This window comes from Argentina silus (assembly GCF_951799395.1).
Source record: "Argentina silus genome assembly, chromosome: 13".
Classification (NCBI taxonomy): Eukaryota; Metazoa; Chordata; class Actinopteri; order Argentiniformes; family Argentinidae; genus Argentina; species Argentina silus.
The window spans coordinates 15175555-15236502 of NC_139667.1; the positions used below are offsets into that span (position 1 = coordinate 15175555).

General features: G+C 42.5%; 2 protein-coding genes across 2 annotated transcripts; both read left to right on the forward strand.

Moving 5' to 3' along the window:
* Positions 1-4147: 4147 nt before the first annotated feature.
* On the forward strand, positions 4148-9217 carry tunar (TCL1 upstream neural differentiation-associated RNA; the record flags this gene model as incomplete). The annotated part of the gene is made up of 2 exons (XM_083683219.1): positions 4148-4183; positions 9032-9217. The coding sequence occupies 2 exons, from the start codon at positions 4148-4150 to the stop codon at positions 9215-9217; spliced, it is 222 nt and encodes a 73-aa protein (XP_083539345.1).
* A 22702-nt stretch (positions 9218-31919) lies between these two features.
* On the forward strand, positions 31920-54012 carry LOC310814007 (uncharacterized protein C14orf132; the record flags this gene model as incomplete). The annotated part of the gene is made up of 2 exons (XM_083683218.1): positions 31920-31946; positions 53779-54012. 2 exons carry the CDS (start codon positions 31920-31922, stop codon positions 54010-54012), a joined length of 261 nt encoding a protein of 86 aa, XP_083539344.1.
* Positions 54013-60948: the final 6936 nt, after the last annotated feature.

The window sequence follows — 60948 nt, forward strand, 5'->3', positions numbered from 1 at the left end:
AAAATCCTTGGAATATCAAACCCTCATCCTCATAGCCCCTAGCATCTCAATTAGTGACAGGGGGCAACTGGAGAGCAGCCGTCTGGGTCTCTGGTAGGCTCCTCTCAGCCTTGGGGATGCCCATATGCTCCTGTCATGTTCCTTCCTAATGAGGATTAATGGCAACCATGACAGTCTCTTATTCCAGAGCCACAGACAACCACACTTAAAGCCCACTTAACTTTGAACTTGCCTGAACTACCAAAGTGCCTATCGAGATTCCAATAAGTTTTGAGTTGCTCCTGAAAGAACCATACGCATTCCTTCAACTGGCACTTTTTTAAGTTGAAGGAATTACAAAAGTGCCTCTATTGAGATTCCAGTACATTTTGAGTCGCCCCTGAAGAGCCTCCTTTAGACACATGGATTGCATGCCATCCAGGCGCTGTATGTCTGATTCACCTATTGTTGATGTGATTGTTTTGCTGGCTTACTGATAGAACCACACACATTCCTTCAACCTTTGGATGTCATGTCACTAGCAGCCAATGCTGTGTTTGTAGTGAACTTGTTTGTGTGGGCCACAAGTACCTGTCAACTCAATAATGTATGAGCCTGACTAGCTGCGATGGATGTTTGTTCTCTGAAGGACATTGATGAGGGTCGATGTTATACAGCAAGTTAAAATGTAGAGCACAGAAAGATACTGAATGGCAGAAACTCATTAGTGCTACCATTGTCTTTGGAGGTCATTTGCGCAAGGAATTAAAATATAATTCTCTCTCTGTTTGGTTGAATCCAAGGTTGAACATCTGGCACATTTGCAGTAACCTGTCTTTAACTTGGAACCGTGATTGTGCAGTGCTGTGCTGTGCTAGGTGACAACTCTCCTTCTAAGCGCTGAAACAAAATGTCAGCCAATGCCCTTTTCAACTGCCTCTGAAACACTTTGGAATGAAAGCAGTATTCACAGCACTCCAGGCCATGGCAAGGTCCTGTTGTCTTTGTTGTGCAAACACATGCAAACCTGCTTTGTACTCTGTGGTTCACCAAGGGGACATGAGCAGGTGAGTCCCAGTGCTAGAGGAACTGTTTTTTTACAACAGAACAAAATGACAAAATGACAACACAATTACAGTAAACAGTGTAGTCAATACAGTCAAGTCATATACAGACTTAAATTGCTGGGGTACTGTAGAATTTATCTGAACGACATAGCCTGTATTCAAATTCATGGTCGTCTGTTGTATGAGCCAATGATAGAAGAGCAAAGAGAGCCGCTACTGTACGTGGTGGATTGTCTCATCTCAGGAAGTATTCTGTGATTTGGTTATCAGATGACAGAAATGAATTAGATGGACTGTCTGATTAATTATTATAAATGTCGCTGTGGATAGGGATCCTCTAAGTAAGTTAATCTACGGCAGGAAGGGATTGAAAGTAAGCTATACAATTATGCACACCAATGATTTCAGGCGAAGGGGAATGTTTCCTTTCCATTTCCATTTTTATTGCTGTCCATTCCGGACCGTTTCATACGCAAAGCAACATCAAGCCTAAACCAATTTGTTTAGGCTGTTTCCCATTCTAAAACCTTTCCATTAACATCAGCCCCCACGTAATAAAATATTGTCCATGTAAAAATGTTGGGCATACGGTTTGTGCAATATATAAATCTCATCATGCCAGGGATCACTAAACATGGACTATGAAGTTATCTAATTTATATCAACTTTATGGAGCAGAAAGCAGATTTCTTTCAGAGCAGTTGAGCCAACATTAATCAAAAATGTCCATTTATGCTTCCTTGAAATATAGTATTAGCATTTCACTACTGGGGAAAGGGAAAAGTCAACAGGAAAATGTCTACCCATGGGAAAAAACATATACTGAGAACTGATTTATGCAATTCTATTTTTTTAAATAGATCTTCTCAATCATATCCCAGTCAGCAGAGAAATGACGGCCCAGATCTGGTCCATGTCTGTTTTCCAGTGGCATTCGGATGGGGCCCAGGTACAACTTTATTCCCCAGGCCAGAAGTGGGTCGGCTCTGGCTATCATTCCTGAGCCTTTTCTTTGCCATGAAAAGGCCAGACCTTGGCCAGCATGTGGATGTGGCCCAGGTTCCAACCACACTCAGAACAAAGATGGCCTAATAGCTACAGTAACATATCACGGCCACATTACTCATATCAGAGCTGGCCCACAGCAAATTGCCAACTCTCAGCCAGGGATGGCCCCCCAAATTTGGACCAGGTCTGGCCCATCTAAAACTTGCTGTTTCCAGCACTCAGCCATATGTACCACCACAAGACCGGATCTGGCCCACAATTGTCTGCTGACTTACATTGCATGTGATATAACTTCTATAATGTGGATACAGACTAATATATTCGATTTCTAAGTGTAATTTCTAGATTTTTAGATTCAAATCTGTTGTCAGTATAGGAGACAGTGAAAAGCCTTTAGACACAGAAGCTGTAAGGGTGGAATCCTAACTGGAGATCTGACGTACCTACCCGAGATCGTAACTCTGACATGCAAGTAAATCTTGCATTGATGTCAACGGAAATGATTCGAGTTACACCCGCGGACCTTGAATTAGGATTCCAGCCTTAAAGAATAAAACATCTCTGTCATCTGCTCTTGGTGATCAAAACACAAGAAAGATGGACCTCGAAAGTATGCAACCAAAGGCCTTTAATGAGCCATAGTTTATTCCCCACTTTTCCTGGAAAGACAGATCCGTTCATCAGTGAAAGGACTATAATATGAATGAATTAATGAGCCTATACATTAACAGAATGAATCTGCCTTCATATGAGAAACGTGGGGATGCTGCCTGGCTGAATCCCACTGTAGTGTCTCACTATCTATAAGACACACAGACAGAGAAACCCCCTTGGTCTTGTTCTCACACGATGAGCTAGAACACAGGGAATGGAGGAGATGGTTGACTCTAGAAGGGGTTGTCCTGGTGTTGGATAAGAGTGTCTCGTTCTGATGGATTTCACATTCGATCAGCATACCCATTACCGGCTCTGGTCCCTCCTCCATTACCGGTTCTAGCCCGAACTCAGCGGATGGGGAGTTGGGTTCAGTATTGTAATGTGATGTCTTCCAGGCCATAACACACACACACACACACACACACACACACACACACACACACACACACACACACACACACACACACACACACACAAGGCGACCCTAACCCCTCATCGCGGCCCCTGTCAGAAACGCTTCTTCTCGTCAAGCCTTCTTTGGCTCCCCTTGTACTGGTTGCCAGGCAACGGTGGCTGCATTAATATGCGCGGGAGAGTGAGCAGGGGAAACCTCTTGCCTCTGGAGCGTGGCAACCGCGACAGCGTCAGCGCGGGGTACGACTCCCTCGCAGCAGTGCCCGCTCTTATAGTCATCCAGCACACACACACTCTGTTCAGTTGGACTGGGAAGCCACTGGAGTGCAGGAAGACGCTTGTTAGGCTACTAACCATTGAGCAGAGGGGGGCGAGGGGTGTTATCCACCTCCATCTTCTCAAGTCAGTGAAGGTTTCAGCTTTCATTTTCTTTTGAGTCTTAAATTGAGAAGCTAGGAAATCAACTGAGACCGTTTTTCCATTGCTGAGCTGAAAAAAAAAGTTTGACTCTTTTAAAAAGAGACTGCAAGCTAGCTTTCAGGGAGGGTTGATATCTACTCTGATGTCAACAAAAGAGGAAATAAATCTTTGGTGGGATCAACTGGGTTTTTACAGAGGATGGAACTGCACACATGAAACCCCTTCCTTCCCCCCTTCTCATCTGCTCATCTACTGACTTCACACTTCAACCTGACATCATCTCACCAACAGACGAGAAGAGAGGAGTGGAGAGGAGAGAAGAGAGGAGGAGAGCGCTGCCCCAGCTCGTCAAAGGCTGTGGAGGAGGATCCTGATGACAGAGAGAGAACTTGGCCACTAGTGAGATGAAACTCGGGGAGGAGACGCTTGACTGCCGCGGGGTACGACATCCAACCAAAGCCCTGGAATTGGACAGCCTGGAAGACGAGACAGCCCTCTCCGACGGACCCCATACCCCTCCACCGCCCAAGGATGGGGGAATACGACTTTCCCCATAGTTGCCAGGCATGTCTGTGCACTACGGAAAGGCGAACGCTTCCAGCATGTCCAATGCTATGTACCTCCTGATGCTCTGCAAGGTAAGTCATCTCTGCTGTATCTGTCTCCCCTGTGTTATCGCACTATAGGACCCAGTCATCTGGGCTTGCCATATGTTCACCTGGGCACTGTGGGGACTTGTGTCCAGCTGCATGTTGTCAACAACAGATTTAGATGTTTTATACAGCACTGTTATGGGATGTTATTAGTCTTTGTTACTCTGATGCTTCATTTGGTGTGTTTTTTATTGTGTGGAACTTAAAAAATTATAAGTTGCTCTTTTCAAAACCAAATTCATATGTGAAAAGGTTGAGATAGGTTGAACCGTGGACAGTTTAGGGATTATAAATGGTTTTATTCTTTGCAGGTAAGATATGAATATTAATGTCTGACAGAGAGTGAAGAATAAAAGGAAAACGAAGCTCAGTCAAAAGCTGTCCTACAGTATGCTGTCCCTTATGAAAACACAGGTTTTACAGTGATGTGTGATCATTGTACAGTAAATGTATGTATGTATTCTCTAATGTAAGCCTACATATACAGTATGAAATCAGTTGTTGAACTTTTAGGATGATTTATTTTCTATTACATTATACCCCAACAATCATTTAGAAATTGCAATGCATTAGTTAGGCTAGTGTAAAAGAAACATCAGAAGATGTTAAAATAATATCAGTAAAGTGCAATATTTCTTTATTTGTATTTTACTGTAAAAAGAATGGAGACCTTCTTAACTAGTCACCCCTAAAATCATTTGAATCATATGTAAAGAATTTATTTTAGGAATCAATGGGCTTAATGCATTGAACAAACATTAGTGTGTGTGTACCTATGTGTGTGTGTGTGTGTGTGTGTGTGTGTGTGTGTGTGTGTGTGTGTGTGTGTGTGTGTGTGTGTGTGTGTGTGTGTGTGTGTGTGCATACAAACGCTCTGGATTGGAGAGGGGGGGGGGGGTGGTTTGTTTGTTTTAATCCCATTTTAAAACAATGCCAAAAGCAACTCTGCCTGTCAGCCCCTGTTAGCAGCTGGAACAATTTGACATGCTCAGAATTATTCAAGTGGCAAAAGGTTTTACTATTCACTGATCTGGAGATGTTAGTTAGGTGTAGCTGGAGCGCCTGGATCTGCTGTTCCAGGTATGATGTTGCCATCTTTCAACACTTTTGCTCTTTTCATCCCACCACATTTCCTCACTGCTTTTAGCTCCTACACTGTGGAACCAGCTGTGAACCGACACTTTCTAAACCACAGTTTGTGGCATGAAAGTGAACGCTCAGATAGCCTTGGCTTTGACTGATTTTCTTTTTGATAGTGGTGAAATATGATTGCAAAAAAAACCAAAACGTATGTCTTGGAGTTTTTCAGGTCATGATGATATATAATAATGTCAATAGATTGTATTTTAATGGTCTTGTACAATTTCTTTGAATTCCCCCTCCAGTCACATTTTTCACAGTCAGTCTATTTGTACATCATTAACAGGAGGCCCAGAGAGGCTCAGTCATTCATTGCATTTTGCTACGCATTTTGAAAGTATTCTGCCTTTAGTTCTTATCTCATTCTCTGTTCTCAGATATGTACAGATCTATGGATACGGCTCGATCTAGCTGCTAGTGTCCTGAAATTGAGCCAAATTCCGATTGATTCGGCAAGCTTACAAAATGTACCGCCTGCCTAACCGTACAATACATCAGAAAGTGAATCCAGTCTAGCCTTCCACATTGCTTTGAGCTATTCCAACTTCATGTCTGATATGAACCTGACTAACAGCAATGATTTAAACTTGGCAAATACAGACCTTGGCATGGAGTACAGCATTGTCTAGTACATGAGTGAACCTAATGGAATATGCCATTATGTGGTTATTGGCTATAGCACTGCTGTCATGCGCTTCAATCAGGACATTCCTTTCCTGTAGTAAAAACCGTAGAGGGCTGGACTAGAGCGGCAGGTCAGCACTGGCGGAAGAGGAAGTTTGGACCATAGTAGGGGAGGCTGGTGGAGGTAGAAATTGGAGGACGGGCTCATTGTAATGCATGGAATGGAATCAAACACTCTTGTTTGATACCATTGCTCACAATGAGCCTGTCCTCCGATTTCTACCTCTACCAGCCCCCACTGGACCATAGATATACATGGTTTGGATAGCCTCCAGAGTGTTTGTTTGTGACGGGCAGCTGCACTGTGTGTTAAAGCTGTTTCCCTGTTTCTGTCCCTGCTTCCCAGTTTTTGGCAGGGCCCAGATATCTCTCTTTCCCCGGCACTGTTTTGTATCAGCAGCGAGCAGCCGTCTTGACTCATGATGGCACATACAGCGTACTACACAAAGACGTGCCATTCAGGTTGAGGGAAGTCCTGATTATAGCGCTCCCCAAAAGGGGCAATCAAAGCCCATTGTTAGAGATCTGAGACAGAGAAAGGAACTCAGCCCGACCAAAACAGATCAGGTGGTTCTGTTGATCGCTCTTCAGGAATACAGTACATGTCGACAGAACATTAAGATCACGAACGATGTCGAGAACTGAAATCGCCAGCAATCCTGTCGAGAATGGCTTTCCCTCGTACGACATTTGCCTCATAAAACGTGCAAAAACAATGGAATAACAGTATGATTGACTTCTTGTCCTGTAATGCTTCAATCCGGGATGCTAAATCATCATTACAGTTATCATCTCTTGCTTGTCCTTATCAGCCTCATAAACCCTGACATTGTTCCATGTGTCCAGACCTGAGGCTCCACGGTTCCTTTCATGACAAACGTCAGGTTAAAAGGTCCATTAACCAGAAGAACCTGTCTCTTAGACTCCCCTCCACTTAGGTCATCCTCAGGATCCCGGGGACCTGTCTCCCTCGCATGTTATCCAGTCCACCGACTCCCACTAAAATGTATTTTAACTTCTAATAGATGTCATGATTCTGACAGGACCTTTTCTTCTCTGCCAAAACTGAGAAAGAAGATGCGAACGGGGGGAACAGGGGGGGAAGGGGAAATATACGACAGGAGAGAGGGAACAGAACAAAAGCTCATCTCTCCCCATGCAGACCTGTTCCAAAAGGTTACATACATTACATTTCAATTACACCAATGGAAGCTTTGCAAATGAGCCTTAATAATCGGGATGTCACAGATGTTAATTATACCAAATAATTGTGTAACATCGGATTCATCATCAGCCACAGAAGATGAGTTTTTTTTTTTTGTAGACACTGTGATGATGGATGGGGAGTAGACATCAGAAGGGTAAACTCTTGCTTACTGGAGTTCATACCCTGTGTGGATTCAACACAGAGGCATGGGTGTGTTTGAACAGAAGCACATTGGGAAATTGTCTCTGAGGGGAATGAGCAAAGAATGCGTTTGTCCTATCATTAACCTATCTTCTAATTTCAAACCTGCATTTGAATTATGTATGTACTGTACTACTGTAGTTAGACCAAGTAATGAAGGGTATGGCCTACACGTTTGCTTGAACCGGCAAATCAAAAGGCATCACTACATCTTTTGAGGATACCCTGTAATATTAGGTTTAATATATACTTAATATTAGGTTTCCTATTAACAGTGGTATGAATTTTCATGCTCTTAAAAGTCTACGAGTACAAACATAAAACCCACTAACCCATTAGAGGAGTTTTCTGGTCCCCTGGAGTGTCCAGTTGCCAACCTGCCCAGGCTGCCCCCCCCCCCCCCCAACCACAACCCATGTACTGTGCACCTCCCCCCACCACAATCCCCTGCATTGCACACCTGCCCCCCAACCACACATGATTCTCATCTCAAATTGAAATGGTTTAGCAGTACTGTATTTGCGATTAATAATGCACTCAGAATACTCAGAATATCCCACAGGGAAGAGTAATTACTTGACATTCAACATTTTAAATGTCTTACAATTACTTCATATCAATTTGTAAAGACTAAACTGTAAGGCATACAGTGATTGAGGCTTCATGATGTACTCTTGAATGTCTGACTACATCTTTTTCTAGTATTAAAACACATTTAAAGCAGATCACTATATTTTATTCAGTGGACACCGGAAATTAATATATTTTTGATGAAAAATCTTTCCCATGTCTTTAAATAAAAGATAACTCAGTAAAAGCTTGTGGAAAAGTAATGCAACATGCAGGAAGCAACCGCAGCCAGTGGCCCTATTGTGTGTGGGTGTGTGTGTGTGTGTATGTATGTGTGTGTGTGTGTGTGCGTGTGTGTGTGCGTGTATGTGTGTGTGTGTGTGTGTGTGTGTGTGTGTGTGTGTGTGTGTGTGTGTGTTCTTCCCTCTATCAATGTCTATGTCAATGCTTGCCTTGCACATTTTGCCATGCAAATAAGACAACTCAGCATACATAATGTTTTATTTGCCAGATATTTCAAATTGACGCAAACTGTATAGAGTAATAAAGACGACAGAATATCACATTAAAATCAGGTCATTCAGCAAATTTATGATAACATTCTCATTAGGGTACTGTTCAACTCTATATGACGTGCAGTCACCCTCCTCTCAGCTGAACACCATAGAACTAAGCAATCAGCTGCATGCATCATACAACCCACCAACAGTTTTCAAACCTAGCAAAGCTTTTGAGAGCTGTGAAGTCAGTAAAGTGATTTGTTTGACCAGAAATTGTATCCAGAATACTGTCATTTTAAAGATTTCCTTGCTTCAAATCACTTCACATACTCACTTGATCTATATACAACAAACAATCTTATAAGGTATGCTTTTATGGTTTGCTACAATTAATGTTTCTCATATTTCTCTCACACAGTTGGCCAAATGCCCTTCTTGGTTTTCTTCTACCATATTTCACTGTACAACCGTCTCAAGAAAAAGAGAATGTATCAATGCACTGACTGTGTTTTTTGTATCTACTCTTTCCAGATTGGTCTGAGAGAGAAACTGCAGATTTTTCCAGGGAAAATGGTAAACACTGTCAACAATGATGAGGAAAAGGGAATTCAAGACAAGGAAGGCAAGGAGGAGTCCATTCTGGCCATGTTGGGCATCATCGGGACCATTCTCAACCTGGTAGTCATCATATTTGTCTACATCTACACTACGCTGTAGGCGAACCAACTGGTCAATCGTTCAATCGCATCAAGCAGCTACAGACTGCGGCCATGTCAATTGGCTGGGAGTTGAGACTGAGAGGCGGGGCTGAGTTTATCGACTCGGCCAACGATCAAAGGGATTTAAGACTCTGTGATCACCACCATGTCTCACGTAACCTATGGCAACACCACCAAGTGGCAAGACTGTGGGAGACCAGCCCGTTTCTTTGGGGGCTTTCTCCAGGGGTGTTGGTATCACCCCCAATCGTTGAGACTTCAACCTTTTGACTTTGTACATATGCATGAGGCTAATATGAGCCGATTGGTCAGACCAATGAGAAGCAAATCAGGAAGTGAAGGAGAGACTGCATCTGTTGCTATATGAGCTCACTTTTGAAGCCTTTTGAAAAGGCCGGTCAGATAAACATTTTGATGCTAAAATGGATGACATCCATACTGTCAGAATGGGACTGAGGACATTGAAACTGTAGCCTGTAAGAGAGACATGTACGAACTAAGTGATCATTTACAATTATTTTATCATGAGTGAAATATAGTATGTTGTAAAAATGGTTTACATTAAAGTACTTTGACATGAGTGTGTTTAGTGGATAGGCTGTAGCAATATGTAAATCAACCTGGGTTAATGATTGTCCTTATTGTGTTGTACTGATTACTATTTTCATAAAAACGTATTTTGGACCTTGTTCCTTTAGTTAAATGAGTGGAGGGACCAGTCAAATGTTAAAGTAATTAGTTACAGTTATGGATGGAGGGAACGACACACTCACACACACACACACACACACACACACACACACACACACACACACACACACACACACACACACACACACACACACACACACACACACACCCCACACCCCACACACACACACTACTTTTACAGATCAGTTTAATCTGCGTTCAAAGATTGAAGAAGAAGAGGGCTCAGGGTGATATTCTGACAGTGCTAAAATGCTGATATATTATGTAGTTTCTATATTACCCAAATCGTAATGCTGTAATTACTCAAAGTAATAACATTGTTTAAGGTAATTTCGTAATTGCTTTGTAATTCCCATTCCTTATTCCACATGGGGCTTACATTCACGATAAATGATCGTCCCCTTTTCACAGATTTTTCTGGAAGTATTGTTGTTTTGTTAATGGCTACGCATTTTAGCTCTGTCATAATAGGGTCATCCATCGGATGCTATGTTTAAACTGCTGAGATGCTGTAAAGCTTATCCGGAGACCGGAGTATCCAGAATAAAAGTATGTCTAAGGTCTTCAGGTATGTGGTGAGACAGGAGCCAAGGAGGTAGCATAAAAAAATACCCAAGCATAAACGTGTGATCTGCATGAGTTATGCTAAACTGTATCAACATGTGCATTTACGAAGGTGACATGGGAAATATTATTATTACAGTGTAATCAAACTGTTTATCTAAATGTATATAACATTTACTGAGCTTTAGAGCTTTGATTGAATAGATTGCTTTTTTTGTGTCTCCTTCAGACTTTGCCAAGTATTTCATTTTAGAACTTCTTCTGCATATTGACTGCAATGCCTTAAAACAAAAGGAAATGGGTATTTCCATTAGCCTATGTATTTATAATGGCAGATTAATGCTACTTTCTGAAGGGGTGAATTTGTAATTTGATCTGTTTGTCTATTTTTTTCGTCCAGCTGTGTTCCCTTCAACAAATATAATCGCGTTGAGTCATCTCTCAAAACTTGTGTGCTCTGGTACAGGTCTAAGGCCCATACTGTATATAAACAATGTGTACAGTATGTATATATATGTATGGTTGTAAACATCTGTTTCAACTGAAAATGATGGGTCCTATAGATATGCTACACAGACAAGATTACAATCAGTTTAACATCAAATCGTATTTTCTTTCACCGGCGCGGGGCAACTCAGTACCAATCATTTACCAGATATTTTCTCACAAGTCGTGACTGGTTGCATCTTACTATACTGTAGTTCCAGATGCAGAGTTAAAATGAGATGTACAGAGAATTTAAAAAGCACAATGGAGGAATGACCATTTACGGTACAGTACAGTATGTACGAATGTATAGGCACATTGTGTAAAGTAGTATGTGTGTACACTACAGCCTAAAACCTCTTGTGATTTCAGAAAGTGCCTGAGTTCAAGTATCTCATCAATCCTATCCTCCAAATCTCAAAGTAGAAAAAGTGAAGGGGATTTATCGGCATGGCGTACCACACAGTAGCCTCAAAAGGATCTTCAGAAGTATTTTATGGCTGTCTGTAACATCCCCAGAATATCGCTAGCTAATTGAAGGTAATAATAACTCTGATTATGTTATGCTACAGTGTCTTCTGTCACATTTATGTCTGCTCTAAATTTCCCAGCATGGAGACATTAGAAAGCTTCATGATTTCTCCCAAAGGTGAAGTGCTCTATAATTTGTTTGGTACAGTTCTAACAGGGATTTGGAGGAGAAAGCAGGGCAGGAAGTACAGTACATGGGCAATGTTGCGAATGTATTACCGATTTGTAGGTGAATTGTTTGTCACATTTGTTAATATTTCTGTTCTTGTGAAATTCAAATGCCTAGGTTATGCCAGTGAAATCTAGTGCTTTGACATTCTTTGGAGTGTGAGAACCTTTATCACTGCATGTGTTTCAGTAACCATCAGCATACTCTTTACTTACAGTAGCTTTCTCTTGGTAGTTTTATGTCCCAGATTTAAGCTAATGTCAGCTTCTTACACATTTTCTGTAAGTGTATGCTTATCTTTAAACTCTCAAAGCCCCGTTATACATAGTTTACACTGTTACAGTATACTGGGAGAAGTTAAAAGACTCCCAAACATTCTCTTATCTTATCCTCCTATTCTGTTTTCCATACCTTACTGTAGATATGGAGTTTTTCAGCCTGCAGTTTTGTTAAAAATGATCAAATAAAACACAATAAAAATGATTAAATTACAACACGTTTTGTCTTTGATTATCTTACGTGGTGAAGTAACTTGTTACTTGCAGTAATAATGTGCAATTGCTGTTATGATACAAATACAAATGCTAGGTTCTGTATAAAAGATGTATGTATCTTGCAACAGAGCTTCTGACTTCAAGTTGAAAGAATATTTTGTGCTGTTTGGAACAGATTTACACCTGAAAGTAAAAGACATGGCAAGACACTCTCAACAGAAGCTTTGAAGAACTTATTCTCCTCTGACAATGAGAGGAGGATAATACAGCGCCTTCAAGAAAAGGAAGAAAATTTGAATTTAGAGTCTACAGCGTTTTATACAACGAGACAGCTTTCCCCGTCACATTCCAAATCAATCTGAAAGACGTAAAAAACAGAAAGGAAACACAATGCAAACGGGACAAAGAGACCAAAACCGAATCATCCTAAACAAGTTTATTTTTATTCCATCTCCTTTTTTGTTTGAATCATTTAGGTCATATACGTATGTGTCAAAATAATTTCTCCCTCCATTAGGAATCCACTGGGATTCTAAACAGACTGGAATAATCCTGTTTGGAGGGGAAAAATTAAAATAAAAACAGCTTAACTCTACATTTCTGAATATATTGGATTAGGCAACGAACCAAGTAAACAGTGTTGTTTGAAGATGCACAGCTGCTTAAATTCAAACAAGCCCAGGAGCCTGCTTTAAGCTATTGTTTCACCTGGATACAGAAGCCAACACAGCCTCAGATCATCTCCCCTTTGAAGCTGAAAAGATGCTTACTGAAGAACGCGTGGAGGATTGAAGGCAATGTAGGCTACATACGCCACAGACTCAACAGACGGATGATTCAATCAAGCTGATTGTCCATGCAAACATGCCGTAGACTATCAAACCAATGTAAAGAACATTTAAAAAACATCATATATTCATTTTCATATAAGTGTTCCATTGTTGGGGTCGATTGACCTGTCCAATAAACAAATGTCAGTATATTTACCAACCAGCAACATACAGTACTGTATATGGACAGCAGCAGTTAGCAGTTATACACAAACTATGACCATCTCGTATTACCTGGAAGTTCAACTAAAAAAATTAAAGGTCATAATATCCATAAATGTTTCAGTACTATTTTATTTCTAATGTACAGTACACCAAGCACACTACATACTGTATAAATCATCACTGCTGGACATCAACTTTACACACAGAGCACAGTGATGCAGGCTGAACGCACAAGCACAACACAAACTATCACCCACTGTGGCAGCATCATCATGTAGTCTGTCTCTCAAATGATTCCATTCAATGAGAAACAGGGTCAAATGTGTCATCTGCCCGAGGCAAGAGCTGTACAGTTGCATTTAAATCTAGAAAAACAAATTAACTCCAGTAAAAACAATGAAAGACAACCAACACATTAACCACTGTCTTGGATACACATTCACCACATGTGTATCCAAACATGATATTTAAATGGAGCACATTAAACTGCCGTTCTTGGTGAATGTGGTCTGTTGCACAATCTACAAAGAATAGAACGGGTAGTACCCATTCCTTTACAATTAGCATTCTCTGGCCTTTTATGTAAATATGGATGATGGTTATTTGAGCAGTCTAAATTCATTTTCTCATCGTACCATTTACACACATTTGAAAATAAATTAGCTCTTGCACAGAAGCAGTTCTGTCTAATATGGTCAAATCACAGATACATGTACAGTAATCCAAGTTCAATAGCGAGGATATCAAAAACAATTAGCTTTCACTACAATATTATGTCCTACTAGTTGTATAGTATATTAACCACACAAGAAAAAGAGGTGATCCAGCGTAGGTGGTTGTAGGTTGATGAACCTGTTTAGTTTTAGAGTGTTCCTACTGCTCTAATTCTGAAAGCGTGTTCCCTGGAGTAGGCTGCCTCAGGTAAGCAAACCTCTCTCATCGTGGGTATTCAGATACACAGGAGCTGCCATGCTACTCTTATTGCACAACTTGCTAATCTGTTGTCTTCTGTTGACAAAAATGTTTATGCAAAAGTATCTTGGTGTCTGAGAAACGTAACAGAAAATGTTACAGAACTGCAATTTCGTGAGTACCTGATATTCCTATGGATAACAGTTGTTTTCTGCAGCATATTTGAGCCACCTAACCTTACTTTACATCCCTTGATGCTTCAACTCTGACGTCTGAGGCTACACCTGAGCACATGAATGACACCCATTTTTCACCCACATCAACAATTCTATGTTCTATTATCACTAAACAGAAAGTCCTACACGGCTGTATGTGTAACCTAGGAGGAGCCTCTGCCATATTGTTTCCACCTATCCAGTCCCAGCAGTAGGCAACAAAGGAAACAAGACAAGGAGAGACATGGCTGTTCAGACCTAGGGTAGTGTCTTTGAGGCTACAGGTTAGAACACAGCTGTGCCATGGCAGGGCAACCAGGTGTATGGGGGTGAATCATCCACACATACACCATCTGCCATCAACAGGAGACCTGCCGGCCTCTCTGCAACCAGGTCAAAGTTCCTGTAACCAGGTCAAAGTTCACCCAGGAGTCCCCATGAAGAGCTCCCATAGAGCCTAACTGGCTACATCCCACAATTACTGTAGGGATCTGAAAGGATTTCCCTCATAGATTTATCCTACACGCTGTAGATTCTTTGTCACACAGGATGCACTTATCCAGCCGCCTTCTGACTTTCTAACATTCATTGATGCAGGGAAATAAATCTAAATCCTGTGATCAAAACAGGAGTGAGGCTGGAAGCCATGACAAATCCTGATATAAATGTAAAACTCCAGAAAAAAAAGTCAAAGTGTCATGTTTTAGTTTGGATTCAGATTAGATTAGACTCAGATTGGAGTCAGATTAGAGAGCGTTCTTGTGTGGAACTTTTGCATTTCTGCACATGTTCACTGGTATTATAATAACTGGTTAACATTGATATTGATAACACAATAGGGAAAATACAATATCTTACATGAATTGTACATAAAAATGATAAAGTACTACTCTACTACTCTATATACCTACGTAGTAATTATGTTATTACTCATTACAAGACTGTATCAGTATTGCTACATCACATTTTTTTCTTGTGTTATAACAAAACTCATTCAGCTCCTTTACTATGTAATTACAGATCAATGACTAAATCACCATGTAATCTTCATTCACAGGTACTGTATATGTGTACATCTGTATGTGTAGGGGATGAATCAATTTAAACAGCAACAATCATCTGGAATATAGTTGATGTTGTTTTTATAACGTGTGGCAAGTAACACTGGTTCAACTGTGGGCCTGCGAACTATAGTCCATCCTAACCCAGATATAGTGAAGGTCTTCGCCATGTAAGCACTTAAAAAGTTGACCACAGAGTGTGTAATGAGGACATTTCATCAGACAGAACCCTGCTGAGCGAAGAGCTAACTATGCCTGCATTAAAATCAGCCCCGTGAGACGTATACACTGTCCTTTATTAACATGAGCCGAGACGAAAGAGGAAGAGAAAATCATTAAAAGCAAAGATGCTTCAAAGTGTTTCGTTTCCCATGTAGGATGTAAACAGCGGATCTACACTGACGGGAACAAACACGTTTTGTACTGTAATCATGTTTAGTTTAGGACAGCGTTTCTTAAACTTTAGAATATAGGTCATCAGTATAAGCCTCATCACATAGATAGTGACTTTTCAGTGGGAATAGTCTCTTGTAACTATTTTGACTATTCACAATTTAGACGTTTTTTAAGATGTTTAATTTTCTGTCAGGACAGATGGGTCCTTTCAAAATACAACATGGTGTAAAGATAATTAGAATTAAGATTATAATCCTAAATTAAGATTCTGCGAAGGATTAAGATTAGAATTCCCAGAAAAACTAAACTGGCAGGATACATACTATAAAGTGGTGCCTACTTTGTCACTGCAAGGATACGGTATAACGAGGAGATGTGACCTTGACTAAATTACATTCTGGCCCCGCAAGGCTGGGAGGAGGGTGTTGAAAGCACAGTATGAAAACTGTTTGCATAATTTCAGAGGGGCTCTTTTAACATGAGTGATGTCCTGACTATGATTAATTATGTTAATATTTACTTAGGAACTTGTGTGACAGAGCAGCATGATTAAATAGCTTTCTTGTCATCTGTCAGCCTAGTTTTGCCTTTAATCCTACTAGATCTTCCTAAATGCTGTGTTAGCCAACTGGAACGCCTTAACTTGGAAAGATTTTCACTTGGACTACAGTGCTGTACTTGCAAGCTTGGACCCCCAAGCACTTCCTCAGTTATCGCTACTGGGAGTGATCCAGCATTGTGAAGAGCCACCCCGCTCTGCATACTATACATACTCAAGAAGACATTCAATACACATCTATCTAATGTTCATTTATATTTGTACTATGAAAACGTTTCAACAGAAAACAAACTATACCTATCCAAGGATGTACTATAGCCTACTTTTGAAATAAACATTGTTCACAGCTTGTTTTTCTACTCTATGGTCCTACTGTAAATGTGCTGTCTCTTTATTATTCACTACTGTGAATAATAAAGAGATCAACATGAAGCAGACTCTCTTTTTTGGATGGTAGAGGGATGTATTAATCACGGTGCTTTTGGAGGAAGGCCAGAATGGAGAGGACAGATCTCAGCAAGTTGTTTTTTAATGAGGGGTAAGCAAGGAGAGGAAGAGAGAAGGGACAGCTGTGCTGTCACAGACTGAGCCTTGGTTCCTCTAACATCATCTGTCACTGTCGCCTAGTCCTCATGTCATAGTGGAGGTGCACCAAAACAAACACTGACATATACGTAGGGTGACTGGAGCCCTGACCAGGATGTTTTGTTGGACAGTAAACACGGTTGTGGATATGAGAGCCTCAGCATTGTTGTCATGGAAAACAAGACCAGGCTGAGATAATGTGTGCTTCATTTTTAGGACATTTATATTCAGCAAGTATAAGATTGAGTTTACTTCATGGACAATCGATGTGAGTTAATGGCGTGGATGAGCCCAGCAGGTTTTAGGCTTACCTCTCACTTAGCAGCTGATTCTCAGTAGACAGAGGAGAATGGACGAGAGGCGATTTTCTGACCAAAATAATTAGGCGTGGTACAGAAGACCTGAGGTAAAGTAAAAAAGCTGCAGACAGTGTGGTCTTCAAAGGCTGACATCTCAATTCACCTAAATCAGGCCATGTTGCAGAGTGTGGAGGTATAGTACAGCACAGCAACCTTGGAGTGAAGGATGTGATTGTTTCTTTAGATATAACAAAAGATGTGATGTATTGATGATGTATTGATTTCTGTATTTCACTGTGTTGTATTTTTTGTATTCCTTGTTTTGTAATTGTATTTGATGTTGTGGACAAGGTGCACCTGCAAAAGAGGCCTTGGTCTCAGTGTGTTTTCCGCTGTATAAATAAAGGTTGAATAAAGAAAGTATTCCCGGGTCGGGTCAGGTGTAGCCAATGCTATAACATAGAGATGGTCTTAGCCTGGTCCCCTTTATGGTCGTTATTTTTATTTCAGCACTTATTAAAATATAGAATTGCATGAATCATTCAATCATTCTGCAATGTCATTATGGGTCAGGCAGGGGCTCCTGAGGGATTTGTGTGAGAGAGTAAAGGTCAGTCCCTAACTGGTCACGTTGTTCTCACGCCTACTTTGGAGGTCTGGAGGAATTTAGATTAGCCAATCAGGCTTGGATTTAACCTGGACGGAGTGCATTGGGAACGGGCTCGCAATTTCATTGGATGTTAAATTCCAAGAACCCTCTCCCCACATGCCCGTAGATGGTTGCTTGTTGTTATGTGCGTCGACCATTTTGCAGAGAGTTGTTGCCTATGCCAGGTTACAACATTAAAGATATTGGAAGAAAACCTGAAAGAAAAAACTGAATTCTGTTTTGCCAGAAGTGTACTCTATACTGTACATAAAATCGAGTCGATGAGGTATTTGATTGGTTTGACGTGGGGTGAGGTGAGGCGTCACTCATTTCAAACAGGTTTCCACCTCTTTTAGCTGCTTTCTACAAAGGATTTACCTAGGAATTCTGAGCTAGGAGAGCCTGGTCTCAACCAGAAGGACCACTTGTCATCAGCTCACTCTTACAGGTGAAGAGAGTCACACTCCGTCAGCAGTTTAAGTGGAGGTGGTAGTTCGGAGGTGGAGGTGGATGGGTGCAGGTGGTTCTGTGAACTTGCGTGATGTTTAGCCATGATAGAGCTTATTCCTTGTCTACAGCTCAGTGGGATAATGCAGTCTTGGGGCTCTCAAAACAGGTTCAATACCCGGTCGGTCACAGACAGTAAGCATCTCCGTACAGTATCTCTCACTCCCCGTTTGTCACAGCTTAGAGTGGAGCAGAGTTCTTAATCAACCTCATCAAGGCGTTGCCACGGTGACTGTGAGTTTGGCTGAGAGCCATGTTGTAATGAGGTCACAGTCAACACAGTCGGGCCCTGTCACAGGCTCTACCTACAGCTGTCAGGCCCTGTCCTGTCACTGAGATGGCATCTGTTAGGACATACAGTAGCCACCCGTTTGGAGGGGGGGGGGGGGGGGAGGGGGGGGGGGGCAATGGGGACACTGACAGACACCCAGAGTGGATGAGTGCCAAGGAACAGAAGGGGATGTCTTTCTTTGAGCTGCCACAGTGATTTCACAGCCCCAAAGACAAGTCTGTGTTCAAACGGAGAGTGAGAGAGAAACAGAGCAGCCGTTGGAGGAGCTTTAGAACATGATGAGCTTTAAAGAGGAGGTTAGCTAGCATGCTGGGTAGCACACTGCCCTCTGCTGATGACTGGTTTGGGGTTGAAATGGGTTTATTTTTTTAGTAGAACTTAATTTACCCATAAATGCTATTGCATACAGTATTGAGATATTGTGTAGGGATTTTAAATAGCATTTAAACCTAAAAGTGTATATGTGAAATATTCAGAGAACGTACAGTCAATGACTGAGGGGTATTTTGTGATCGTACAACTACCTCTGCTTTATCTGTTTTGTCTTGCGACCCCAAATTTCCCGGTGACCCCAACAACTTGATTGCGGGCTGTGCCAACACATATTAATGATGTCCAAGTGTATTATAATCACCTAAAATCTGCTCTAATTGGTTGGATATAAAATCCAAAACACTGCAATATAGGCTACAGGTGCAATACACAGACAATGTTTGTGTTCATACTATATAAATATGTCTTATTTATCAAATCATAGAGGTTAGTTTCATTTTCTCAGGGGACCCCAATTAGAAATCAGAGGACCCCACATGGGATCCCGACCCCAAGTTTGGGAACTGCTGTACTAAACTGTGAACCTTCCTGCCTTTTTTAATCTCAAATCCGAAGTTATTAAAACTGTTATTTTGTCAGTTTGGGGGCAAGAGTTAAAAAAAGGGCAAGAGACAAAAAATGTAGATTTGAAGTCAGCAAACATTTTGCATCTCATTTGTGAGATAAGGCGTATCCTGCACCATCATATCAAATTAGGTACTGTACAAGCGTGATGAATTAATCATTATAATCTCCTGTTTCCTCTCACTGAAAACCTGTCAGAAACCTGACGCGCAAGCTCAACAAAATTTGTCAGCTGCTGACCCCTAGTGAGATGTTGGGTAATAGCAGATCTCTCCAGCAAAAAATGACTGAAATCAACTGATTTTCCAGAGAGGTTAAAAGAGAGAGTTGATTGATCCCAAACTCTAAAGGCTTTTGAGTTTAAGAGTGAATGAATCAATTTAAATCCCTTTTACAATAATTTGACTAATACTGTATGGGCTAGAACTGTATGGAGGATTTACATACAGTATGTTTTCCATAACACCTCTTGTTGGGAGGGTCATGATGACCTATATGTTTTCCAGAACACCTATTGTTCCAAGCCAAGGTACTTCCAACCTTGAGGTTCCACTATGCGAAAGTGCATCCCCAAAATTACAAGCCTGTCTGTCTTGTATAGTTTGAATATGCATGGGAATATCCTGGGAAAGTGGGTCAACATGTGCACTTATCTCAAAGAGACATGGACACACCCATGCAGCCTTACATACAGAAGATGTCTTCACTCACAGGGAGGCACACAGGACGTTACGCAGAAAGTGAACAACCAGAGTTTCCAGACTTGAATTGAGCCTAATGTGTTTATCCATGGGCCAGTTACACCTTAGTGTACTAACTAACTCTGTCTTCTCCACTGACAAGCTACTGACTTGAAACTTCACTGTGTATTTTGTGTCATTCATTGCATTGCTCCTTTCCTCCCCTTATTTAGATACAGTAGATCCTGTTGCATTCAATGTACTCTTAAAATGTTATACTTTGATACAGTGTAGTTCCAGTGGGTTCCGTAAGGGAAAGGGTTAAAGATCCCTGGTATAGTGTACCAGGAGAGGCCGGTGGAGGTAGAAATCGGAGGACGGGCTCATTGTAATGCATAGACTGGAATGAGGAATGGTATCAAACATCTGTGTTTGATACCATTCCTCATTCTATTCCATTCCATATGTTACAATGAGCCCGTCCTCTGATTTTTACCTCCACCAGCCTCCACTGTAGTGAACATTTTATGGTAACTCTTTGTATAACTTTTGTATAAAGCAAAGTGATGTTTAATACATTCAGTGTTGGCTTCTAGGACAAAGATTACCCATTATCCTAGACTAAAAAGCACCTTCAATGGAGACGTTTTATCGAAAATGTTATTTAATCCAAGACTAGGCTTAATCTGGGTCTGGGAAACCGGCCCCAAGAGATGAACAGTGTGACTCTTTTCATGATGGCAGGTCTACAAGTTTGAATGCTGCTGTCAAGACAACAGATACTTTGCTATGTTAATAACAGGCTATTCCTGGCAGCCTAACTAATACATGTATAGTGAAAAATACATACCCCAACATCCAGAATTCATGAGCCTCCAGCATTTCAGATTGAACAATTAAAGGTCTAGCGTTGCTCAGGCAATAACTGTGTCATCAATATTGATCGTACACGCCTGACCAAATGTGTAATGACTTTGTGACAGTGCATGACTATGCGTAATGGCTGCCTCTGCTTGGTGCCATATCCCAGTACCATGAAATAAAGCTTTGGGAGTTACTTACTTTAATGAGTGTGTTGACTCCTCGAACTAAATTAGAACAGACAATTTAGCCCATTAGCTGGGTCTATAATGTGTCACCTGCTGAGGAAGGAACCCTAATGTATTGTGTCTCTCCTTGTAGGCATGGATAATTCATTTGTTTTAGTTATACTCATTGCATGACCGTAATACCAGGTATCTCCCTGTGCCTCTATTCCTTTCGTGGCTTTGTGTCTTTGGTTTGCAGCATGAAGGGGAAGGCTTAGATTAGATTTGCACGAGGAAGGACTCTAAACTGAACAGAATAAGGATATTTCATGTGCTGACAGTTTATAGTTAGAAGATAGAACCTGTTTGCAGCTGATCAATCTCAGCTGATCAATCAATAAAACACTGCTCACGTCGCTTCCCGCTATCGTCTCACACCAAATTAAATCTAATACTAATATCAACATTGCAAATATTCTTGCAATATTCCAGTACCATGCTATTGCCATTATGCACTTCCATATAGCCCCTCTTGGCAGAGTGCTGGTCAGAGCAGGGTGTCTATCTGATCCATGAACACAACATTATTTTGAAATGTCAGTGGCGTGATAAGAAAAGCTGTACTGTATGTAGTAACTGCAGTGGGTGGCACTGACCCCATGTTTTCAGTCTCCGTCACTCTGTCTGTGGCCCAGTCCCCCTCATGTGCTGCTAGAGTACTGGAGGGGGGTGGAGGGGGGGGGGGGGCAGGGGAGTGTGTGGACAAACATGGAGGGAGTGGTGACCTTTTCAGAACACCATCTTTTAATAAACACTGACAGCCTTTTAGAGACCACTTACCATTAATCTGGCCGACTGAATTAAGGTCTCACAACAAAACTACACACACACTGATTGAATCACTGTCTCCATCCAGCATGGGAGGGATAAGACAACAACAAAAATCAATATTGAACTCTTTAAGAATTCATATTTTAGAGGTCAATACAAGAACCAAATACTGTATGAAACAAACTTGAGAAGGCAATAATAGTTTGAGCTTACTGTATTTATAGGTTCAACTAGTTGAACTTTAAACAACATGGAGAGTACATTTGGCCAATGGAAAACATGTACTGTAGGATAGATCTTACATCTTATGAGTCAGTATACCCTCTCCGCCATCACAAATGTGAGAGGGATTGTATCTGAGGTGCTGTATTAGTGCATGTAAGTTTGCTGAGAGTGCTTGGCCACACTCATTTGTTGGCACGTTTTATGCACCAGTGCAGCAAACACGAGAAGTGCATACCGGAAACAGCCTGCCGTAGATAAAAGCAGGATAACCAGCAAGGGGCACGCGATCGCTGCCTCCGTCTGTGGCAGCGCCTCTCACCCACCCAGCCTCATGTTCATCATATTAAATATGAAGCAATTACACGGCCCTACTCAAGCCGCATTGCTACCTATTCTCACATTTGAGCTAAAACAGATTCTCTTCTCTTCTTCTTCTTCCCTTGTTTCTCTCCTCCTCTGGGTGGAAACTTCACCCCCCAACTGTGTGTTCCCCTGCCCCTCGGAGAGTGATGCTGATAGGAAGACGAGGGATGGAAATTGATGAAGTTGCGTTTGGATGAATAAATTAGAAGCTAAACTAGAATACATTTGCATCCCGGATGAGATGAAGATCCTAACACAGGCTTTTTCCTGGCCTCTGCTCTTTCCTACCAACATCATCACTGCAGTTTCCCATAATGAATACAAGGGGATGGGGAGCTACTGGCTTTGACTCTAACAACAATGCTAGCAGGCAGGCTGGTGTGATAAATCACACTAGCACTCAGAGAGTGGGTGGGAATATACTGTAAGGGAGATGAGGTGTGATTGGATGCCATCCAAACACGCAAAAGGTTACGCGGTTGGTTGTTGTCAAGGTGACCCCAGAGCTGCTGATAAACGATTGATCTGTCCCCAGGACTATAAAGCAGCACTCTTATATCCAAGCTAAGCGCTGCCCTCTACCCTTACTGTACTCAGTGCTGGGAAATCTTCCCCTGGTTGGGGAACCATTAATGCCAGAAGATGAATAAAACTCACAGTGTACCAGCTACCGTCAAGCAATTTGAAATATGATTAATGCTTTACTTTACGGCTGTCTTTTAGGGGGTATTAAAAGTGTTTAATATGTTTCTGCTGTACCAGTAGCACTTCATCCTCAATAGCTATAATAGAATACGGCTAAAAAGTTTGAGCTAACATTCAGCTCTAGCTAAGCAGGTCATTTTAAGTTCTTTGATTCTCTGCATGTGCACGTTCATCGGAAGGATGGAGTTTTTTTGTGGCACACAATCTAAGAATGTCCACGCAAATCCAATTAATTAGCCCTACTGCAAAGTAACTCCCCTGTGCAGCGAAATGTAAATGAAGTCAGAGTGCGTGCTTGCAGGTTAAAATGATCAAATTGCGTTCAGATTTACTAATGCGTTTCCATTTTTCAACGTTCCTCCTCTCCTGGAAACGTAGCAGGCATGCCAAGTAGGTGTGTAGCAGGGGAGGCTGGTGGAGGTAGAAATCAGAGGACAGGTCCCCAGCCTCCCCTGGCGTGTAGTGTCTCTGATGAAGAAGAAGAGGAGGAGGAAATGGCCTGTCTAAAACTCCTGGCCCGAACACAAATGGAATGAAAAAACAGGCAGGCAAGGGGGTTGGAGGTGGAGTGAGGAGGGTCCGTAGGGAAATCTACTGAGAAACACAGAGCGAGGCTGAGTCTCTGCCATCAGTTACCTGAGTATCCCCCCCCGCCCCCCTCCTCCTCCTCCCTCCCCCACCCTCCCTCCTCCTCTCAAACACACCCATGTAATCTCCTGTGTTTGAGCCTGAGGCGATGTGATTGAAACCCTGATGTCATACGGTCCCCATAGACTCTCAGCGGACAGCAGCACTCACTGACACAATCATTGCTCAGTTGGGCAATAAGTAGCGAAAGTTGAGCTCTCTAACACAAAAAGTTTCAACCTCTGTTCCCGAAAATCCCCATTAACTGTGACTGTAATGAAAGTAGTGGCCTAATTGGTCAAGTTGCTGACAGTGTTTGACAGAGATTACGACTTGACCATAGATCACTTTACCCCATGACCAGTCTGACAGCCTCTATGGTTCTACTGATCCAGAGCCATTATTGAACAACAAAAGTTTGAGTCGTCCTTCAAGATCTGGAGTGAAGGGCATTGCCTTCAGCAAAGACACTTAACCTGTCATATCTTCCTCCTCAACGTTCTATAAATCTCCTGTGACATTCTGCATGGTCCATACATCTCTACTGTCCCTACCTACAAGTCATAATTGAAAACTGACCTTGCATTTGTGTCAATCAGGAGTGGAAACATGCAATCTGAGACCTACGAGACGGGTGAGTGAAGTGAACAGGAAGAGAAAGGTGAGGTCATGAATGTCCAGCTGGTGATGGGATGAGGATGCATGCTGACAGGTACATGTTAAGATGCAGAAATGTATGGCCTCCCCATGCTTTATGGCAGCCTGAGAAAGCAGGTCTTGCATGTGGCCTTGGATGGTCTGCATGGTCTCGACTGATGGACTGAAAGGGTAATTTCCTTTAAAACACAGTGGAATGAATAACAGCTACTGCAGGGATTTTTCTCTCTAGTGACCATTGACTTGGAAAGAGATTGAGAGAGGCATGTTTTTGCTTTATAAGCTTGGCCAGTGTTTCTGGATGACCACACGGATGTTTCAAAGTGACTTTCCCCATACAAAACATACTGTAGTTGAAGAAATGCAACTGACCTCATAGCTGTAAAATAAACTATGTTTCTTCCCATTCAGTTCTCCACTGGACACACGCTGTAAATAAATACGGAAACTAGTTTTAGCAGATTTGAAATATGATTCATAACAAATGTGATATTGGTGTGATAGTGTCTGGGAATGAAACACTGAGAATGACAGTGGGCATTTCAACATGATTAGACATTGTTACGGTTATTGAGATTGTCAGTACACTGAAAATAAATGTTTCCTCTAAACCCTGTCAGTAGTCTGGGATAATCTTTCCCAATGGAATTGGAGGATCGACAGCACTGTACAATGCTTTCATATAAAACACAGTCCAATATAGTAATAATCACATACTGTATTGGTAATCACAGATTCAACAAGTTGTACATTCAAAACTTTTGAACAGGCCCTTATTGTACTTTACATTGGGGGAGGTGAACATCAATATTAAACAGCCATAGCTCCCATGCAATATTTATCCAAAAAGCCATAGGTTAGTGAGGTGAAAGAATGAGCTGACTCCATCATGGAAGAGTCAGTGACACACAGTACATTATTACACTGTACTTGTTCTTGGAAGTGCAAAGACAGGTTAGACTCTTTTTACATGGAAACATTGTTTTTATGTCACACACTTCTATGGCTTTGGGGCATCTTTTTATTCAAATTATTTTCAACCTGATTTAGAAACAACTGGAGCTAATCCCTTCAAGTAATTTATGATAAAATGGGACAAAAAAAATAAAGAGAGGTCAGCCTTAACCTGAGGCAACAGCACAGCACGATTAACTTAAGATAATGTGAAGCACTTAATTAATGACGAAAGCGAAAGGGCAAATACATGTGTCACACCATCTCTACTCCCCCAGTGATTACAAACAATTATTTTATAATAATCTTTTTTTGTTTGTGAAATATTTTTCTTTTTAATATGGGCTAAAATATGGGATCAAAAGGGTAAGATTGTTCCTTCTTCTGGGCAATAAAAAGTGATGGCACAAGACTGAAATCGTGATGTGCCTGCAGCACTGTGAAGGACTGCTGTTCTCATTCTCACATCTCAAAACGGAATATCATTTACAAAGATGTTTTGCATTTTGAGAGGGAATTCATTCATATGTTCTCTCGGAAGGGTTTTTGGTGTGTAAAGGTTAGACTAGACATCTAATACCCAGAAAGGGCTTTACATATGCATCACCCTGACAGTTCACACCAGGACACCTCCACCAAGAGCTCACCCAGTCCATGTTCTTATGTAAGGACATGAACAGCACTGACGAAGTGCATGCTAATGCATCATCTACACACAATCAAACTGCGTGCACATGCATATGCATGCACTGTATGCACACGGCTATTTTTGGGTACAGTATGTGTTTTTTTTAATGTCGATGACTTTATATGTTTTCTGACAGAGTGTGCTGGTGGTTGGTGCGCACTGTTTAACATTCTCATAGCCGTCCATGCACTGTGTACTGTAGGTGTTTCGCTAAATAAATAATTCAAAATACTGTAAGTCCCGAAGGGAATTGAGTACTGCTTGTTTTATTTTTTCAAAATGGATGAAGATAAATCTTATGTGATTGACTTACACTGTCACTATCCGTACCTGAGGAAAAGCTTACAGTATGCCATGGTGATCTTTGTTATAACCATTCACAGGCACTTACATACATCCGAGACAAAGTCTTATCTATGTCTATGTCAAAGTCTTGTCTTGTCTTGTCTATGTCTCCCTCTTGTTCTCTACATAATTAACTTGTTGAACCACTCTCTCAACAGCAGAGGAGGCTGGTGGAAGCAGAAATCATTTGGAGGACGGGCTCATTGTAATGCATGGAATGGTATGAGGAATGGTATCTACCTCCACCAGCCCCCACAAGAATGTCCTTGGACCCCTTAGACCATATCATAACTCTTAATGAGTCCAACATCACTGACATACTGCCATGCTATAGCTTACAGGAACAATAATAACCGTTACAGAAACTGACACAACATTACTGTTGTGTACTGTATGTACAGCACAATCGAGACAAAACATGTTGAATCCAAAAACCAGTTGCATTTCAATGACCTTGTCTGGACTATGGCTAGCCAAACAGAATCAGCAACAACAACAACAACAACAACAACAACAACAACAACAACAACAACAACAACAACTCTGTATGCTGAGGGTGGTTGACTGTTACCCTTGACCTCAGGGCATTAGAGCTCTTTGCTAATGGCACTGATGGAATTACAGGGAACACTACGCTTTAGGTCAACAGAAGCCCAGGCAGTCGGTCGGCACATGGCCGTGTACAATATGACAACAAGTCCAACCGAATGTGAAATCAGACCCTGGCAGTCTGGACTTACTTGTGACATCAGCAGAGCCAGGCAATGAGACGCCATCTCATTAGTCACCCCAACATAAGATTCAGCTCTGATTTCTAACTCCACCAGCCTCCCCTGGCGTACATGAATAAGACCCAGGTCAGATGTCGGGTAGAATGAGACTGGATGCTAGTTTGTGTTGAAATCTAGTTACAAATTCATTGATACAAGTGTGTGATTGATTCCTATGCAAATCAGAGACCCTATAAAAACAAAGATATTAATTCCCAAATGACATGAACTATTATCCTTGCATTAAGATTGACTCAATTCAACTTATTAAGTGATTTGTTGATGACAGTTTTGCATTTTAGCTAATTTTAAGAGTGTCATAGCAAAGGGTCTGAATACTTATGTAAATGAGGTATTTCTGTATTTCAATTTTAATACATTTACTGAAATGTATAAAAACCTGTGTTCACTTTGTCATTCTGGGGTATTGTCAGTGGATTGATGGCAAATTCTTTTAATTTAATCCATTTTAAATTGAGTCTATAACATAACAAAATGTGGAAAAAGTGAAGGGGTCTGAATACTTTCCGAAGGCACTGTAAAGTACCAAGGGTCACCAGAGACCTTGTCCTCCATTTGCTGAAAGTAAACCTCCAGCTTCTGTTTTCGCACGTGCACATGGTGCTATGGAATGTCCATGTGCTGTGACAGTGAGAGATTATGACTCCGGGCACGATGGTTGCCAAGGGACTGCTAGGCTGTCCTTTCTATGCCCCCGAACAAGGGGGTTGAGTGTGTGTCTGTATGTGTGTGTGTGTGTGTCTGTGTCCGTGCGTGCGTGCGTGCGTCGGTGTATGTGTGTGTGTGTGTGTGTGTGTGTGTGTGCATGCATGTGTGTGTGTGTGTGTGTGTGTGTGCCAGTGGAGGCTAGTGGAGGCAAAAATCTGAGGATGGGCTCACTGTAATGCATGGAATGGAATGAGGAATGGTATTAAACACGTGTGACACCGTTCCTCATTCCATCCCATGCATTACAATGAGCCTGTCCTCCGATTTCTGCCTCCGCCAGCCTCCCCTGGTGTGTTCATGTGGCACATGTGTTTTCCTGGCACAGCAGGGCCAGCTCACTAACAGGCAGTGATAATCCACTGTGATGCCAGAAACTGTCTGACGGGGGGCCTGGTCAATGAGAAGTGAAAGATGGACGGTGGGGGTTCACCCTGGCTGGAAACATCCACCCTTTCACCCTGCCCCTCCCCTCGCCCACTCCAGCTGCTCACAGCAGTCCTCAAATCCTTTCTGCCCCACCACCTAACCCTGGCCACTGTGTTGAGCCACTGTATGGGTTTGTAAAGTACGCTGCAATACAACATTTAGTTTTTATATATTCAGGGAAACCTGACGGATACCAGAGTCTCCTTTACAGCAGGGGTATGATTTACATACAATAGATGAAAGTACAAATAAAATAAAACAAATATACAATACAAGAACCGGTTACAAACAATACAATACAACAGTTTACATGAATACACAAACCACACATACAAACCTCCCTAAACAAATCCTTCACTAAAAACATGAAATGACCTCCAGGTACCAGCGTGTCCAGTTTTAAGGCAACCTGTAGGTCATTCCAAGTTCTAGGACCACAGTGACTAAAAGTAGTTTTCCCCAATTCCGTAGAAACCTGTGTAAGCTCAAGACTTAACCAACCCTGAGTTTGGTAACTTATGTTCTTCATATACTTCAGTAATGAGATTAGGTAAGCCAGGAGCTTTCAGTATGCAGCAGGGCTTTGTACACAATGTCGGGTGCTCTATCTCTGGCTGTCTGGTGCCACTGCCCCTTATCACATCAAGTCTGAATGGGCATTAACAGCTGTGTCAAAGGCTTTGTGTGGAACAGAGTAGCAGCAGCCATGGTAATTCTGGGTGTAATAGGAGTGAGATGCTTTAATTTACCTCAGACAGATGTGGTTTTCAGGTGCAGTGGGGAGCCAGTCACAAATTCAGCTCTCTTCATTTACCGTTACCATGACTGCCTGTTTCAGAGAAAACGATTGGTGCAACTGAATTGTGAATATGACTAGATTATTCTCCAACTTAGGCGATAAATGACTTTGTAGCATCGCAAGCTCAAGCTCACAACAGCATTGAAATGATTATTTTCTGTCACAATGGCGCTCTGCTCGAAAGAATGAAGAAAAGCACCACACGGCTTTCTGTACATGATTTTCTGGCACTTCACAATACAATATGGTCGAGACTAGTAGACTGCTGTACTTGACCTTGAATACAAAACAAGCATACCTTGGATAAAACACCAGTCAGTCAATTACACCGCAGGCTGATTATTGTATAAATAAAAAAAGTGTAGCAACAGCTGCTACTGTAGTTAAACAGAGATAGTTATTCATATCAATATTCAGACTTTTCTGACTAAAAATGTTGTATTTGATTGTGAACTTTGTAGGCTGTGAAAGAGGTCCATTGACTAGCAAATGTCAAGGATGATTTGTACAGGGCTGGAGCAGCACTCTATTCCTGCTCAAACACATGATCAATTCCAATACATTCAGCTAAACATAAATAATGAATACCTTTTTGGGTATCAACTGACATGAAATAAACAAAGACGGCTAAACCAAGTGGACAGGGAGCCGAAAGTTGTAATATGTGTTTATGACCATATGAAAGTATGTGTGGCTAAGTGTGTGTGTGTGTGTGTGTGTGTGTGTGTGTGTGTGTGTGTGTGTGTGTGTGTGTGTCTGGCAACAAGAGTACCATCCATTTTCCAATCCCTCCATCTGCTTTGACAAATGCTAAGCCAGGGTGGCTGTGCCAATAAACACTCGTTTCCCTCATGATTTTGGCCCAAAATCCCTGTCTGCTGCTTCATATTTCATTTTGATTGATTAGTCTTCAATTTCGATACCAGTAATGGTATTCATAGGTTCCTACCCACACAGCTGCCTGAGTCAAATTAACGCACAACAAAAATCCCCAAAGATTAAGGATGTGTAGAACTGCTCAGAAAGCGTGACCGCCCTCAAACACACACACACACACACACACACACACACACACACACACACACACACACACACAGACACACACACACACACACACACACACACACACACACACACACACACACACACACACACACACACACACACACAGGCTGTGCCCGCGGCCTCTTATCAGTGCATTGTTACAGCTAGAGAATCAGTCAGACACAGCCATTCATAAAATGATATCAGGTGGCAAATCCAAGCTCATTAACTACAGTACATTAGGTCAGTCCATGCCATGACTGTGGTTTGTAGTTACAATTCTCACACAGGCTGTTTTGTGATTTTCAAATCACTTCCAATCCAGTCTGTGTGTTTACAATCATCAGAACTGCAACATTGTTTGTTCACAGAAATGCATTGTTTGTTCACAGAAATGCTATAATCTTACTTATAAATCAGCTTCAGACTTCTAGTTTAGTGCTACACAAAGAAAAGCAGACGACCAAAATTCAGTTGGAGTTAGGGTGAGGGTTGGAGATACAGTAACTTTAGGATTGGAGCTAGGGGTTAGAATTAGAGCAAAACAAAAGTGCCAGAAAACTTGTCCTCAACAGCTGGATCTGAGTTATTTGGTGGGAAGTGACCTGAGGCCAAATCTTACACACTGAGGGATTGAGAGTGTGTGTTCAGCAAAAAGCGAGACGGAGGAGGAAGCAAACTGCTGATCCAGTACGTCTGCTTCATCTTCTCCATTGCAGATCGCAACAAAAACCATCAAAAACACATTGTACAGTAGGATCACATCAAGGCCATAAACATCCACCTCCAGAAGCTGCCTGCCTCCTCAACATCTGTTATCCTCCTTCCTTTATTCTCCTGTCTTGTCAGTATTGCCCTCCGCCTACACTGGAGGAAACCAGCCAGATCATTTTTCCTTTTCTGTAACTTCCCTTTTTACTTTAATGACATTACCTCATCATCGTAATACGGTATTAGCTTCCAATCAGGCGTATTACAACTTAAAATCAGGAGGATTAGAGATTAATTACAGAAATCAAGTGCTATTGTGCATGGGAAAATACCATAATTTTAGAGAGAGAGGGAGAAGAAAGAAAGAAATAAAGAAAGAAAGAAAGAAAGAAGGAAAATACATGGAGCGAGAGAGGGTGAGAGAAGAAGATAGAGCTAGAGGAAGAAAGAAAGAAGGAAAAAACAGAGCGAGAGAGGGAGGAGAGAGAGAGAGGTACTCCCGCCTTCCTATGTGGCTCCCACAGTGCCATAGCATCCTTCACTGCTCCTTCTGTCTCACACGCTGACATCCATTCTCGCGCTCCACTCGCTGTTTACTGCGTTGTGGGAGCGAACATATTTCCATCTCTCCAGAAATTCCCGTTCACTCGTCATGTACTTCACATGAAGCCGGAAAGATCCTGAAGACCGCTGCTGGACGCAAGAAGACAGACCAATGCTCTTTTTGGGAATAAGATAAATAGTCACCCATTTTTCCATCTCTTATTGGGTGCCTCGGCTTCTTTAGAGCAACAGTATGGATCTGTCATTCATGGCTGCGCAGGTAAGAAAAGCGCTTTGTTAATGTTATTTCCAAAGATGTGGGGAAAGTGAAAGCCTGTCCGAACTTTTGTGTTATCAAATTAGGAGGCGTGGCACGTCAACAAGTTCTGTTTTTGTCTTCAGGCTAATTTGTTTGGCGTTGATGCGCATCTTGAAAAATACATGATAACTAGTTATCTCTATTTATCCTACAAATTAAATCCTAACGGGATTGTATGTCCGTGACACCCATCTATTTCATTTTAATGCATGCATGGCCTGTCAGTTTTACTTCTAACTGTAGGCATTATATTGTCAGGCCACTATTTTAGTTGCATCTGTCAGTGTTGCACAGTTTGACGTTTGTCATATTTTACTACATTTTCATCAGGGCTGATTCATACTATTGTACAGGTTCATGTTAGGAGACATTTCTCATAAACATTCTGTATAGAGAGACATTGCTGAATGGCATTCAAGGACACTGATGAGCTGTGTTACATTCACTGACTTTCACCTTGACCCTTGTGAAAAAAGATTGCCTACATACTGCATCATGTCACGAGTCACAGTTGTGCATATTCCATTTTAATTCAGCCAATTCAGAAAAACTATTCAATTAATGAATGGACAAAGGGCCCATTGTTCTCTATAAGGACGTTTGAGTTCATGAATTGAATTCACCTAATTAAACTGCTACTGACATGGTTTAATGAGAAGCATGGGCATTGTACTGTATACATTCAAATGAGTTAGTTAACTCCTCATACTAACCCTGACCTAAGCAGATTTCTCTGATATCCACACAATTCCTGTCTTCTGTCCGCCAAAAAGCTCTTTTTTAATGCCTTTAAAGCAGTCTCGGCACGCAGGTTTTCGAAGCGTACTTCTCTCTCTGAGTGGACAGGCTAATTGAACGAAGGTGAAACTCATTTCAGAGCTCTGAGTGGCCAGTAATGGTGACTCAGAACAAATGCGAGCAGCTGTCCTTGGTAGTCTTGAAGATTGACTTTGCAATGAGAAAAACAGAGGGTGCTTTTTTTGTCCATCCATCTCAGCGGACCGGCGCTGGCTGGAAACTGATAGACCTTCTCCACCACTTTGTCTCTAAAGGATGACTGATGCCAATCATAACTTAACTCCTAAAGAGAATAAAAGTTCCTGTGAAGTCAAACTTTTCAAATGAGCCCGCAGGATTTTGCCGTAGATGTTTCCCTGCAGTAAGTACAGCAGCGATTGGCAGTTCTGCAGGGAGTGGCTGGGGTTGTGGACCTGTCAACCTTCACCCTACAGTACTTAGAGAGGATTGGCAGAGAAGACAAGATGAGCAAAGACATGCATTGCACGTAATTATCAATTTGGTTTCTAAAGAGAATAACTCTTCTTTCTTTCTCATGTCTTTTTGCCAAGCTGTGGAAAAACCAGTGTCTGCAAGGTGGAAAGGTTTTGGCAGAGCTGGCACAGCATAGTACACAGCTCTGTTAATGTTGTTCTTTCACTCTATGTGAAGTACAGCACTGTATGTGTCTCTTCAATAACATTGCTTTGGATGTGGTGCCACACGTCTTTCTAAGCCTAGAGGTCTCAAAGCAAAAGTCCCAATACATTTAATTATACATTTATTTATAGAGCACATTTTCGTACAGAGACTGCAGCTCAAAGTGCTGTACATACAAATCAAAGAAATAATAGTACAATAGAAGAAAAGTGAAATAGGAAAACAATAAATAAACAGCAGTAACCTACATGTTAACATGATACAAGCAATGGTAATAGATAATTAAAGCACTATTCTAGTAAAACTCAAGCAATACGGACCAATAGTGAAATAGAAAGCTGTCTCTCTCTCTCTTTACCTCACACAGGTCACAGAGGGCAATAAAAGAGAGGATGAATGTGTATCTTAGTCAAATAACAGGTCTGGTTTGTGGTGGGAGTTTGCCATAAACATGCTAGGATGGTACAAATAATGGTAATGGATACTAAAATTCTATTCCGTTCTTTTTGATTCACATTGATTGGTATAGCCCTTAATCACTGTTACAGTCTAAAACGGTTTCATAATGCCTGAATATGAAAGACAATAAGTGATGGTACACAACACCCCCCGACCTTAGACCCTCGCAGAGGACAAGGAAAAACTCCCAAATAAAACCTTACAGGAAATAAAAAATGGAAGAAACCTTGGGCGGGGCTCCTCAGAGAAGGTTCCCCCTACCAGGACGGTCAGGCGTGCAATAGATGTGGAGTTTGGGCAGGCAGAAAGTACAATATACAAATTGTCATGATGAGTGTGGGACATCCCGACGTCACAGCAGACAGCAACTCAGTCAGCGCCACCCTGGGGATGGGGGGACCACGCAGACACCAACACTGTCCAGCTGCAACCTGGAAACATGGAAGGTGCACACCCAAAGGTCATGTCCATGGCTTCTCGGTTCAGTGCGTGACTACACTCTATTTAATTGGAGTGCTGCCACAGTCATGTTTTTGTTGTTGAAATGGTGTGTACAATCGCTGAATAACTCTCAATAGAAGTGTTCTTTCTTCACAACAATGCCTCCTACCGTGTGTTGATGAATGATTTGCATATGGCAGCAATGGCTCGGTGGTTAGAGATGAAAAGACCATGCTTCATCAGTTCTAGAGTGGCGACATCCTCAAGTATCCATCACACAACATGCTTTAATAGTAGGTGGCAACAGTAACGCCACGACGGATCTTGAATGCTAAGTTGAGAACAACAAAGCTGACTCTCTATGCTGTCGACAATAGATACAATGATGGAGGTCTAAAAATTATAATGGTGTTTCAATAGAATACACACAATGCAACTGAGGGAATATCATACAGTATAGGGCACATGTTGTCTCCTTTTTCATACAAGACACATTACGGTGTAATCTCTTTTAGGGCTCTATTTTCAGCCGGTGCAAAATGGACACAGGTCCTAACCCTAACCCTAACCCTAACCCTAACCCTAACCCTAACCCAAATTCAGGCGCATTGGCAATTTGTGCCGGCGGTAAGAGGTGAAATTACCACAGCGCTGGGGCGCTGCCTCTCTGCGCTGAGTGGGTGGAGTAGGTAATAGAGGCGTGCTGAACAGGCCAACTGCCATCAGTGGCACTGAAAAATTCAGGCCTTGAAAATAGTATACAATATAATAATATTTCAGACACCCCCCTTGACGCACCCCCTAGCCCATGCACCCCCGCCAGCGCCCACATTTGCGCTAAGACTGGTTTTTACTCCGTTCAAATATAGCCCTTATTATTGCTCAAGAGGCAGAATGTACTGAATGTAATATTCACATATTGTTGCTTACAGATGATCATAAATATAATGTATTCGTCCATATCAAAGCAAAACTTGAACCATAGAGACAGCATGTATTCATCCTTTAGAATCAAAGAGAAGATGAAAGCACTGTGCAGCAAGGTGCTGATCCTAGCAGGAATAACTCATATAATATCAAAGAGAAATTGCACACTTGAATGACCCCACCGACCCTACACCATCTGAGGTCAAGTTTGCCCTCATCAATCACTCAGTGAGGCAAGCTACTGTTTTTATTGTCAAAGTGTCAAAGTGCTCTGGACCGCACTGGCCAATCAAAGTCATGCATCACTGACAGATCTGTCCCTCAGTCCCAGACCCAGACCCAGACACCAGACCCCTACAGGCTATTGTCTGCACTGCAGCCCCTGAGGGCCCTCCCTCAGGCTTGTTTGTGCTGCTCAACTGGTAAGACACACTCTCAAGCACCCATCCTCATCCCTGAATGAGTAAAGCTGCTATAGTCAGTATTCGATGCTCACATTTTCTTTTAACGAGAGGGGATGGATGGTCAATGTATAGTTCGTACAAATAGAATCTATGAATTTAATCACTGTCTTACCTCATTCAGCCACAGAATCCCTAGTTTATCAGCCCCCCGTGGCATTGGGACGCGTGGAATCCACACGCATACGCACCACACTGCGGGCACTGTGGGCACCCGACAGAGACCCGTTTCTGCTCATTAGCGCTACGTTTCGAAATGTAGGCTGGAATGACACAAATGAACCCGTAGCATCACTTTTACACTGTGACACCCAGGAGATGTTCCTCGTCATTCCAGGCCCGCCTGCGTTCCAGTTTATTCTGGCTGAGGTCTCATCCCTCAGTCTGCCTGCTCTCTCTGTGCTGCTGGCTATTGGTATTTCTCATTACTGATCCACTCCACTGAGCTCCTGTGGAAACTGCCTGTGCAGTGCTATCCTACACCTACCTCACAGAATCTTCCCCTCCATCCCTCCTCATTGAATTTCAGTAAATGTCAATGAAGCTCAACGACACCAAAGTGTAATTACTATGCAATTACTAAGTAATATGTAAATACCTGCTTAATACCGGGTTGTAATCCTATCTGCCTCAGCTGAATGAGTAAAGAGGAGAGAGGTGGCTGACAGTCATATAGCTGAGCTTATAATCATATCACTGCTTACCCTCTGTGACATGTACGCTCCACAACACCATCATTATTAGTGCTGTATTAATACAAGATGCTGCATTACATTCAGAGGTACACATTGCTCCGTCCTCCTCCTCCTCCTCCTCCATCCTCCTCCTTCTCTTCCATTCTCCTCCTCCTCTGTCCTCATCCTCCATCCTCCTCCTCCACTATCTAGCCTTTTCTCAATTGTTAGGAACAGGACTCTTCTCCTCTGTCCTCCACTCGCTTCCTACTGAAAACGCATTGGAGGAGAAGATCTAGGTTCCTCCCCTTGCATATTCTCCTCCAACGCTTTTTGAGGGAGAAGCGAGTGGGGGACTGAGGAGAGGACGCGAGTCGTGCTCCTAACAATTGTGAAAAGGCTTCTGTGTCTAGCAGGTCTCTGGTGAAACGATGTGGCAGATAAGTGACATCTGACCCAGGAAGGACCCCTCTAATGGAAGAGGCATCACTCGAAGATAGACCAGAGAGTCGGGTACTGTATCACTCACTGAAGTGATAAGGAAAATGGAAGTTCAACAGTTCACAAGGGAGATTATTTTCTTATTACCCCCCCCCCGTGTGAGTGCAGGAGCCTCTATGTGGTGCCAATCATTAATGTGTTTCTGTTGCATACAGATAATGCATAGTTTGTGTGTGTAATCCTTAAATGCAGACCACCTGCATTTTTAGCCTTAGGGCATTTGTTACTGCATGTCTATCCTGATTTGGAGGTTGTAATAATGGTGCTTCATAATTTTGATGAGTTATGAGTTCACTTTCCCAACTCTGAGCTGTGGCTTTCAGATGAAGTCTCTGATCCTCTGAAAGAACAACTCCAGCAAACTGCATGACCCCCTTTGATATAAGTGTCAAGTTAATTATGGTGCGTTCCGACTATCTTTACTTCAACCATCTCTGCTGTCTGTGAGTAAACATCAAACGTCTGCATTTCTGGCTTCACAAAATGTACTCTAGTGAGATATCAGGCAAAGGTGATGTCAAACCACGCTCCCTTTCAGGTTACAAAACGTACCTGATAACTCAAAGCAGATTGATTAATTTGGGAAGGTTACCGTATATCCTATTTATATACAATACAATGCCTCTGTATGCTGCACTAGACAAAATGCTGATCAGGTTGGCTGTAAACATCCAAAGACAAAGCAATATGCACATTTTACTTTTTTATGAAGACGTCAACATATATGTACAGCGTCTCGCTGAGACTTTTATGAGACTGGGGTACGTGGCAGGGTGGCAGCTGATGCTGTGTTGTGGATAATGAGGAAGACAAAGAGCTTTATACATTCATAGTTGATGAATAGATAGCCTCTTTTCACAACCGATGTACCTCCAAGACAACGCCTGTTATCCTTGCTGTATGTTGGCAATCTGAGATGGAGCCCCCCCCGAAAAATGATGTCATTAGATCTTCTTCGAACACGGAGCACTAAATTCTGTTAAGCCTGAGGAAGCTCCTATCCTCCCTCATACTGTGGTTTTTCATTTAGTTTTTGTCCTCGAGTTGTTTAAGAAGCCAGCTAGTTAGTTCGTTACAAGTTAATGATGGCGATGTCCAAGAGTGGAGAGGATGGAGATGTCCAACATAGCTGATCATCCCTGTTTGACATGTCCCCATAAAAAGCTGATGCTATCTGCACTGCATGGGTTGAGGGGAGGTCAGGCTCTGCACAGCAAGACCTCCTCAAGGTCTACCGGTTTATTGTTGATGGGCCTGTAGATAGGACAGATAGGACAGAACATGGAAGTGGAACAATGTAACCCTAGAATTTGAATTCTAGAATTTGATATGTTCTATGCATATAATAAGAATTCTCTCCTCAAATGATATGGATTGAACACATGAAAGTGGGTGCTGAGGACACATCACTGGATTCTGGGGGATGTAATGTATCTGTCTTTGCGAGTCATAGGTTGTAGTCATGGGCAACCGCTGCTGGTCATAGAATGTATCAAACAGCCAGAGGTTTTAGTTGTTTCCTGTCAAACTGAGAAACCTTTATCTTCCCTACGTGGTGTCAATCCACTGACAAGCTGGAAATTGTGGGGGGCCAGTGTGCATCCAGCATGGATTATTCTTGAGGTACGTGTCAAAGAAGCCAGCTACCCAATTACCAGTCCTAGCTACTGGGGTTTTCTATGCCTAACCTGATCGTGGGGTATCAATAAAGTGTCTCAAATGCCATATTGTATCACATGACATCCTAAGCTATTGTTGTGGCATGGTTCCAGCAAACATACAGTACGTATTTGCATTTCGCTGTCAACTTCAATAACATCTTCGTGCTATTCTGGACCCCAGTGAATGAGTGATTGCATATTGAATCAAAGTTCTACAGAGAGTGAAGGGAGACTTAATCATACCTCACGGGGAAGCATGAGGTAATAGTAATCTTGGTGGGCTTCCAAACCACCCAGTGCATGACATGATCCTGTATCACGTCCTATAGGGCTGTTGTTCTCATTGGCATGTATGAATAATGCATTCATATGAATATTCTATTTAGGTCCCATTCATAATTTGTGATTATTCTGTATGTTTAGGTATTACTTTGATACTGATACCATACACATTATACACTTGATTACTATACATATTCCCTCTCTCTCTCTCTCTCTCTCTCCAAACAAGACAGGAACATGATCTATTCTACCTCATTAGAAACAATACTGTTTACCACCTTGTCAAATTTGTCACCCGGGTGCCTTTGAATTGACTCAATTGATGTCTGATTACCTTGTTCATTGATATTCAGTTTTGTTCCCTTCCTATCTTTCTCCTGTTGATGTGTCATTGAAAGATAAGTCTCTTTCTCTGACTGAGGTAGACTGCTTGTTGTACTTCTCAGTCTGTAGCTTATAGGCTTTACCCCTATATAAATCACCACTATGCGTTGATCAAATAAGACAAATCTTTCTTTATCCTTTACCTTCTCCACATGTTTAATATGCTAATGCTAACTTGCTCTACATTTCCTTCTATAACACAGCTCATTCTATTGCAAGTAATAATGTAAATATTGTCAATTGGTGGCATTTCTTATGCAAATCATTTAGAATGTCATATACTGTATTGGAGATTATTTCCTTCACTTGGGCTGAAATATTGTGATAAATAAATGTGGGTATTTTGCCTTATACATATTTACAGAAATTTATGATACAATTCTTAGCAGAAAGCTTATCTTTGCTGACAAGACATGTGCATCTACTAAATACCCAATGTTGTACCAAACTTTCCTCTTCTATTTTGTTCTTCTCCTAAACCTGTCTTTGCCTCTGTTGGCAGAACTTATCTTATCGCTTGAGGTTGGATTTCATTAAAATTCATATCTTTCTCATATGTTGTACCACACCCCTACTGTTTCACTATTCTGCCCGAGAGCTATTTATAGAAGAACTGCAAACAATACCTATTGAGTTTTTCCCATAAGGTTTTGAAGCGCTTGGAGAGTAAAGTAGAATGTTGTTTCTGCAATGAATACAGCTCTAGTTTATTTAATATTAAACACAATAAACAATAAATGTTTTAACATACATAATTGCCATGCAATAATAATAATAATAATTATAACACATTTATTTTGTATAGTGCTTTTCTCAGTACTCAAAGACACTGCCATGTACACATCAGTTGACCATAGGATAGGGGGGGTATCATGTTGTCGAGGGCCTTATACTAGGTGGTGAGGATAATCTTGAACTGGATTCTGAATCTGACTGGGAGCCAGAGGAAACATTTTGGTGATATGGTCACTAGAGTGGGTTCTGGTAAGCAAATGGGTGTCTGAGTTCTGTATGTATTGGAGTCTGTTGAGGACTTTGTTGGTGGTGCCAAAGAGAACACTGTTGCAGTAGTCCAGTCTGGATGTTAAGAATGCATGAAAAAGAGTCTCTGCGTCATTGAAGGACAGGCGGAACATTCCTGAGGTGGAAGAAAACTGTTTTAGCCATGACACAGCCATTTAGCATGAGGTTCAAATTAGAGGGTGGAGTCCAGGATGACGCAGAGGTTACGTACCTGGGTGGAGACAGTGAAGCCATCAATGTTGAGGGTGACATTTTGGGCACAGTGGGAGAGGGATTTGAGGTCAATTAATATGATTTCAGATTTGTTGCAGTTTGAGGAAGTTGCGTTGTAGCCAGGATGTGATGTCAGGGAGACAGTTTATTAGGGTGGAGTGGGTGGCTGCAGTAGTTGTTTTGGTGGTGAGGTAAAGCTGAGTGTCATCGGCGTAGCAATGGAACCAGAGGCCATGGCGACGGATAATCTGTCCGAGAGGGGGCATGTACAGGATGAAGAGGAGAGGACCAAGCATTGATTGTTGAGACACTCCTTGGGTGACAGAAGCTGTGTTGCAGTTGTTGATGGATGATGGATGGAGAGGCAGTGCTTTCTGTCTAAGTGGTAGAATATGTAACTAGTTTGGGGCAGTGCCAGTTATGCTGAGGCAGGTCTCAAGGCCTGTGTTGAGGTGTAGTTTATGATGTCACTGAGGTCAAGGAGGATTCTGCTCAGGGATCCGGCATCAGAAGAGAGCAGTAGATCATTAGGGACTTTTAGGAGCGCTGTTTCAGTGCTATGTTGGGATCGGAAGCCAAACTGTAATGACTCATAGAGGTTGTTGGACTGAATGAAGTCAGAGTAATAGGAACCAGTAGGAAGAGCAAGCACGTTGGAGAGAGTCTTTGTACGGCTGCTGGTGTTGTTTGTAACCGTGTCTCTTGGAGAGACGCTCAAGTTGATGTCCTCTAGAGTGGAGTTGACACAGCTCAGGGGTGTTCCAGGAGGCAGAGTGTGTGAATGACACTGATCCGGTTTTCATGAGGACTAGTTGACCAGGCAGGTGGACAGAGTGTCATTGTAGAAATGAACCAGTTCTCTGGGGCAGTCTGACTCAGTCAGGGGGAGTCAGGGGGAGTCAGAGATCGTCGCTGAGAGTCAGGCTGAGAGAAAGGCAGGGGAGATGGCCTTGAGGTTCTGGAATATAATGGTGCGTTTCTGCTGCAGGTCAGTTATGGGGATGTCAGCAACAAACCGATTGGCTTGGTGGTCAGAGATGATGAGGTCAGTGGCAGACAGATTTCCAACGTTGATGCCAGCGGAGCATACCAGGTCGAGGATGTGGCCACGGCTCTGTGTGGGGAAGTCAACATGTTGATGGTGATGTTAAAACAACTGCAGGCATTCAGTGGCTATTTCACAATCAGTAGAATCATGTACTGTATGTTGAAATCACTGAACAGTAGAACCGATGGTGATATGGGGCGAGGTGGGGGGTGGGTCAGTGCTATAGGCCGAGGCAGTTTAAAGCCAAGGCATTCAAATGAGATTGCCAGGTTTCAGTTGGACAGAGGAAACCAAGCTTGTTGTCAGTGATGAATTTGTTGAGGTTGAGGCTCTTGTTGTTTAGAGATCGGGGTGTTGAACAGGGCAAACTTCAGATGTAATTCCTTTCTGATGGGTTGAGAAGACATGGCCAAGGATCTCAGACAGGCAGGATGTTGATGCACATGTTGATCGTCATGGTGATGTTGTGAGGAAGCGACAGTGACAGGCCACAGTCTCTGGGTGGATCCAGGGTTCCTAACCTCAGCAGTTGTTACATTGAGAGGGATGGCATCCCTGGAGGAGTTAGGCTTCATGGCTTGACGGTGTCCTGCTCTGATTCCTCTTGTATGCTTCCTCCACTGTACTGTAGTAAGCTCTAATCTCACTGCAAACGTTGTTTGGTTTTTTTGAAAGCCATAAAGGAATGTTGAGGAGTAAGCGAGCTGGTTGTCCACTGGTGTGGTAATCCTAGAAATTGATATTTTCAATTATGTTTTTAGTAGATTAATGTAACGAATACAATTAAATATAAAAACCAACAGTTGATCAAAAGGTGTTCACAATATAAATCACAGGAAAAAAGAAAAGAAAAGTATATATATATATATTGAAAGCGAAACAACCAGGCAGCCATTACGGTGCACACTCACACACACACACACACACACCCTCTGTGGAGGGGTAAGGGGATGGCGGCTTAATATCAGTGGCCTCTTTCCCTCTGTCACTCACTCACTTCCAGTACTGTGTCTCAGTTCTACACATTACCACATTCATGTAAGGGCCTTAAATAACTAGGTCAACATAGAACACTTAGAATATAATGGCACCCTCAGACAGTTTGAGCATGCTTCCTCGAGTGTCTATTTTAATTGAACTGGAAACATATTTTTCATAGTTTGGCTCCTTCCTTGTGGTATTGATATTTGGTAAGCCATCCAGATGTTCAAGATCTGAAGGAACACCTGTGTTGGAGCTGTAATTACTGTTGTTACCTCATAAAAGACCCTGTTTCTCTCTCTACAAGCAATATAATGTATCAATTTGACACCGCGGTCTCTTGTCTGCTCATAAATGCCACCACCCACCCCTAGACACCATCCCGTGCCGCAGCCGCCCACCTCATTACACATTTCAATACATATCTGTCATAGTACTTAAGAAATACAAGAGGTGGAAATCTGTCCATTGACCTGTGATTAATGGACAGCACGTCCAGAATGAAGAGGGAAGGGAATTACATTGGAACTAAAGGTATGAATGTCACTGAACAGAGAGAGAGAGGGGGGGAGAGAGAGGTGTGTGTGTGTGTGTGTGTGTGTGTGTGTGTGTGTGTGTGTGTGTGTGTTTGTAAACAACCCAATGAAGAAACCCATCTTCACGTCAGTGATTTGTGTCTCTGCTGACCTCTTGTACACAAACACACACACGCACACGCACACGCACACGAACACACACACACACACACACACACACACACGTACTGCATAGTATACAAAATACAAATGTTAGTCATGTCTGTGGAGGGGTAAGGGAATGGCGGCTTAAGATCCTCAGTGGCCTCTTTCCCTCTGTCGCTCACTTCCAGTACTGTGTCTCAGTTCCACACTAGAAGCATGGTTACCACATTCATGTAAGGGCCTTAAATAACTAGGTCAACATAGCACACTTATAAGCAATGGATAATGTAACACCCTAAGGCTGACTGCAAAACATTCATAAATGCTACTGTCAACCAGCAGTAGATACTGAACAGAAGGTACCGGAGGACTGAATTTAGACCAATGTGGTACACAACGAGCGCTGGACTCACTTTGGTCTCCTCACTCTCATTAACTCCCATTTCAAGCGGTCCATATTTGACCCGGCTTCTGAGCAGGTGCATCGATTGGTTCTCACAGACTTTGGATTTGCATTTCGGCGAGACATCTGGTTCCTTGCTCCTTTCATTGCAGCGAAAAGCAATGGGGCGGTTCTTAAAACAAACGTGGTTGTGGTTCGTTCAATTCAAAAAGATACAAGGTAAAAGATACAGGGGGTACACCAACCAGCTTAGGGAACAGCTCCTTTATTACTGACTCACCATGCCAAACAGGCCTCTCCAGACTCTGAAGTCAGGTACCAAGTACCATAGACATCGAGTTTCACTTTAGCCAGGTTAACTGTATGCACAGAAACACTGCCTTGCATCTGCTGAATAAACCGGTCATAGGTGCTATAAATTGTTTAGGAATGTACTGTGTATATTTGTAGAGCTGACATACTGCCCATCATAGGAAGTCGTACCCACTTGGCAGTGAGGAAGGATTATTCTCTTTCACAGCAAGTTACCGAGGGGTTTGAATATTACATACAAATTTTGTCCCTGTGTTATTTGTGCTTTTAGCAACTCTTCTTGTGTTTCGTTCAACGTAAGATAAGTTTACTGGTGAATGAAAATAGTGTCACGCTGGCAGCTGATCAACTGACAAATGGCAGGAATAGAATGGAAAGTCAAATTTAAATCATAAGGCTTCTATTTCTGGATTCACTTATCTTCTCTCCTGTCCTTAGTAATTGCTTGGCTTTCCCATTGAGGCATTTGACAAAGCATAAAAGCGTAACCTGTCCTTTTGATTACATTTCAGAATGAGTTATGGAAATGACTTAACAATCGGACAGCGGGAACTCCTATGCAGGCATCTCTTGAGATGTGTTTGGGAAGAGATAACTAGGAGCTTTTTGGAAGTGATTAGGAGTGCTTCTTCACAATGACAGTTCTGCATATTACACCACACTAGGCCCACATCGAGAAAGATAGTTTGAGGTCACTGGAATATGCTAACACACTTTCAACACAAAAGGCATTTGTCTAGTGAAATGTAAATAGTGTGTATTGATTGACACAGCATGTTTGCACACAGACCATGTACGTCTGAAAGAGAGAGAGTGCGTTTGTCTGTCTGTCTTTCTGTCCGTCTCTGTCTGTCTGTCCATCTGTCTGCCTGCCTTTCTGTTCGTCCGCCCACATGTCTGTTTGTCTGTCTGTCCATCTGTCTGCCTGCCTTTCTGTTCGTCCGCCCGCATGTCTGTTTGTCTGTCCGTCCGTCCTTCCATCTGTCTCTCCTGCTTCTCTTCCTCTATTTCTGTTATTTTCCTGCTAGAGATGTATGCTCCAGAGGATGATATACATCATGATATGTAGCGGCCATGATACGTCGTGTGTCCCAGGGGACTCTCAGAGATCATGGAGACAGAGCATTTAGTAAAGGGGCCATCTCTGCCTGAAGTTGTGTATCCCTTGGCGATCATGAGCTTGACAATATTGCCCTTACCAGTGAAAGCTCATACTACAGCACCACCAAGTCCATCAGCAGTCCATATGAGTTCAGTATGATGCTCTCTCTCTCTTAATGGCCAAAGGCATTTGACTGTGTAGGAAATGTAAGATTGCACTGTAGGCTGCCCTATACTGTGGTATTAGCATGTATCTGTCAATCCTATGCACAATCACATTGGAAATCAAAATCAACGTTTATTTATGATGTGCACAGAATACAGGTGTAAATGTATAATGACATGCTTAGTACAAGCTACCTCTCAACAGTGCAGTGAAATCTAAGGATAGGAGTATGCTAATGTTTATCATTGGACTCTGGCCATGTTGTAGTACTCTACTTGAGTCCAGCTCTCCACTGATGTGACTGGAAGTGATGGAGTGATTATTGCTGCTACTTGTCAAAGACTTGTATACAAGGCAGGATTCAGGCATGGCTAATGATGTATACATCACCACAGAGGAAGTCTCATTATCTAATGTAAAGCTTCTTGATAACCCTGAGGTTGAGCCTGAGAGGGGAATGATTCAGTTGACGTCAGAAATTGAATTTTCCTGTGTTGCAAGTGGAGTTGCGTACTCAACAAGGCTAGTGTCAGGCATCAGAGGTAGAGAGCATGTTGTGTACCCTGAGATTTGGAATGCTTCAGTCGACGTCAGATGTACCCTTCAGCATCAAACATGGTTGATCGTAGGAAAGCTATACCTTACAGCTCAATAAGTCATAGTGATAACCACTACAATGATTATTTACAAATCGCAGCACTGAGAATAATTTTCACACACACAAGCAGAATGCAATACCACCATGCATCACTCACACAACAGCTAGTGTGGCCCCAGGAAAAAGCTGTTCGTCATCCTCATCTCTGACAGTGGCAGGGACGTTTCTTAGGTCTTATTGCCTTTCTGCCATGCAGCTTACTGCGGATCAAAGACTCACAGTGTTATGGTGTTTTTCCGGCTGCTGTTCGTGTTTTTCGAGCAAGCTCAGTGTGAACAGTTGCTGCCCGCAGAACCAAGTCTTACTTGAGTGGAGATTCAATTAAGGCCTTTCTTTCCCCCTCCACCCTGAAATGTTCTCAATATTGCAGTGGTGAAGGAGTAGGCTTGGATGGAGCTGGGGGGAGGCTGATGCAAGCACAAGATGAAATGAGCACCGTGGATGGTTCACATCATTTTACCCCCACACACCCGCATGTCTGAGAGACATCTCTTTGGTGTTTGAATTCGGATCATTTTTTTCTGCCGGAGATGCATTTCCCCCTTATTATGTAAAGCCTTATTATGCATAGAAGACCCTAGTGTGTGTGTGTGTGTGTGTGTGTTTGTGTGTGTCTGTGTGTGTGTGTGTGTGTGTGTGTGTGTGTTTTGGTTAGCTGCTGGGTATCATCCTTGACATGTTACCGTCAAATAAACGTATGGGCGGAGCCCGGAAATATTATCTCATGCCCTGCAGCATCCAATCAGAGAAGAGCAACCCTCCACTTCACCCCACTGTCAGCCGCCTGTGGTCGTCAAGAAAAGCCATTATTTGTTGCTAAGCGCATCCCCCAGGCAACGGGCACAGAGCTCATTGAGTGCAGGGAGAGCACTTTTAAAGCCACAATGACATCAGTGGATAGGATGGAGACATGGATTTTTTCATTTTTTTTTCATTTTTCAGAAAGGACCTCAGCACACTGTTAAAGTTAGACCATAAAGATAGCATAACTTAAGAGAAGGAACAAGATGGTAGGGTATCCAAGTCAGTATTTATTAACTTTTAGGCAGGGGCCTAAAGAGATGGGTCTTTAGTGTAGCCCGTCCTCTGATAGTGAGCCCCTTCTCCGATTTCTCCGTCCTCCGATTTCTACCTCCACCAGCCTCCCCTGGTGATTTACCACCAGGACCATTATGGACATGGAAATGACAATACATGCTTTCCACTACATTAGATGGATAATAGTATTGATAATAATATTGACAATAATATTAATTATTATTATTATTATAATTATAATACAATTTAAACACAGAAATACCTCATGTACTGTACATGAGGTATTTCTTTATTTCAATTTTATTTGCAGAAATGTCTAAAAACGTGTTTTCGCTTTGTCAATATTATCTATAACACAACACAATGTGGAAAAAGTGAAGGTATATAACTGTATATAACCATATCATAAAAGCAGCAATCAAAGTCTAGGGTAAGACGTCCTCATGTGTGCTGTTTTAATCTAAGTGGCAGGGAGATGGAGATGATTGGAGAGGGTGTTTTTTTATTGAAAAGCTCATATGAAAAATACATGATTTCAGATTCACACAAACATGGGAATTGTGCACTAAGGAATGCAAACGATGGTACTGTAGGCGGTGTGCCAGGATAAGGATGTGTGTTGGAAAAGATCGGATGTGTTCTTGAGAGTAAGCTATACTTTAAAACACATGCTGCACATTTAATCCGCTTTATACATAATTAAAATGTGTGCTCATACTGTATGAATGATTAATGGATTTCTGTTGTGGAAGAAAAGCATTTTTTCTGTAATTTGTGAAAGCTATCGCATGGTGGGAAACAGTACTATAAGTTTAATCAGTTCTCAAACTGGCCATAACTGCTTTTTTAAATTATATATTCAGAAAGTAAGTCATGAAAGAGAAACTGCATTATTTGTTTATTTGTTTATCAGGATCCCCATTAGCTGCTGCACTCCTCTTCCTGGGGTCCAAAGAGAACAGAAAACAAGAACAACATACATATACAATAATAACATGATCATTATAATAACAACATTCTAATGATACTGTATATACAGTATATAAACACACACACTTTTAATAAGCAAACGTTTGATAAATTAATACACTTTAAGGCCCACTGAGTTAGGGTTAGTCAAGAGGAGACCACAATTACATCAACAGCACTGTGATGAACAACAGCTTGAGGGCAAATGACTCATATACACAAGCATATAAAGTACTTTTCAGTATTGCTCTGGCCATGTAAAGCCCATGACAATTGCTGTTACTCCACATTGGCCCTGTGTGACTATTGTTGTGACACAGCAGAGAACAAGAAAGTCTCTCTGAAAGTCTCTCAGCTCTTCTGTTGTCTGTCAAAACAAGAGCACATCTATAAACTTGTCACTGTCCAAACAACAAAACAGATCCAGAAAGAGGCTACGTCAGGCCTGTTCCCATCGGGACAGTTTGGAGACAGAAGGCCCACTTTTAAAATGCATGAAATTCACTGAGTCACATACCACAACAAGAGAGTTTTCAAGGACCTCCGGCTGCATATGATTCAGAATGTTTTCGCTTTACATATTTAAAATAGATGTTATGGCCCAAGACAACAACCAGGGATAGTCAGACCTCCTCCACAACATTTTGTTGTAGAGCTGCAGCATCAATTTCGTTTTCAAGTGCTGCTATGGAATCTAGGCCAAATAGATATGTTAGATACAATAACTATTTGCAGTTTTTACAAATCATTTGATATACAATTAATGAATTGTAACATACTCTGTAGGTTACTGATACTACTGTAGGTCTGTGGTCTTCTGTTAAGGTCGTAAGCACGCACTTCTTTTGACATTGAAAGGACAGATTATATGTAATACACACACACACACACACACACACACACACACACACACACACACACACACGCACACTAGTAAAGCTTCTCTCTAAATCCTCATTTTGAGGAGAGGAGATTATTTTCTGCAAGAGGAAATATGAAATCCTAAGTCATGGTGAAAGTGTAAGTCCTAAAAGCTCTAATTCCCTCATTCCTCAACCCCAGCCCTGTCTTGTGGGCAGTTGTGTGGTGTCAGGAGTTTGGGTGCTATACTGTAGTAAGTTGGTTCTTCTGATGACAGACTACCATGCAGCTCAGGGAGTCATGGACGAGAGCATTTCAGACACAGACACATAGTAACACATGTCAGGAGTTAGACACTGGAACGAAAAGAGCTGCCCAGATGTCACACTCACACACCCACGCACGCAAACACACTTGCAAGCACGCACACACACACACACACACCCCCATACGCACACACCTATATGAACACACACACACACACACACACACACACACACACTGTAGCTTGATCTTCATCTTAGTGTGATAATCAGACACTAGGCTCTGCTCTCATCTGGTCAGAATGGGAAATCAGCTTTTGTTGCTTGTGCATTTGAATATTTAACTTACTGTAGGTTGAACTCTAAACTCCCACCTTCACGCTACCGCTCTAATTACCAACGCTCATTATCACCACAATACAAATCCCAGCTGGTAACCTCAATTATTTCATACTTGACTTGATTTTTCAAGTCCCTGGTAACTGTTTTCATTAACTACTGTAACTGCCTGCTTTTGATTACTGTTTTTTACTTGTATTTTTTTATTTCTCTGTAACAGCAGAGCTATGCATTTTGTAATTTGCAATTCTCTGCAATAGTGAAAGAGATCTCAGCATGACCTTATGAGTAAGAGACAGAGAGGGCAGCCTTGGGCTTCCGTTCTCACAGTAAGATGTGAGACGCTGGATGATTCATACACATCACAGAGACTGACTAAACCATGTTAGGAAAAAGATTATAGTTTAGTGAGAAAATACATTCTCTCAAAGTACTAAATTAGTCAAGTTTACTTGTAGCATTTATATTGAAAGATTAAAAACAGCACTGTTACGGTTACATAGCATAACAACACATTTTATTTGCATAGCAATTTCTCACAAAAGAAAGCTCAGTGGTACAGATAAACATAAATCAGAAGAAAAAAACAATACAATACAACTAAGGTAGAGAGAGAGAGAGAGAGAGAGAGAGAGAGAGAGAGAAAGACAGAAACAGTGGTAGAGGTAGAGAGAGAGAGAGAGAGAGAGAGAGAGAGAGAGAGAAAGAGAGACAGAAACAGAGGTAGAGGTAGAAGGAGAGAGAGAGAGAGACAGACAGAAACAGAGGTAGAGGTAGAAGGAGAGAGAGAGACAGACAGAAACAGAGGTAGAGGTAGAAGGAGAGAGAGAGAGAGACAGACAGAAACAGAGGTAGAGGTAGAAGGAGAGAGAGACAGACAGAAACAGAGGTAGAGGTAGAAGGAGAGAGAGAGACAGACAGAAACAGAGGTAGAGGTAGAAGGAGAGACAGCTCAAAGCTCAGTGGTACAGACAACCTAAAGAGGTGCTCTAGATACCTTGGTAGACAGCTACTCAGACACTATGGAGACAGCAGATTGACTCTGCTGAGCCTGACACAGGTGTCTGTCTGGCCATAATCACTGTGCTACACTTGTTCTATTGAGTTCTTAGATTTATTATGAAACACTCCTGGCCGTCAGAGTGATGGAAAATCAATGAGACCGAAACAGTAAATCTGAGCCAACCAGCATAACCGTGTTGGAGACTTGAGGTTCCACCTGGCCACTCACACTGTGTCTGTGTGAATAAGCATTTGTAAGTCCCTGGATCCCTTCCGTCAGATTCATAGGATGGCCAGGTCAGTAGGACCATGGAAGATACCAAAGCTATGGTCCTGACTAGGTGACATCATTTGTTATTGTCTCCTTCCTACTCCCCCAAGTGATGTTGGCATTAAAAGGTATTTGTTTGGGCTTTCAGTAGTTGAGTGCTTTTATTATTTTATATATATATTTTTTTTATTATATTATTGGCCATTTAATGGACCACTTACTGGTGGCAATCCCCCTGAGATCCAATTACAGTACATTCTACACAACAGTTCCTGTAATCAGGCTCTCAGTAAGGCACAATGCCAGGTGCACCTGGGACCTATTCATCAAGATGTAAGAGCAGGTGTACAGTAGCATTAAGCCTCCTTGAACTGTCTCTCTCTTTCTACCTCTTCAGCTGTCCCTGTGGATGAACTTTTTGGGTTCCATGTAGAACCCTCACTTCTAACCCCCCCCAAAATATGTTTTTAAAGGGTTCTCACAAAACAGGCAAATAACCTTTTTTTTGTTTCAGCTAGAATGTGAGTACTATAGGTGTACTGTATGACAATGTAATACAGAAACATATAACGGCCGGTCAAGGTCTGATTCAAATGTTCAGCCTAAGGCACAGTAGCATGAATAAACTGCTCATGTCGTATACATCTGGCTGTAGCCCATTCAGCCAGTAGCAACTACTTCTGGGAGTGGTCAGGAAAGTTCAGTCCACAGTTTAGTTCCTTTAAAAAAGGTCAGTGTAGAGTACTGTAGCTCTATTACCCATGCCACTTACCCATGCATGGTTATTGGCATCAGTTTCCAAGCACTAATGCAGGGGAGCTGGGAGATGGCCCTCGTTGGCTGCTTAAGTGCACAGATGCCTGGGGGATGTGTTCCAATACCAGGGTTTCTCTCTTTACATTCCATTAAAGCTTGAAACCGTTCACTGGGCTGACCTCATGTTACACAGCACATGGGAATCTCTTGGATGAATGAGTAAGGAGTGATACGAGTGCACTGTACCAATATTTTCTCCTTCAAGGTTCAATATAGAGTGAATGTGTTTGCACCTTGTCGGAAAAACATATCTATTTGACTTCTCTTAATGTTACTTCAAGGGTGCCGGACTTGCTGGAGCAATTACTTTATGAAAGAAAACGGGCCGCATTCCAAAATAGGTTGAACTTATGCACTTATGCTATATATATATATATACACACACACACACTCACTGAACACTTTATTAGGAACACTAAACTAATACTGGGTAGGGCCCTTTGCTCTCAAAACAGTCTCAATTCTTCGTGGCATTGATTCCACAAGATGTTGGAAACATTACTTTGAGATTCTGGTTCATGATGACATGATTGCATCACGCAATACCTGCAGATTTTTCAGGTGCACATTCAAGGTGTGAATCTCCCATTCCACCACATCCCAAAGGTGTTCTATTGGATTCAGATCCGGTGACTGGGAAGGCCACTGAAGAATACTGAACTCATTGTCATGTTCATGAAACCAGTTTGAGACAACTTTTGCTTTGTGACATGCTGCAATTATCATGCTGGAAGTAGCCATTAGAAGATAGGTTAATTGTGGCCATGAAGGGATGCACATGGTCAGCAACAATACTCAAATAGGCTGTGGCATTCAAGTAATAATTGATTAGTACGAGTCCAAAGTGTGCCAAGAAAATATTCCCCCCCCGCCCCCCCCCCCCCCCCCCCCCAAAAAAAAAAACATTTTTAAAAAATGTGTGTCTCGGTATATATAGATTGTCTGTCAATATACAGTACGTTGCCTCATTAGTAGTGGTCATGATTCCGATTACAACAGTTGCTATACAGTACAACAACATGTCAGTATTTCTCTCATTCATGTCTCAATCTGAGTCTCCTTCTGGCTGAGCGAAAGCGATCACTAAGTGGGGGGTAGGGAGGGAGGGAGGGAGGGAGGGAGGGAGGGAGGCAGTCCCAGGTTACTGCTTGGCCCCTGCGTACGGTACACGCATGTCTGCTCCCATCAGGCTCATGTGGAACAGCGAGCGCACAACTAGATGTGTCATGTCATTAATTCACCACCAAGGGCCAATGGCTAGAGAGCAACAGAATGTTTTTTTAAACATTGTTATCCCTGTGCGAAGGAAGACCTTGAGACCGTGTGTGGTTTTGCATTTGTGTCTCAGCGTATGTGTCTGTGTGCGTATGTGTCTGTGTGCGTATGTGCGTGCGTGCGTGCGCGCGCGTGTGTGTGTGTGTGTGTGTGCCTGCGTGCGTGTGTGTGTCTGTGCGATGAAAGGAGAACGAAAGAGAGTTTTGGTGTATCTGAGAGTGCTTGACATCCCTCCGAGGTATTTTTAGCATTGTTTTTTAAAACATCCTCGTCGGAGGAGAGGAGTGAGAGTCTGTTGTCTAATCTGCATGGCAAGTGAGTGTTCTCATCTCGAGCACTCTTCGCCTCTCTCCACACACACACACACACGCACACACACACACACACACACACACACACACACACACACACACACACACACACACACACACACACACACACACACACACTGCACATATCAGAGGATGCACTTCTGCTCTGGCGATCAGACAGCCCTCATGGAGGCTCTAATTGTCCCAAGCAATAAATCACTCTCTCTCCCCTGATGTGAAATATTTATTCCATGCTAATTAAGCCCTAGTTCTCATGGTGGGATTGGCCTGTGTGGAGACTGGAGACCAACACAGAGTGGAGTGAGAAACCTTGTTCCCATTTGCTAAAGAGATGTCGTGATACATCCGTTATGTCCCTTTAATATACTGTTTGAACTTGCTAATGTGTGACCAGGAACCATGCTACTCTCAGGACATGGAGAGCGGGTTTTCTGTGGGAGGGGGTTTTAATGCCCTGGTGTTCTGTAGTGGCAAAGTAGTCTTTGCTTGATACAAAAGAAAACCATTTTTTCAACTAAGTCACATGTTAAGGCTACAGTGATTTGCAATGCATGCTTTTTGACAAGAATTGTCCGGTACTTGATAACTCATCAATGACCAAACATATAGTCACACCATTTGATTTCCTAAAGTACTGTATATATATATATCTCTCGCACATATCTAATCCTATACCCTAACACAGTGCACAACAGTGAACTAATCTCCCCCCCACCCCTTCTTTCTCTCTCTCTGTCTCTCTTCTCCCCCCCCCCCCCCCCCCCCCCCCCCTCTCTCCTTCTCCCTCTCTCTCCTTATGTCTTTCTCTCCTCCAGATCCCGGTCATGACGGGGGCCTTCATGGACTCCTCACCCAACGATGACTACAGCGGCGACCACTCGCTCTTCAACTCCTCGGCCAGCGTCCACGCTGCAGCCTCGGCAGCCTCCGTGCATGGCCAGCAGGAGGACCAGTCCATGTCCTCCGACGCCATCTGGCTGTGGATCGCCATCATCGCCACCATCGGCAACATCGTAGTGGTCGGAGTGGTCTACGCGTTTACCTTCTGATCCACCACCCCTCAACCCCCCCCCTACACCCCCCCCCCCCCCGCCGCCTGCCCCCCCCCCCTCCCCCCCTCCCCCCCCTTTCCCCGACCTCTGAGACGAATGTGATAATGGACAAGGACGAATATCACATCCAATCAAAGAGCTGTGGAATGTTGTCGCTGGCAGCCATGTGGGATTCTACAGTTGAAAGTTCTAGAACATTCACAATATACCAACCCGCCCCCCCCCCCTCCCATGTTATGAATAGCAATGGCATATGCACATGTTAGACTGAAATCAGGAGGGCATTTTCCACTTTGCTCCCTGCTACCCTGTCACTGCAGACATCACGCCAACAGTCACAGTGTTATTGTGTTGAATCGCGTGGCTGGGGAGAGAGATAAAAGTGAGGCTTAAGATACAGGGAGAACTGGACCATGTTAAATGTCCCCCAGATAGTCGAAAGGCAATTTAGGGGAGTGCTGCTTAATTATGTGGATGAACAGAGACGGTGATCTTGAAACATTAAAGAGGAACTCAGATTACTTCTGCTTCAGTCTGGGTTCAGGCGGTTACAGAGCCAATAAGACTAACCTGCCACAGGAAGGCTAGAGAAGTATTCTAAATGAGTGTACTATAGATAATGTATTTCCGTGGTAATATTGACAGAAAATGGAAACATGGACACTGGCTTTCATAAAGAAATGTACTGCTAAAATGCTTTTAGGTCCCCAAACATGATTGGTTATCAGTTTATTATCCGTTTCCCTACAGTAGGTCACACCAACTTATAGTCCAATAAAGACACTTCATACTATTTCTGACCAAACTCAAAACAGCAAAGTCATCATTTAAATGATTATATTGCCATACTGTACATTTGTCAAAGACGTTTCCATCTTTGTATCAATTACCCTCTGGGAGAAACATCATGGTAGGATAAAGACAGATCTGGAGAATTGGAGCATAAGCACAGTTTAGATCATGAACATGAAATTGTTATTTGCCCCCTAAAGTCTTTCAGTACTAATGAGAGAAACAAATAATAGAAAAGCTGAACGATTTTCTATCTGTTTCTATCAAGCTGGTACTTCAAATGCAGAACTGTTTAGTGAATTAGCTTTGTGCTGCTGTGAGGACCAGAGGTAGTTGTTACCATGGTGATTAATCCTCCCCCCCTAATTGAGAATATTAAGACACAAGGAAAGGGCTCTGATGCCGTGGTTGGTGTTCTGAAGTCCTATCTGTCTTTCTCACACACACACACACACACACACACACACACACACACACACACACACACACACACACACACACACACGTACATGGATGTCACAGGTTGTATGTAACCTTTAAGACTTGTCACAGTGACAAAGTGCTATAAGTTAATACATATTCTTATCTGCTATCTATCTAGGAAAGGGACATGGTACAATTTAACAATTTAAGATCCACTTAACTAATATAGATGAATGGGCTGTTCTGGGGGCTTGATATACATGAACAATTTAATCTTTGAAGGTCTTTGTTAAGATGAGAACTGCTACAGGGAAGTGCATTGATGTTAAATCCCTATGGAAGTTGTTTTTCCTAGGAGATTATTTCTCGATGGCTAACTTGACTCAACAGCTGCAAGTGTAACTAATAGAACAGGAGAGTTGTCATATTCGGAACATCATCTATTCAATTAGGAATTATGTTATTTTGGTGACGTTGATTTTCTTTTATTTACATCCCACATTCTTGAACTGCTATAGGCAGCCAATATCAATTCATTCATATGTGATCTTGAAAAAAGTCAAATTTGTAGTAATTTCTAGAAGGTTTTAGAGGGTTTCTCATGTATTGGTTTATGTATACACTGTACATATTTGTATTTATACAGCATATCGTAGTCTTTTCAGACATCAACGTACATTACTCAACAACGATAGACCTTCAAGCTAATGGTATTATTTCAATCCTCAAGTTACTCTAGGAGATAAGTATATGTTGAGAGAAGGCCTTTTAAAACAAGGCCTGTTGTTTTATTTTTAATAAGAGGTTAACGTGTAAGTGTTTAGCAATGTTGTAATTCACATACACAATGTTCTTTTTTGTAAGAAAATGTATTATTAAAGCTTCAGGATTACTGTACACATCTCTATGAATTGTTATTGCCTTGGGGGAAAAAAGAGCATTCATTTCAATATGAATGTCAATGTTAATCTTGCCACAGAGGGAAACTGCTAAAGATCCTTGTATGGTATAACAAAATGACTTAGGAAACTGAAACTTGACATTTAGCATAGTTGGCTAATAGCAGGACCAGCTAGAGAACACCACTGTACTGTGTGGCCTTGCCTGTGCACAAAACACATAATGAGCTAACCGTTGAAGCGTCTTTGCTGAAAGTGAATGCCGACAGATCCGTGTGTCACCTGACCCTCCTCCCTACTGAGGCGTTTCTGGCAGACATTACTAGTGGATAGCTGAGCCTCCAGGTGAGATTGATGCAGGAGAAGAACAGTACCATCACTCATCCTGACACAGGCATAGGCTCTCTGGATGCAGTCCATTGTCACTCTCTCACTCCTTCCACTGATTGGGAAAAGTTTGGCTGTGTGCGGTTTCGTTTTGATAGATGCGTCCTGACATTGATAAGAGGTAGCTGTGAACGACTGGTATCATTCTCTGTAAATTGCTAAATTGCTGTAAATTATAGCTATGTAATAACATTGTTACAGTATATGGCATTAACTTAACAAATTGCTGTAACAAGCTTGTTTTAAAGTTGCTTCGGTATGTAGACTTCCCATTCATATTCTATACAGCTCCAGCACCATTGTTCATCACCTTGGGCGGATAGATTAAGGATTCCTCCTGACTAAGAGAGTTTTTGGCTCGGGGTGTATTATTGCGTATCCCTTTGATGCTGGGTCAGAATGGAGCACTAAGGGAGACCATTAAGAGATCATGTCCCACAATACTGCCCTGCAACAGTTTCCCTAAACCCTCTCCACTCACTTTCAGAAACCGCAGACTACAGACTACAGACAGTAGCCTTCTTAGTATCTGGATCAGCTTGCGTCACGTTGCCGAGGGCTGTTCCAAACACCACATCTGAGGAGAGATGCCAAGTCGGCCGTGGATGATCTTCGTGCAACCTTCACATGTTAAACCCCAGCGCTGCTCCCTGCACTGTGTCAAAGCAGTCGGAAACAGTTGGAAGGGTTTGATCACATTCCAGCTGACAGTGCCTCAAAATCCCCTTCAGAACCTGTCAGACTGAAGTCGAGAACCATTGACCTTGTCCATGCTAATCTATGTTAATCAATGGTAATAATGGTGCTAGCAGGTAGAAGAGTGGCTGATGCTCCTCTCCATGGGCTCAGTCCTGAGGAGGCGGCTTTTCTCTGCCTGCTTGACACATCGTGAATAAATAATAGATAATGTGGGTAATTTGAGCCCAGGGTAATGACTAATCATTTTGAAGGTACGGGAGCTCCAGCCTGCGTCCGGAAAACCCCTTAATTCTCTCAGGATGCAACACTCTCCTATCCAAAGCCCTCTCCTGTCCAATCCCGTCTGACAGCTCGCCGCGCGCTAAGGTACTGAATATGCTAATGTAGGCTGAGCGCCTCGGACATGTCTTTGTCAGCTCAGAGACCCTGCTGACACAGGGGGGTCCCTCCTCGCCTTATAAAGCCCACGGCACCGCTGGTGTGCTAATGTTGTGACTTAACCATAGCCTGCCTATATCACGTTACATACTGTAAACATGCCCAGGACGCTATACTGTAGCCTGCTGCTTTACAATCCTTTTTCAACACACAGAACCTGAATTATCTAGTTATGTATTTTCAAATCACCAGCAGCAGAATATTGTAAGGTGTTGCCGCTAGTGTAGCTGACAGTGCCTCAGCTGGTTGTGTACAGTGTGTGTTGGGGTTGGTACAGTGTGTGGGTGTGAGGAGACTGACAGAGAGACGATCTCAGCTGCGATCATTAGGGGCCTTTTACTCACACTTGTCGTGGAAGGGCCCAGCTCACGTCCTCCTACTCCAACCCACTCAATCCTACACAGCCAGTGGAAAAAGGCACAAACTCATGTCGACACCGTCAAAACAGTCCCTCCACACCCTTTTTCCTCCCACAGCCACATAGTGAACACACTTTCGTTTAGATCTCAGATATGTTGTTAGGGCTTTGGCTTTCCAGCTTACATAGCATATTTCCAGGAGGCCTGACTCTAAAACGTCACGTTAAGTCCCAACCTCCTCTGTAGACAACAAGTGCTATAGTGTCCACAATCAGTGGGTAATACAGCATTGACCTGTTGGTGTTGTTGAGAGCTCCTGGTCGGGGGTTTCTGATTTAATGCCAGCCCCAGGTGTTTAGAAGAGGGCAGGAGTTCACCTCAGCCATCTTCTCCTAGCTCCACCATTAAAACACATTGAGGAGGAAGGGACTGTAAGCGGCTGAAGATGAATAACCTAGAGTTGAGTTCCTCTTTCTCTGTCTGACCCTTGACCTCCTGAGTTAGGCTGGGGTTAGTGCTGCGTGCAATGAGTGCATCGGATCAGAACCAACACCCCAGAGGGAGGAGCTGTCACCATCTGTGGAGGGGTTTCACCTGTCAGCTTCTCCGCCTAGAAACACATTCTATAACCAACATCGTTCTGCTCACACTGGAAATACGGTGCTTAACGAGTCAGGTCGACTAAACGCCACGTTGAATAGTCTAAATGATTAAAAGGGACAGGACATGTTTCAGTGGGTGTCAGCAGACTTGTGATTTGTGCTGCCTTTACATCATCTGTAATCCGTCTACGCCGGTATGAGGAATGTTATGGCATCTAACTGCATGAGCACACAGCAGTGATAAAGTCTTATTGTCTGCTCCGCTGACTCAGTGATTGACTGACAGCTGTCAGCCGACCAGCAGAGAGGCGGATGAGAATGGAGCTGTACTGTACTGGACAAAGTAGGTTGGGTGACACTGTGTGCATGTGTGCGTGCGTGTTTGGTGTAGCAGAACTCTTAGGTGCGATGCCATGGCAACAGGCAGCAGTAATGGAGTTAGGCCTGCCCCTTTGGCCTGTGGCTGTCATATTTGAACCTCCATACTTTTTGCCACACAATTTGCACTCCTCATTAATAAGTACTGATCCATGTCAAATCTAATGAATATACAGTATGAAGGATATGGACTTATACCCCCACTGCCTGGAAAAAAAAGAATAATGATCATGACTACAGTAAGTAATAATCTGAATTATTCATGATTAGATAATATCAACAATTGTATAAAGCTAGAAGTGGAGCAGTCAACTGATGATATGTGTTTTCAATGACATTCAATTTTGTGATTTTTCCTCTGGGGGAGAGGATACATAAATCAAGAGATTGTCTTATGATGAATTCGTCTGGTTACAGATTTCGTGCTGTCGTTAAAAACGACACAAGAGGGACGGGGAAAAGTCCTGGAAGTCAGATCTAATCAATTTCTGCATTAAGCTCTCCTTTTCCCCCCAAACTCATGTATTGGTAACTAGAGTGCCGAGTCGAACTGATGAAGGAAGGAAATGTCTTTTTATGTCGCCTCAAGGACTCCTGCCATTCCTGCTCCCACAATGCTCATTGAGAACGCATCGTTACAATTGGTCATGGATATCAGCTTAGCTTTGTCTCTCACTCAAAAAGCAGGCATGCCCATATTGTTAGACTGCATTTCCCCTCCGGTCAGTGCTTGGTAGAGAAGGTCTCTGTCCGTCGACCCGCGGAGGAAATGTCCTTAGAAATAGTCGATTCGTGATGAGGCTGCATGCCCTTTCAGCCAAGACGGATGCGACCTCTCCATCTGAGGGATATGAAACCATAAAAGATAGAAAGATGCTAATTATTTATTTAACCAATGTTTCGGCAGCAAGCTGCCTTCTTCAGGGTTTCAATCGATGACACCCTACCTATTGTAAAACCCGACGAGTGGAATTCATAAGATGTTGTGCATGTGTCTGTTTAAAGCATCGAACCTTCAGAATAACACACCCGTCCCCCATCCCATTAGACCCTTGTGGTCAAGACCATGTCACTACCTAGGGTGGATCTGATTGGATATCAGCATGCAGGGTATGTCCACTGTCCCCATGGATACTGTTATGTATCAATCTAGCCAACAGGGCCTTCCTGTAGCAGCCCTCCAATGATGAGGTATCTGTTTCAGGGCTGCTGGCCAAAATCAAAAGGATCCACTCCAGGGCCATGTTTTATGAATGATCTGTTGAATATATATATATATATATAGAGAGAGAAAGAGACAGAGACAGAGACAGAGAGACAGCGAGATGGATTGTGTGTGATATTCGTAATTTCTGCTCCATGCATGAAACATTAGGGTTGTTTGCCAAGGTGAATGTGTTTTGTGTGTGTGCCGTTTTCCGTTCCAGTATCTCACACTTTTGATCTATTAGCTTACAGTGTAAATGAATCACTTGGCAATAAAAGTGCAACACTCCCAAATGGAGCATTAGGCTCGGTTGGTTACAGTTGGTTGGTTTAGGCCACCAGCAGATTAAATCAGATCTGTGCACATAGATGTCCACCTCGTGCTCCGCCAATACACATCACACTTCAGTGGCCTCGAATGAATCAAATCATGACTGACAGCTGACCTGGCAAAGTGAGGTGTGTGTGTGTGTATGTGTGTGTGTGAGACTATCTTGACCAGTAGAGGGCACTGAGTGTCATGACATACAATGGGAGCATCTGTATGCTTTCTTAACACTCACTGCTTAATAGATGCACTGTGTAAGACAATACTGTAGCAATAGCACGCTTACCTCTTTAGCCATATACCATTCCATTAGAAAGGATTTTCAAAACAAACTGTTACCCAACGTGTCCCTATCTGGCTTACACAACCTGTATAGACTGTCTGTCAGTGTCTATCAGAACTCAGAGGTGGATGATCTGAGG